The 72,089-nt window shown below is 38.2% G+C and overlaps 1 protein-coding gene across 1 annotated transcript; it reads left to right on the forward strand.

Annotated features, from left to right (window-relative positions):
- Window positions 1-20,883: 20,883 nt before the first annotated feature.
- Window positions 20,884-57,313, forward strand: sh3bp4a (SH3-domain binding protein 4a). Its single transcript, XM_065244626.2, has 5 exons — window positions 20,884-21,022; window positions 39,687-39,890; window positions 40,320-42,700; window positions 53,776-53,964; window positions 56,012-57,313. The coding sequence occupies exons 2-5, from the start codon at window positions 39,755-39,757 to the stop codon at window positions 56,234-56,236; spliced, it is 2,931 nt and encodes a 976-aa protein (XP_065100698.1). The 5' UTR covers window positions 20,884-21,022; window positions 39,687-39,754; the 3' UTR covers window positions 56,237-57,313.
- The last annotated feature ends 14,776 nt before the right edge of the window (window positions 57,314-72,089 follow it).

The following is a 72,089-nucleotide window of genomic DNA, read 5'->3' on the forward strand; positions in this document are numbered from 1 at the left end:
GTATTTTTCACGTGTGAATATATATATAATATTTAAAATTCCATCCATACTGGTATAAACACCACAGTCTGGTCATTCGTGCCCGCCAAATATTGCAATATTTCCAAACACACTTGAAGGCTACATTTGACAGTGCCAGTATTTCAAAAGGCAGACGTCGCGGACTGCTGCAATAAAGTATGAAATGAGAAAAAGAAAATCATCTCCGTGCTTTATAGTCCTGTACTAAAGACTTCAATATTCCATGCAGGGCTGCGGGGTCGATTGGCAGCACAAAAGCCTGATCAATATTTGGCACTTCGAGCCACCTACAGTAGGAAGAAGTGAGGTTTAATCTGGATCACAGAATTGGTTTGGCTGGAAATCAAGGGTTGCTTGTTATAAACAGACATTTGTCGGGTTAGTCTAGTGCTGTATACAGCAGAAAAGCCCTCAAGCGTTCATCCAATTGTTAATTACAACCGGAAACAAGACTTAACCTTACACCTCACAGAGATCAACTGGTTAAGTTCAACATACCACAGCACAAAAATACACGTGCACAGGCTTACAGTCACATTTTTTTGTTTGTTTTCAGACTTACTAAACATACTTAGCAGATAACAATTGTATTTATAATTTAGTAGGAGGGGCTTCTCAGTCTAGAAAGCTTTTAATTGTTCAACATGAGTGAGTGCCGGACTGTAAACTTTACAATTACATATGGATTTGGAAAACATGCACTATTCGCCTCAAATGCGTTTTTGCACAAGTGTAAAATATTCAACTCAAGGGAAAAATTAGCATGACAGGAAGTTAAATCCCCCAAGTAATCTAGAGTGAGGAACGCGATGCTGTGTTTGGTGTGTACGTAGCAGTACACACCAATAGCGAATTTAATGATTTGCGCGAGTAGGTTACATACAAAGTCAACGCAAATACGCGAATAGACGCAAACTCACGTGGGGCGATGTGAATGATGCGAATTGGGCAGCGCGATTGCTGCAAAAACACATGCTATTTGCCTCAAACACGTCTTTGCGCAAGTGCACAATATTCAACTCAAGCGAAACATTTGCCTGACAGGAAGTCAAATCCCGCGAGTAATCTAGAGCGAGGAACGCAATACTACGTGTTCGCTGTGTACGTGGCATTACACACCAAACACAAATTCAACGATTTGCGAGAGTAGGTTACATACAAAGTCAATGTAAACTCAAGCGAAAATTTTGCATGACAGGAAGTTAAAACCCAGGAGTAATCTAGAGCGAGGAACGCGATGCTACGTGTTTGGTATGTATGTAGCATTACACACCAAACACGAATTCAACAATTTGCATGAGTAGATTACATACGAAGTCAACGCAAACACGCAAATAGACGTAAACTCCTGCGGGGCAATGTGAATGACACGAATTGGGCAGCTTGATTGCCGCAAAAACAAACGCTATTCGCATCAAAAATGTCTTCGCGCAAGTTGAAAATATTCAACTCAAGCAAAAAATTTGCATGAAAGGAAGTTAAATCCTGTGAGTAATCCAGAGCGAGGAACGCGATGCTACATGTTTGGTGTGTAAGTAGCATTACACACCAAACATGTGTAATGCTATAACACAGTCTCACCCCATTTCGTCAATATTTGACGACACTTGACCATTCGTCATATGTTGACGTGAAGGGTATACCTTTCGCGTCATTTTTTGACGAACTGGGGACTTCAATACTATTACGTCCGTTGCATTCTCTTTCCTATTTTATTACCATTTGCGCGTCGGTTTAGGGTTAGATTACGCAAAATTAAACAGTGTACGCGAAATTAAACAGTGTACGCGAAATTAAACAGTTGTCACCTGGCGTTGGGGTTAGAAACAGTTGTCACCTGGCGTTGGGGTTAGAGTTAGGTTTGGGTAGGGATGTCATTATGTAAATCTAACCCTAAACCGACGCGCAAATGGTAATAAAATAGGAAAGAGAATGCAACGGACGTAATAGTATTGAAGTCCCCAGTTCGTCAAAAAATGACGCGAAAGGTATACCCTTCACGTCAACATATGACGAATGGTCAAGTGTCGTCAAATATTGACGAAATGGGGTGAGACTGGGTTGAATGCTACGCAAATTTGGCAGTGTGTTTGCCATGAAAACACGCGCTATTTGCCTCGAATGCGTCTTTGCACAAGTGTCAAATATTTAACTCAAGCGAAAAATTTGCATGACAGGAAGTTAAACCCCACAAGTAATCTAGAGCAATGAACAAGATGCTACATGTTTGGTCTGTATGTAGCATTACAAACCAAACGCGAATTCAACGATTTGCACAACTAGGTTACATACAAAGTCAACGCAAAGATGCGAATAGATGCAAACCCGCGCGGGGTCGTGCGAATGACGCGAATTGGGCAGTACGATTGCAGCAAAAACACATGCTATTTGAATTTGCATGACAGGAAGTTAAATCCCAGGAGTAATCTAGAACGAGGAACGCGATGCTACTTGTTTGGTGTGTACGTAGCATTACACACCAAACCCAGATTCAACAATTTGCGCGAGTAGATTACATACAAAGTCAAGCTAAAGACACAAATAGACGCGAACTCGCACGTGGGGCGTTGCAAATTACGCAAATTTGGCAGTGTGTTTGCCATGAAAACACGCGCTATTCGCCTCAAATGCGTCTTTGCACAAGTGTAAAATATTCAACTCAAGCTAAAAATTTGCATGACAGAAAGTTAAATCCCACAAGTAATCTAGAGCAATGAACAAGATGCTACATGTTTGGTCTGTTTGTAGCATTACAAACCAAACGCGAATTCAACGATTTGCACAACTAGGTTACATACAAAGTCAACGCAAAGACGCGAATAGACGCAAACGCAGGGTGGTGCGAAAGACGCGAATTGGGCGGCACGATTGCAGCAAAAAACACATGCTATTTGCCTTTGCCTGACAGAAAGTTAAATCCCGCGATTAATCTAGAGCCAGGAACGCAATGCTACATGTTTGGTGTGTATGTAGCATTACACACCAAACGCGAATTCAATGATTTGCGAGAGTTGATTACATAAAAAAATAAAAGCAAAGCTGTGAATAGACACAAACTCACGCGGGGCGATGCAAATGACGCGAATTGGGCAGCGCGATTACCGCAAAAACACGTCCTATTCGCCTCAAATGTATCTTTGCGCAAGTTGAAAATATTCAGCTCAAGGAAAAATTTGCATGACAGAAAGTTAAATCACAGAAGTTATATAGAGCTAGAAACGTGTTGCTTCACTTTTGGTGTGTACATCCTATAACGCAAACAGTTGCATACAAACATATACTGTAACTGTATACTCACTCACAGTTTCATACTAACAGCTACAAAACTCAAAAATTTGATACAGTGGAATCTTTAATAAATGGGCTTAAAAAAATTGGCAATGCAAACTATTGAAATGGTCCCTAGCTGTCACTGTGGCTGTGTCCTTTTAAAAAAGTACACCTTTGCATCTAAAGTATTGTATTAGTACCTCAAAGGTACATACTGGTACCAAATGTATACTTATCTGTACCTAAATGGTACATGTTAGGACCTTTTTAAAGGGTATTGCCCCTGGAAATATGATTTTTTCCTACCACTATATAGATCACATATTTGCTGACACAAGCTTAAATTTAATCAGTGAAATATTTGGCCATTCACCCTTCTAGACATCGTCTCATTATCATCCCGTAGTAAACAAGCATTAGAAACAACACGGGCGCTATAATTAAGTTGGATTAAGTGGATTATGAGGCTCTTGTGATGAATTGGCTGCCTGTTACATTCTGGTGTCACCTTAACGCGTACATAAAATACACACTTTCAAGTATTATTACTACTGTACATTTTAAACAAATTACACAAATAGTAACACAACCCACAGTCAGGCTGTGAATAAATCGCAACAAACACTCACTAAATATGGCACAGCCTGAGCTTAAAAAATAAACAGGTGTATGCTTACCCTGTGTCTGGGTTACATGGCTAGGGCAGGTGTCAGCTATTGCTTTCGGTAATTGGTAGCGACAAGAAGGGTTAATCCAGGTTACCAGACTGCTTGTAGTTAGAGGTCAGAATTTTGGACTGTGATAAGCTCTTTATCCAGAGTCACCACCCTACTGTAGCTTGGCTGGTAGTGCATGGCACTTGTTACACCAAGGTTATAGGTTTAATACCCACTGTCAGAAACAATTGCCAAAAAATGGTGTTGTCACTACAAAGGTGTACTTTTTGAAAGTGTACCATCCCAGTGACAGCTAGGGGCCATTTTTGACCATTTTTACTGATAAGTGCAGGAACACACATCTAATAGTAGGCTATGGCTTTAATACAAGTGGAATCTTGTTATCACTAAAGAAATAAAAGTGTCTTATTATTAAATATTGAATGTTTTTTATTTATTAAATATTGAATTATATACTTAAAGGGACATTCCAATTTTTTTTTTAAATGCTCATTTTCCAGCTCCCCTATTCCCCATTTTATTCTTACCGTTTTGAATGCATTCAGCTGATCTCCGGGTCTGGCGGTACCACTTTTAGCATAGCTTAGCGCAATCCATTGAATCTGATTAGACCATTAGCATCGCGCTAAAAAATAAACAAAGAGTTTCAATATTTTTCCTATTTAAAACTTGACTCTTCTGTAGTTACATTGTGTATTAAGACTGACAGAAAATTAAAAGTTGTGATTTTCTAGAAAAAATATCGAAACTATTTGGTTAATTTTGAAGGCGATGCTAATAGTCTAATCAGATTCAAAGGATTATGCTAAGCTATGCTAAAAGTGGTACCGCCAGACCTGAAGATCGGCTGAATGGATTCCAAAACGGTAAAAATCTAATGTTTTACTGTAGGGTAGCTGGAAAATGAGCATATTTTCAAAAAGTGGAGTGTCCCTTTAAGGATTGTATGGCAATAAATAAAAGCATGCATTTGTTTGGATGGAAATGAAAGCTTAGAGGTCAACAGGACGCAAACATCACCTAAAAATTTATGGCACAACATGAATGGGAGATTTGTAAGCTTTGAACTGAAATATTACTGGAGAGCATTTGGCAACATGAAAGATTTAATACAGTAGATGGCCAAGGCGGTGTGAATACGTTAAGATTTGTGTAATATAACTATTTGTTTATACAATGCATGATGCATTTGCATTCTTACTCTAATTGCAAATATGGATACGGTTCAAGATTGTTTTAATGTGCATTCTGGGATACTTTTAGTATTGAAGGAGCTCTAAAGGCACATGGATAAAACTGCTTATATAATCAAATTCACCTCATGCGTTTAATACAAATACAACTAATTACAATTTGCTATTAGATGTTGCACAAGGGTTGTTGTGAGTAGCTTTAATTTGTTTTTCATTTGTTTTCAAGATAAAGAAATTTGAGGTGTATAGTGTGCATGTTTGCTTCTTTATTTCTTTTGGGCATTGACAGTGTTTTCCTCCTGCGGTATAAAAAAAACTCCACACATGCTCGGTTTAAAAGAAATCTCCGCCTACATGAATACGCAAAAACACGTGATCGTAAAGCCACCTTGCCCAATCAGAAGCCTAACAAAAATGACGTCGCAATGTCTACACGACAACACCGAAACCGGCGTTTCTTAAAATACTCACCTTGGCAGGGGTTTTCCAAAATGTTCGGTTTCAGTGACGTCACACTGCGTTTCCATGTGGACGAACAGCCGAGCGGCGTAAAAAAAGTCACGGTTATAGAAATACCAGTGTTCGTGTGGACAAGGCCTAGGTCAATCTCAAGTTGATAAATTGTAAGAGAAAAAAGGAGGGTAGTATGTTTTATTTTTATGTTTTATTCGTAAAAAATGGACAAACCCAGCCGTTGGATTAAATGAACCCAGAAAATGTTTATATTTCGCCCAGCAATGGGTTAAAACAGCCCAGCATTGGTTAAAGGGACATTACACTTTTTTTGTGAAAATAGGCTCATTTTTCAGCTCCCCTACAGTTAAACATTTGATTCGTACCGTTTTGGAATCCATTCAGCTGATCTCCGGGTCTGGCGCTAGCACTTTTAGCATAGCTTAGCATAACCCATTGAATCTGAATAGACCATTAGCATCGGGCAAAAAAATAACCAATGAGATTAAATATTTTTCCTATTTAAAACTTGACTCTTCTGCAGTAACATTGTGTACCTAGATGTACAGTCAAGTTTAAAAAAAAAAAAAATTGAAACTCTTTGGTTATTTTTAGCGCGATGCTAATGGTCCTAACAGATTCAATGGATTATGCTAAGCCACGCTAAAAGTGCTGGCACCAGACCCGGAGATCAGCTGAATGGATTTCAAAACGGTAAAAATCAAATGTTTAACTCTGGGGAACGGGAAAATGAGCATATTTTCAAAAATATTGGTATGTCCCTTTTAATTACAACCCAACTGGTTGAGTTCATCCCGTTTTGATCCAACATTAGGTTGAAAAGAACCCAGGATTGTTTTCTCTTAATGCAATGGTTTCAACTCGTCATGATCAGGCAGGATTTCAATTAAAAACCCAATTTTTAAAACAATTTAATATCATATCTCTGCATGGGACGTATATCTACAACAACAATGTGCAAATGATACGACTTCCCACAGGCTTAACATTTTAAATGGGATATCTGTGCATGGGTTTCTTTTTGGACTGCAGTCAATTGAGGTTCATTTGCCCAAATAAAATACCCTATTGCACGTCCTATCCCCCCAAACAACAACTGAAGGATTATAGACCCGGAAAAGAAAATGAGACAACGTATCCATTATTCTGTATAGCTGTGTTTGTTTCCTCTTGCTGTATCTTGCTCTTTATGTTATCTCTTATTCTCCAGCATTAATATTCATCCTCTGTTGACTGCATCATCAAAGGGTGAATAATTGAAGTGTGCAGATGTGTGCGTTTGTATCTATATCACTGTGTAGGCCTTTTATATGTCTGTATAATGCAATTTAGTATTGCAGCATGTTTATATTTTCCATTAGAGACTGAAAAACGTCAATTTGATCCAGGGAGGAGAGATGCTATCATCAGAAAAATAAGACGATGATTTTCCTCTTTCTGTTTTGAAAGACACCACCCGTTTATCTTTTAAATGGCATTCGGTGCATTCAGAATGACCTTAATAAGATTACCAGTCGTGTTTTGATGTGGAAACATCACTGCCATTTTCTGTTTTCTTAACCAATATTCGTTCATATAAAAGGGGAAACAGACTTTCATTTCTTGAGTAAATGTAGCGAATGTCAAGGATTTACCTAAAAACCTGCTGCTTCACTTAACTCTATAAGTGCTGTGACTGGCGACAGGATTTCAATCCGGTTGTTATGTTTATTTAATGGCCAGTGGTAAAAGGTAAAGTGCCCATCATGCACATTTCTTATAGTATAACGGAGGTCCTTGTGAATTTTGTCCAAATGCTAAATGGGTTTCCTGAGCCAAAATAAAGTTAACTTTGCTTTACGAGACAAAATAAGACCTAGAAGGAAAAACTTCATATGTGACAAAATACGCAATGGCAGATATGATTGGTGACATAAACAGAGGGGGAATTTGGGGGTTTTGACACGTGAGGGCACTGCCCCCCAGAGCATAGCCAATTATGATTTAGTTTGAGCTATTAATGAAGTAGTATGATGGCGTTTTAGTGCCACCTAGAAAATAAATAAATAAATAAATAATATTTTGAGAATAAAGTCGAAACATTTCTTGACTATTTTAATGGGCAGACTGAGTAACTTAAGGCTTAAATAATTTTAATTCATTCAAACCATATTTTAAAACCGTGAAGCTAATCTCAAAGTATCGCAGTACCCATGTTTGCCGGTAGGAGCCCCCCAAGCAAAAACGTGAAACTCTGCCTATGTACAGGAATATGTCATGTACACATAAACAAAGATAAGTCAAAAAACAAATGAGCTTATCTAACAACACTCTTAAAAATAAAGGTGCTTCAAGATGCCATAGAAGAACCATTTCTGTCTAAATCAGGGGTGGGGAACCCTGGTCCTGGAGGGCCACTGTCCTGCAGAGTTTTGTTCCAACCCTAATTAAACACATCTGATAAAGTCTTCAGGATCACTTGGAAATGAAATTCAGGTGTGTTTGATTATGGTTGGAACTAAACTATGCAAGACCAGTGGCCCTCCCGGACCCAGGGTTCCTCACTCCTGGTCTAAATGGTTCTTTATGCACCCTTTTCTTGTTTCGAAAAAGGTTCTTTAAGGTGAGATAAGGTTTGTCAGATTATAAAATGTATAAAGAAAATGTTTCTTTAAAGAACCTTCGACTAAATGGTCCTTTGAGGAACCAAAAAAAGGTTCTTGAAGAACCTTTTAAGCATCTTTATTATTAAGAGTGAAGTAAAACTATTAATTGAACTGATATAAGCAAGTTGCAACATGATCTCACAAAGTTCCGTGGGATAGTCACAGAATTTTTTGCAAATTTTTCCGTGGCATTCTTACGGATCTACGCATATTTCTGTGGCCCTGCCACAGACTTTCTTTTCCGTGGCATTCTCACGGATTGGTTCCTCAACTGCTTTTTCCTATTTTCAAACCATTGTCGCTTCGGTTTAGGGTAAGATTTGGTGTTTGCGTTAGTATGTCACTTTAAGTATTGGTTTATACTATTTTTTCTGATGTATTCTTTTATATTTTCTAAACTTTAATCAGTTGTCGCCTGGTGTTGGGGTTAGAGTTGGGTTTGGGTAGGGATGTCATTTTATGTAAATCTAACCCTAAACCGAAGCGACAATGGTAAGAAAATAGGACAAAACAGTTGAGTAACCAATCCATGAGAATGCCACGGAAAAGAAAGTCTGTGGCAGGGCCACGGAAATATGCGGAGATCCGTGAGAATGCCACGGAAAAATTAGCAAAAAATTCCGTGACTATGCCACGGAAATTCGTGAGATCAGGTTGGCTATAATTTTGTTAAAACTTGGGGTAAGTGTAACCCCTGTTAACAACCCTGGATTAACGTTTATGTTTCACACAGTTCAGTTACCCTTTAAAAAAGTCCTAATATGTTCCATTTAGGTATGTATATGTACCTATAGGGTACTAATATGTACCCTTTACACTGTGAAAAGTTGGATCGACTTAAAAAGTTACTTTAAGTGGGACACATCATGTAAATCTGACTTTTTCCATGTTTAAGTGCTATAATTGTGTCCTCAATAAGCTTGAATTTTAAGTTGTTACCAATTGAAGTCACTTTTTAAGTTTATTTTTATTTATTTACAATGTTGGTGCGTAGAAGTTATTTTTGAAAATGTACATTACCGCCTTAGTGACATCTTTTGTACCTATTTTTCTAAGAGAGTGGGTTTGCGAAGTAAAAGAGAAATGTAAAAGAAATTAATTTTAGGAGAAAATATATTAATGTGTGTGTTTTTAACAGGATGTTTTTATTTTATTAACAGGACATTGTGTCTGTACGGAAACACATCTGTGATAATTTCACACACAAAAGCAACAGATTACATAATTGATAAAGGGTGTTGGAACAAAAAACAACCCATGTATAACCCATTACGTTTAATAAGAAGATATACTTCTGTATCGTGATTCATGTCCGCGTGTCACATCTGTGTGACAAAGCGGCACGAATAAAATGATAAAATGGACCGTAACATCAAATGTTTAGCCTTTAATCTTTGATTCAGACACACACACACCCATCAACAGCTCACAATGAATGTGATGTAACACTACCAGATGGCTGTGTTGTCTTTGTATAGAAGGAAACTGCCCACTTCCAGCCGCAGACAGAGACTGAAATGACCAAAACATTCAGTTCTGCGCCATAGACCCAAAAAAAGTCAAAATGGTCCCAAGTTGTCACTGGGGCAGTACCCTTGGAAAAGATCCTAACATTTGGATATGTATATACATGTGGTACTTATATCTATCTTTTAGGTACTACTTTTTTAAAGGGAACCACCCCAGTGACATCTAGGAGCCATTTTTTTTACCATTTTTCTGACAGTATGTGGTTTTGTGGATAAAGGCATCTGCCAAATGCATGCATGTTAGCGTAGAGACAGAGACACCGGTGTCAGACAGAGCTGTCAGAAAGGTCTGTTTTATCTGATCACATTGTCATGGATTATGGATGTTACTGTGGCAACCGGAAAGAGCAGGACACTGAATGTCTCTCTCTCTCGCTCTCTCTCTCTATTCCAAAAAATAAGTGAGCAATGATTTCTGAAGGGCTCTTTTAAGCACTGAACCGTACCCTTTCACTCCATCAAACTACTATTAATATAGTCCTGCAAGAAAGAAAGGTTTAATTTCTTCATTTTTATAGCAGGGCTTGTAAAATAGACCAGTTAAACTGAGTTTATCTTGCTGCAAATTGATGCTATACTATTATATATCTAATGACTATATTAAACAAGCCACTGAATGCTTGCATGACTCTTTAATCACTGTGTGCGGATTTGCTGCAGAGTCTATTTATTTTCTTCTCAGGTCTAGCAATGCATACAGCAAACAAAATTTATTGAGTATACGCCTTACCGTCTGCTAATAGCAAAAACGTACCACTGGCAATTTACATTAAAGAGTAAAAGAGGGTTAAAGTATAGTATTGAGAATGTTTCACAGATCAGGGGTCTCATTTATAAAGTGTGCGTATGCACAAAACGGGGCTGGGAACGTGCAGACGCCAGCTCCCACGCAAAGGTTGTGATCTATTAAAAAACAAACTTGAGGGGATAATGGGCTTGCAGGGTGGGATCTAAGGATGATTCATGTACGCACACTTGCAGGTGATCTGTGATTTATAAAGGGAACATTGCTTTGTTTTATATGTTTTAATATATATATATATATATATATATATATATATATTTTATTTTATTTTTTTCCCGTATGCCATTTTTGGCTTTTGTGCGTACGAAGACTTTTGGTAAGGATCCTTTTTATAAATTAAACCCAGAACTTCACAGAGCATACATAAAATGTGTTTTTTGGGGGGGGATTTTTTTGGCAAATTGGTCCCGAATCTTTCACATAAAAATATAAACGTTGGTTCAACTTACAAAAGTAAGTTACCTGGTTGCCTTAAAATATTGAGGTAATTCAACTTAAAAATATTTTTACAGTGTAGGCTTTAGACAACCCTTTAGACTCTGTAAAATACTTGGGTTATTTTCAGCTGGGTAACGAAGAAAAAAACACCTAATGGGTTAAATAAACCCAAAAAATGTTTATAAATGACCTATCAATGGGTTAAAACCAGTTTTGGGGAAAGTTACTTTTAAAAGTAATGCATTACAATATTAAGTTACTCCCAAAAAAGTAACTAATTGCGTTACTTAGTTACTTTTCATTGAAAGTAATGCTTACGTTACTTTTAAGTTACTTTTGCATTACTTTTTCTTACTTTGCAGGTTTTTATGAATGAGAAGTTCTGCATTCATAAATTGCATATTTCAATCGCAAAAATGTCAAATTTTGGCCTGCCATCTCTATTTCTGACAAAAACTGTTCACGCGTGTGTAATTCTACGTTCAAGTGTGTAATTCTACGTTAATATGTTTAATGCAGTACATTGTTTTTTTTACATCTAATTAATTAAACTGAAAAGTAACTTGCATTACTTTAAAAAAGTAACTTAAATGTTAATGTGTACATTTATAAAGTAATGCATATTATTATGTAATGGACGTTACTTGTGATGCGTTACCCCAACACTGGTTAAAACAACCCAGAATTTTGAGTTTAATGTTAAATTACAACCCAGTGGGTTGGTTTTGTACCTTTTTGACCCAACACTGGGTTGAAATAGCCCGCAGATGTTTCCTTAAAAGCTGTAAAAACATTTGTAATAAAAAATAAGTAATACATTTAAATAATTTCATACAACCTATACTGTGCATATACATATACTGTGCAATTCAACCACTCTCAATGTAACCTTTTGAAAAAGAAGTTAACTGCAATAATTTGCTTAAAAAAATACACTTTACATATTATATTATTATATTTTTAAAGTTGGGTAAAAAAGGACAAACTCAACTTTTGCGTTAATTCACCTACAGTATAGAAAATGTTCATATTTGATCCATCCATGGATAGACCCAAGTATTGGTTAAAAATAACCCAGTATTTTTTACAGTGTATTATAATGTAAAACAATTACGTCTCTAACTTCTCACTGTATAGCTTCACACCCATATCCCAATATTACTGTAAAAATGCTTGGTTATTTTTAGTTTAGTTTATATATGACCCAACAACAAACAACTCAGCATAAGTTAAATTCCAAACACAAGGGTCTGGGCTCGTCCCTTTTAGGGCCAGTGCTAGGTTGAAAATAACCCAGTGGGTTTTTTTTTTTCATTGTTTGTGTGAAAAAAATTTCATTTTTTTGTGTGATCTATTCTCTTTCTTCTCTTAAGAAAATGTTGAGAAGCTTTTTTCAAAAGAAGGTCGACATTTTGGGCGTGTTTAGGGCTCAAACTCTCCGTCACTCTGAATCTAAAGCTGCATCTACAGTCTCCCTGCATCCAATTAAGATTGAGACAGTCGTATTGAAGCTTTACCAAATGAGACAAAGAGGTCATATCATGTCATATTCACGTTGCCATGGCAGTCAATGGTCTGCTGAATAAGAGACTTAAGGGCTAATTAACTAAAAGATTGAACAAGGAGCCCAGGCTGGATGAGAAGAACAGCTTTGTGGTTACTGTTTTGCATGTCAAAGAAGTGCGGGTGGTTGTGGTTTTAGTTGTGTTGCAATACTTAGAAATAGTAAAAAAAAAAGTTAAACCTGTTGATGTTAAAGAGGGTGGTTTAAGGTGATGCCCATCAAAAAATGTTATCACACTTTAAGAGCTCGAGAGGCATAGTGGAACCCTAAATTATATTTCATTTAAGTTTTCATAAGTATTATCAACTTTGCTTTAAGTTTTTTTTATAAAAAATAAGTGTTCCTGTAACTCAGTTGGTAAAGCATTGCGTTAGGGTCATGGGTTTAATGGGGAACACACATATGTGTATAAAAAAAAATGTGTACAGGTACAAAGTTGTACTTCGTAGCCAAGTTATAGCTTTTGTAGCTTTTTCTGAGAGTATAGAGAAAGCACATATAATTTTTAGGGCTTTAAATCGAGAAAAGTGAGAAATAAGCAAAAGTCTTCATTTGCTCTACAATTCATCTTTGCTGTATAAGAAAAAACTATTACATTTAAGCCAGGGATCTCATTTGCAAGATTTACACCAAACTGTCACTGTCCTTACACAAAAGTGCCGAACTGTGGATTATGTAAAATGATATAAAGACTTCTAACAGTGTGGGTTTTAAAGTGTGACAGTAATTGTCTTGAAATGTAATTTGCAATTTGTCAGAAAAGTGGCACTGTCCCCGGTGCTTCAAAGATGAATAAACTTTCTCTCATTGCATCTACACTTCACCTATTCTGTTTATTTAGCCCAATCTCACAGGAATTTGTATGTAATTTACTGATTCGTGTGAATTCATATGAAACGAATAAAAAAAAATGAAACCCCACCTCTTCACCCCAACATCACAGACAGGGGCGAAAGCAAATCGTACAAAAACGTATGAATCTGGTCACTTGAGTTATGGCGATTTAGCTACCATGTAAAAAACGTACGAATTGCCATGAGATTAATGTTAGGGTTTATTGTTGGTCTAAATATGCCTGCATCAGTTGGACTTCGCCTGTTGTCTCATCTTGCTGTTTTTCTTATCGTTTTGTGCGTAATTAAGTGTTTGTATTTCTGATCCTTTATGAGTTATATAAACACTCCTATAGTTAAATTCTGTTGGATTTCAATGTTATTTAAAAGCTGGTAAAGTCCTAACAAAATTCCATCTCTATGTTTTTTAAATAAAAACTACTGTATGATTGACTGTGATTTTTGGGTGTGTGGTCTCACAATGAATGTGCATTTCAAAAAAGCAATTCATTTCGCTTCACTATAACCTTGCTTCCACCGAGGGCTCCCAGTCCCCGGACGCTTTCGAAATGTCAGCCCGTATCACAAAAGCAAAAGGATGACAGCACGCCATCAATATTTTCACACCGTTTCTCGGGAATTTGAAATTGATTGATTCTCCAGTCGCATTTCATAGAAATCAGATGCATTCTTGTGCAGCTCAAGGTCATCAGGAATGGTTCAAACGTATTATTTTTTTATTATTTATATGTTTAATATTAACATGCAAATTTAGAAATGACATCCGAAACGACATTTTCCAAAAGGTGGGTTTAGCTCTCAATCACCTACTGTATGGATATCCCAAGACGGCTGTAACCGCTGGGAGCTAAAGACTTTAGGCTTTGAATGGATTGGGCTATTTCCAGATGTCATTCCGAAAGTCACGGTCGCTGGAATGGGTCTCATATCTATCAGAAGTATGTGCCTCTTGCACAAAGGGAAATAAAATGGAAGTGAGAGCAATCAAATAAATCAGCCCGTTTCCTCCCCAGCTCCCACAATGCATTTCAACCCCACAGCTCTTTTCCTACTAAATGGGCAATTTTCACTTTGAAATCTGAATCTGTTACACAACCTACAGCCATACTTTCAATGGCGTATCCTACCTGAAATAACATTTGGCATTCTCAACCTATAGGTAACACAAAATTGTATCCATAATCTGGAATCAAAAACGTTAACCTCCTCCCCTCTTTGAAAAACCTCTCCACACGAGGAACGGCAAACTATCAAAGACTTGTTTTGCCTGGAAAAAGATCACTTGGATATACATCGCGATATGGAAAAGAAGACAATTGCTACTTTTGTTTCATGATGATTTTAAATTAAACACAACTAAGAAGTCAATCAAATCTCTTGAGCTATGAAAAAGCGATATCTGAGCAATAACATTTTACTTTCGTTCTACGGGTTTGAAGCCGTCTTTCCACTGTACACGACATTCAGACACGACTGTCAGAGTTCCCCCCCCAGGCCAGTCCGCATGAACTTAAGTTTAATCGTAAATCCGTGCCAATAAGGGAGAGAAGCTCATTCCAGCGCAATAACCTTCAATCTATGAATATTCACAATAGTGGAATAAGTATATTAATACAAATAAATGAAACAATAAACAACTAAGCATGTATGACAAAGACCGCCAATATTTTTGTAGAAAACACATTGAGACAAAATTTAAAATAATAAAGTTTAAATTAGGGCCGGGACTTGATTAAAAAAATTAATCTAATTAATTAGAGGCTTTGTAATTAATTAATCGAAATTAATCACATATAAATATTTGACCTGAGAACATTGAGAAGTAATTTTTTCACATGGATTTTTAGTATACCATGAATAATGACTGAATACATAAGCGTAAGCAACAAAATATTGTTTATTTTTGTTCAACCAAGTCGTTGTACCCGGAGTCGGGCTAACGTCCACGCTAGCTGCTATATGTTTTGCATTGAGATGATACTTGAGGCTCGATGTGCTGCGGTGATATGTGAATTCCTTGTTGCATAGCTTACACACAACCATGCTCTTATCGTCGCTTCCATCCGTTCGTTTTTTATAAAAAAAATTCCCATCCACGGGGCCAACCAAAGCGATCTCATCAGCTTCTTCGTTCATGTTCACTGTGGTTTGTTGTTGTCTGAAGTCATGAACGCTAGTTGGTGCTCCAGTATAATCGGTCCGCCGAAACTCATCCAATGAGAAATGTTCCGCGGTGCAAAAATAAGTCCGATTAAAATGCGTTAAAAATTTTTTTAATTTGAATTAATGCGTTAAAGTCCCGGCCCTAGTTTAAATATTAAATTAATAATTTATTACTTACCAGTAATAAATCGTTTTTAAAGAATTAAGTGTTACTTATAAAGTTAAACAAAAAAGGATTAATAATTTTAACCTCACACATCCAGACTGATCTCACGGAAAGTCGTGTTATAGTCACGAAAAATTTTATTAATTTATAATGTATTAAATTATTAGGGTTTTTTTGTCGTGCCTTGAGCATGAATGTCTTTTTCGTGTCAGTCAGCACGAATTTTTATAAATAGTTTTTGGTGTCATTTTATGTATTGTTTTCTCATTGTTTTTTCTTATTTTCTTACCATTCTCGTTTTCTGTTCCATTTTTAGACATCCTAATCCAATCCCCAACTCGAACCCCAACTCCAGGCGAGAATAGTTTTAAAAGCGGAAGAAAAACATGTAGACTCCAATACATAAGTACAGCCCAACCCAAACCCCAAAACTAATCCCAAGCGACAATGATTTAAAAAAAAGAAATTAGAAAATGCATAAAATGACACGAAAAAGAAAGTCGTGCCACAGACACAAAAAAATTTATGGAAATTTGTGACACGAAAAAGACATTCATACTCAAGGCACAAAAAAAGCAGAATTTCGTGCCATGGACACGAATAAATTTATCTAATTTTTTGTGACTATAACACGACTTTCCGTGAGTTCATGTAGCACACATCATACATCACTTCCGGTCGACGTATCGCATGTGGTGTAGTCGCACAAGTTCAATTTCTTTAACAGACCAGAAAATTACGCATCCGCAGATAGTCGGCACATCACGCAGCTCCTTTGCGACTCTCCATAGCGAATAAAAGACTTTCGGTTTATCTAGGGTGGCCATACGTGCCATTTTTCGCCGGACGCGTCCTGGCCAGGATTTCGGGTGCGTCTACCGGAAGTCGCATTGGTTGACCGCATACGTCATCAAGGTTTAATATTTCAGGTTCTACTTCAAATAAAAGCAACCGTTACATTTCAAGGTAAGAATGAAACTACAATGATTGTATGTCTTAAGAGAAATAAATCGTAATTTTATCATGTACTTAACTGAAATGTGAGAACCTCAATGACGTATGTGGTCGACCAATGCAACTTCCGGAGGATGCACCCGAAATCCTGGCCAGGATGCGTCCGGTGAAAATGGCATGTATGGCCAACCTAGGTGTACAGTGTAAAGGCGGCTTGATTCTCAGCTTTACTTATTTGCCTTTCATTGCTTTATTGGAGAGGTCAGTGTCCATTACAGGAGTCTATGACCCAGGACACAAACTAAGCTCACCCGAAGCGCCACTGCGTGACATCGATGTACAGCCCACATCCTTCCGTCAATTGCAATAAAACCCTCTTTTCTTGATAGTACAAACCAGACAAAATCATTCAAAACATGTGTGCAGTCACCCACACACACTTATTAAGCAACATTGGTTCTGTTTACATCTTAATTGCAATGTCTTGCATCAGTGTGACTCTATTTTCCTCTTTTAACAGAACTTTGGAAACTACCCAAACCCCATACAAATGAATTCCCCACTGTGACATGTTTTACAGATTAGGCCGGCTGCAGTAAGACGTCTATACGAAAATCATTGTACGCTAAATTTCCATCAGCCTCGAGTTGCCTATGCCATACATACAGCAAATATCATTATTCAATCTCCTGAGATTTTTTATCAAATCAAATTATTAAACTCGAACAAATTTCCCAGGTGCCAGAATGGCACCGAATGACCTCAAAGCTCAAACACAACTCCAGATAAGGCCAGGGCTGCTTGAATGCCCCTGTTTGTTTCCCATAGTTCAGACAGCGAAACCACTGAGTCAAAGCCTGGGAATGCAGCCCGGGCATTCAAATCTACTGCGGTCTGCGCAAATACATGCTATTTGACGGTGCATCCAGATAAAGAGACAGAAACAGCTTGTAAATGTTCTTGTTGATACTGTACATACTGTTCCTGATTAAATTTAAACTGTGACTAGCTTTTAGTTACTATACAACACAATTACAACTTGCTTGTACAGTAAGTTACCGTAAAAACAGAAAACCGAGTTTTAACGCTCCCGTAGCTTAAAAGGTTATGGGTTCGATCCTTGATAAAAGTGAATAACTTGAATGCACTGTGAACTCCCCACATTTGAATAAATGTATGTGAACTTACCACACTTGTCATGCAATAATATTTTACAGTAAGTTATTGTTTTTACCTTTATTTCGGTATATGGTATTCTATTTAGTGTTTGTAGTGCTATGTAAATATCATGGTGCATGAATATGTTATGACTCAATGCTATATTTTAAAGTACTTCAAAATATTGCTTCCACAGCTCGTCTAAAAGTGCTTTGAATGCTGTAAATTTATTTTGCACCTGCACATAAAATCACCACAAGCCTGGCACTGAATTTATTTCACTGTACAAACACATTGACAACAAATGCATGTAAACACTGTAAACAAGGTCTCTGCTGAGGATGCACCCAAAGATGACTTCTGCTTGCATGGCTGTATGCTAATTCATCACAACCTCTGGTGTGTATATTTCGGTGTGCCTTTGGTTTTATATCACCTCTGATCAGTAATACCTCTCTGCTAACTCCGGCACTTTCTCACAGGAACTTTAATGAACTGTGCAGTCGCCGCTGATGCAGAACGATGGCTGTCTTTCAAGTCGACTTGTAACAAAATTGTGTGATTCACCCGTTTCCCTCCCATGAACAAAGCAAATGACTGCAGAAAAAGCTTGTCGGATTCTCTTGCAGTATGTTAATGATTTTATTTTGTTTATTTGGGTTGATCCTTCTGTGAGTTAAAGTTGATGGGTTTTTTTTTTGGTTTGTAAAAAAAATCACACCATGAGGCATTTCATAGTCTCTCTCTCTCCCTGCTCTCTCAATTTGCCTTTCAGTACATTTTCTCCTTCTGTTGTACAAAAGCAGACAATCCACACCACCCCCGGTGAACCGAGGGCATGGTTATCCTGGAGAAGAGCAGTGTTTTTGTTGCAGTCTCAAAGATAGCAGCGGTTCTCGTTTTACTCCCCAAGACTCCTATCAAATTCTTCCTCTGGCCTCTTGAGGGTCTCCCCACAAACTCCTACATATTTGTGCATAAATATGAAGGTTTTGTAGTTTTGTGGAGCTTCAGACTCTATGCTGAGGGCTGTTTGTTTGGTATTTTACTGTATGCAGGTATACAAAAACACACACGCTCATGTATTTAAAGTTTATATTTTAAGGATGATGCAGTCACATAAATACACACTTTTTTATATTATTGTTTATGACACATATAGAAAAATGAACAGATAGATACAGACAGACAGACAGGCATTTATATTATTGTCAATATATTAACTGTTTATAAGATAGATAGACAGGCAAGCGCATCATCACAAGAAATAACTGATCAGGTAAAATAGATAGATAGACAGACAGACATTTATAGTATTGCTATCATATTACTGTTTATAAAATAAATAGAAAAATGAACAGATAAGACAGACACATTTTTATATTATTTTCATAATATTACTGTTTATGAGACAGACAGACAGACAGACAGACAGACATATTATTGTCCATATATTAACTGTTTATAAAATAGATAGACAGACATACAGACATTCATATTATTGTTATCATATTACTGTTTATAAATAAATAGAAAAATGAACAGATAAGACAGACACATTTTTATATTATTTTCATCTTATTACTGTTTATGAGATAGACAGACAGACAGACAGACAGACAGACATATTATTGTCCATAGATAGATAGATAGATGGATAGATCAAACAGACAGACATAATATTGTCCATATATTAACTGTTTATAAAATAGATAGATATACAGACAGACAGACAGACATATTATTGTCCATAGATAGATAGATAGATGGATAGATCAAACAGACAGACATAATATTGTCCATATATTAACTGTTTATAAAATAGATAGATTTACAGACAGACAGACAGACATATTATTGTTATCATATTACTGTTTATAAATAAATAAATAGAAAAATGAACAGATAAGACAGACAGATTTTTATATTATTTTCATCATATTACTGTTTATGAGACAGAGACAGACATTTATATTATTGTCCATAAATTGATAGATAGATAGATGGACAGACAGATAGACAGAGAAAGAGAGAGAGAAAGAGAGAAAGAGATTTATATTATTGTTATCATATTACTGTTTATAAAATAAATAGAAAAATGAACAGATAGACAGACAGATTTTTATATTATTTCCATTATATTACTGTTTATGAGATATACAGACAGACATTTATATTATTGTACATAGATAATTAGATAGATAGATGGATAGATGGACAGATAGATAGACAGACGGACAGACAGACAGAAAGAGAGAGACAGACAGACATTTATATTATTGTTATCATATTACTGTTTATAAAATAAATAGAAAATGAACAGATAGACAGACAGACTTTATATTATTTCCATTATATTACTGTTTATGAGATAGACAGACATTTATATTATTGTCCATAGATAGACAGACAGACAGACAGACAGACAGACAGACAGATAGATAGATAGACAGACAGACAGACAGAGAGAGACAGACAGACATTTATATTATTGTTATCATATTACTGTTTATAAAATAAATAAATAAATTAACATATAGACAGACAGACTTTATATTATTTCCATTATATTACTGTTTATGAGATAGACAGACAGACAGACATTTATTTTATTGTCCATAGATAGATAGACAGATAGACAGACAGATATTTATATGATTGTTATCATATAACTGTTTATAAAATAAATAGAAAAATGAATAGATATACAGACAGATGTTTATATTTTTCCATATTACTATTTATGAAATAGACAGACAGGCATTTATATTATTGTCCATAAATAGACAGATAAATAGATAGATGGATGGATGGATAGATAGATACACAGACATACAGACAGATAGGCAACCGCATCATCACGAGAAATAACTGATCAGGTAAACCAGAGACTCCAGTGGAAAAGTGACTTTCCTCAAACTCCCACCAGACCCACTATCCCCGCCCATTCGTGACATCATGCTGTTTCCAGCTCCGCCCCGACGCGATGTGAGACGGGTCTGCCAAAGAACCACAAAGGAGCACAAAGTGAAGTCAGCAACTCGGCACTGTAACCGCTCACAGATCTGGATAAACACACAACCGCCGCGCATCGCTTTAAAACACGCAGAGGTGAGATGATTTACTTTTTTATATATTCTCTCGGACGCATTTGAAACGAGTAGGGTTTATTTTACATCTTAAAAATGTTAATTACTGTATCAATGTGTGTACACGCGTTGCTTTTCTTCTATCAATTGCACGAGCTTTATAAGCCTTCAAGTTTCGTCCAAGAAGCGAAGCGCTGTCTGTTTGTTTAACGCAGCTCGTCGGTAGCATTAAAATAACATGAATAAACTTACGTTACAAAGGCATCGTGTCACTGGGTCACAAATAATGACAGGGTTGATGTCTTAAAACCGCTATTTCCTAAATCCCGTTTTCTTCAGTGTCCTTCATTACATTTATTTATTTATTTTTGTTAAACTCTGTAGGTTTTCAGTAACTTACATATGTATAGCTGTATTTTCTTTTCTTTTTTTAGAAAACAATAAATGGTAATGACACTACACTACTACAATAACAAGTATGGTCATCTTTTAATACAGTAAATTGTCCGCGTGCCAAGTACCACTAGTTATTGATTCTACTGTAAAATAATAAATCATATTACATCGACATGGGATTTCATTCAAAGCAGTGCCAGAAGATCTTAAGAGTCTTGCTGTCATCTTGATATATCTATATGAGGACCATAGTGACTAATATAAACTCACCACACTTGATCCCAGGTAAAATTTATAACTGAGCTGTAAGTTGCTTTGAATAAAGTGTCTGCCGTAAGTAATGTAAATAATGTAGTGCTATCACTATGTTAATTCGGCTGGTACTATAGTTACCGTGGTAAATTTCCATAAAGAGAGCCTGTTCTCACTTAGTGTTTGGTTATTTGTTGCCAGGGTTATCAATGTTTGATGGTCTAAACCACCCTGGTGGTCTTTCCCATTGGTAGGGAAGCTCTATACACCCCCAGCTATTCCCTCATGTCCTCCTCCCTCCCCTTCCCACATTCCTCCGAGTCTCTGAATGGAACCGGACTGACCTGTGGCACATCTCAGCCTCGACAGCACCTCAGCTTTCACCGCTTATATTAACAATTTATTTTCAACTTGCGTGGGGTATTAATTATGCATGGCTTTCAGAACAAATGGCTCCTGCTACTTTAGATAGATAACAGTGTCTGTTTGTGTGTGCTTTGTATTTTGTATAAGAAAACTATATATAATATATGATCCCAATTAAAAGTACGTTTTTAAAGCTTAATACACTGAGCACAAAAAAATGCTGGGTTAAAAAAAGGAACAAACCAGCCGTTGGGTTGCATTAACCCAGAAAATGTTTATATTGGTCCCAACAATGGGTTAAAACAACCCAGCATAGGTTAAATTACAAACCGGTGGGTTGGGTTTGTCCCTTTTTGACCCAACGTTGGGTTGAAAATAATTTAGTTGTTGGGTTAAAATAGCAATAAAAACTTATTCATTACATTCTACTTAATTTCTTAAGTTGAAGGAAGTTCATTTTTAAAAACTTTTTTATAAAAGCATAAAAACGTATTTTGACAGTAGTACACATACAGATAGAGTCAATATGCCACTAAAATTTCAAAGTATAGCTATACTGTAAGACTTTTTATGTTAGCATAAGACCATTGTGAATAAATGTGTGTGTAAAGTGCCTTCAGCTCAATGGTATGGCATTGGATTAGCAGCCCAAAAGATTGTGGGTTTGATAATAACAGGGGTCACCTTGAATGCAGCCTAAGTCGTTTTGGATTAAAGGATCCGCCAAATGCATAATGTAATGTACATGACTAATGTAAACTTTCATCACTTGCATGCAAGGATACCAGCAAGATATGTGATGTAATTTTTTGCAAAGCTCCGTTTATATAGACCGAACTTAACCCACAGGAATAAGTTCGCCTAGAAAAACAACTCAAATATGTGTGATAATATTATGTAAGTCTCTTAAAAAGCATAAAAGTGGGGGTGGGCCATTTGGCAAAAAAAAATATCTAGATTTTTTTCAGAACATTTGACTGATTCTGTTTTTTAATAGTCAACTTAAAACATAAGTAAAACAATAGTGCAGTAACATTCTCTTTCTATTAACGTTACTTTTAAAAGATGCAAGAACATCTGGTTAAAGAAACTAAAGTTGTAATCCAAGTGCACTGAAAGATTGTTATCAACATGGTATAAATAGAAAATGAATAAACTTTTTTTTTAAATATCTATGCAGAAATGAGGCATTGTTTAGAAATATAATGGTAGGCTAAACCTAAAACTTATGTTGTTGTATTTTATGGCGCTTTTCCATGGCATAGTACCCCACGGTTTGGTTTGATTTGGTCAGGTCGGGTCAGCTCACCTCACTTTTGCTTGATTAGCTTTTCCATCGAGCTTAGTAACACTTCGGAGTGGGAGGGATTATAGGCGTGTCATTGTTTTTGCACCGCCTACTGCTGTGACATCATGTGAGAGTGTCGTTGTGCATTCCCATACATTCATTTATTTCTTAGGGGCTAATCATACCAACCGCCCTTTAAACGCTTGGAAACGCAAGGCGCGATGCACTGCCTTTTTTATATTGCTAAGCAACCACAGAGTCAGCTGTCTTGTCAATCAAATATTGAAGCATGAGCGCTCTTTTGCTGTTAACTGTCATATTAGCAGAAATATGGGCACTTGCTTTGACCTTGTTTGAGGGTGAGAGGTGCACAAACACGCAGGAGAGAGTGAGCGAGTGGAGTCCGGTTCTTCAAAGCAACTGTAAACTTCCCTCACCAACGTAAGGCCCACCTCTCCCCTCATTCGATTGGACAATGGAAAGACGCGAATGACGCTCCCTCAAAAGCGCGTGCTGCGGCCGGCGGCAAAAACCGCAAGGCGCTCGGTGTGCATAAACAGTGTGCAAACGCTCCCTGCCCATAGAATATCATTCAAAAAAGGCACCTGCAACTGCCATAAACGCTTTTGGGGTGATCGACCCCTCAGTCTGCCACAAAATAAAAATTTAACACCACAAATAGATGTTTGCACATCGCGTTTATCACTACCACTGTCTCACATGACAGTTTCTGTACAAACATCTGTGGCGTCAGTCGCATCGTGAATGTGCCGCCATAAACTGCAAGTCTGGAAAAAAAACTGTTATGGTGTTCCTGATTCTCAACCTGTGGATGTTTTTCATCGCTAAAAGGGAGTATATTAGGAACTAACAGCAAAGCACGGATGACAACATGTTTGCTCGAGAACGTGCAAGCTAGCATGAAGGCAAAGCTAATCTTTTACATGATAACGATGACGCTGGTAGTAATGATTCTCTCAGACCAATCAATGATCTACAGTGTTTTCGCGTCACGTTTTGGTATCAGCTCGGGTCGCTTGGAACCCCGACCGAGGGGGTACTAAAAAAAGTTTCAGGTTCTATGTACTGCACCGAGTGTAGATGCAGTCAGCAATACAGTAGGTCTGCCACAATGATTAAATAATCGTCTCATTGCGATTGTTTGAGTTCTTTGTTATGATTTCAGCTCACCGCAATGATTGCACATCTCTTTAAAAACACAAGGGGGAGCTGCAGCACTTGTATAAATGAGACAGTATCTGATTACTTTTAAAAATGTGTTATGTGTATTAATATTTACTGCCAGGTAATTTAATTTATATAATTAATATATTTTACTTAAAGGTGACTGATTGAACGGGGTATTTATCCTTGTTCTGTGATGTGACATGTAGACAAAATTATTTTTGTTTGAGTCTGTAATGCCTTAGAAGCTTCCTAAAAACCTCTCTCAGATAGCTCTATTAGGGTGGGGGATTTTAAACAAGTGGTTTTGCACCTATTTGGCTCCCCCTACTGGCTTAACTTGCAATCTCATTACTGATTGGCTGACTTTGCTGCCACTCAAAAAATTTAGCCAATTATTTTAAAGTGGAGGGGCAGGGAGATGCCTGTGATGTCATAAGCATCAGTTTTTCAGATTGGGACGTTTTCTGGCTGACATTTCTAAAAGAGGAATTTCTATGAGACTGAGATGTTTAGCATGTTTAGCACTTTTTGTATGTTCGTGAATGCGGGTAGACTACTATTATTCAACAAAGACAAGGTAAAAATGTTTTTTCATTCTCTGTCCCCTTTAAATTATCACAACAATGTGTACATTTTTTTTTCATAAAGAAGAAAATGTATCAGAATAAAATGTCAAAGCAATAAAACAGACAATTAATCGTCACAATCATCACAAATTATTAGACGATTAACCGTCAGCCAAATTTTTATAATCGTGACAGCTCAGACATGTTTCATATGCAGTGAGGTTTATGGCCACATAAGGTTTAGGTCATGGCTTCAGGAGAGTGAGATCGTCCGGAACGCGCACGAAGAAGGATAACAGCGCTCTTTATTACTTCTCTCACAGCACACATGGAACAAAAGTGCATTAAATAATATCGCCTAATTGGTTTTGGAGTTCCGAAATTTTGCCTGGGTGTCTGCCATTTCATTTTCAATGAAGGAAAACCCTACAGTCACTCTGACTGTAACTAACTTCCATTTCAAATCTTGATTCCCCGATGTAAATAAAATGTTAATTGCGTCAAAATGTAAATTTAAATGAATTGAAATAAAAATCGCCCATCCATTCAAGGGTCACATTTGTGCTTTCAAACTCTTTAAAGTGCCTTATCCCAGTAGTTCTCAAACTTTTTCGGCATGCAGCCCCCCTTGTGTAAGGTGCATCCCTTCGTGCCCACCCCCAAAATTGATGACATAAAATGTAAAATTTGAATTGAACAAAACATATTAAATTATACAATGTAGTGATGTTGGTTAGTAGCCTTATTTTTCTGAGGTTTAATTACACAGATTTTATGATGAATTGTATAAAATCTCATAAAACTGAGGCACCCTGGCACATCTACTGGAAGTGATTTACTGTAAACGCTAATATAAATCGCATTGTTGTTTTGATAAAAGTATCTGTTAAATGCCTAAATGTAAATCCGTTTTTTACAAGCTTAGGAACAAGTTAAAATTATCCTCTGCCATAATCCACAGGATTTCACAGTTGCTGCCGATAGTTCTTATCAAACAAGATGCTTTCGTTGTTTGGATCACCCATCTGCAAAGATTTACTTTTTCAATTACGCGTATATTGCTTACTGTACATAAAGCCGCGTTAATTCAGCTTAGAACAGCAGCGTTAAAATTCTGCACCGAGTCAGATGGCAGAAGAACGTAAAAAAAGACAGGGCATAAAATGCCAGATCGTTTTACGAGGATTTAACGTTTCAGAGCTCTGGCCATCAGGACAGATTACTCTGTAAGTAAATTGAGGCTTTTTGCTGAGTTTATCCTAAGGCGAGCATCAGGCCTCGTCCAGGAACACTCTGCACTTTTTAACTCCCAGCACCAAATTCATCCAGCCTTTTCATTGGCCGTTCTTCTGAAGAACATAAACTTGCGCGGTCATGCCATTGACAGGCAGTATGAATGCACCAATGCGGCAGTTAGGATGATGCTATGTTTATAAACCCAGTAGTTTCAGTGTAAGCATTACTCAGAATAACCTAGAATTATATATTCCCCGTTGCTTTTCCTGTGTGTCACATGGAGGGAGTGTATTGTTGATGGTATCAGTGGGTGTCTTTAACCGGGATTGGGACCAAGACCTGGGCGGTTTGTTTTCAGGACTCAAACATGAGATAATGAACAGTCTGGGGCTCACATTGCTAAGCTTCTGGGTCATGATTCATCAGTCGCAGATGTGCTTATTTAAACAATCTATATTTGTTCATTTGTCGATTAGGAGCATGTTTTTGAATCTCAGGAAATGGATTGCAAACATGTTGGGGTCCTGTTTTACACAAATAAGAATAATAAGCATATATCTGAAATATTATTAAAGGGCACTCCATTTTCTTTAAACTATGCTCATTTTCCAGCTCTCCTAGGGGCTGTTTACACTTGGTATTAAGATGTGTTTTCATCGATCGGATAACAAGTGGACGAGAAAGACACATTACGTTTACACTTGGTATTTAAATCCGTCTCTTTTGTCCACTTTCGACCACTTCTGTCCTGAATACTGTGAGGGGGTGGTCTGTCGAGTCTCTCTGCTGTCATTTAAACCCGAGCGGGAGTAATTATGAGTTTGTATGGACGCAAACTAATATTTTGTCGGAGTCCACTGCTTGTTTAGCAAGTATACATGCTGCACAGTGTTTTGTACGTGTATATGTTAGAGCTTTCTCTGAATTTTCAGCGCAATTGATGAAATAGGATCGCGCAACTTTCACGCTTTCAAAACGAAACTACGGAGATCAGCCGCTTTAGTTTTATCAATAAAAGGCTAAAAATAGCGCTGTACCGTATGTTCACACCAGAAGTCAAAAAAAGACGTAAAACTTGTGTTTAATACCTCAGATTAGATAAATGGGCGGAGAGAAGGCGGTCGCGTGTGGCTGTTCGAACACATTCAACCACATTTGCGTTCCGCAACTCCAAAGCGATCCGATCGAAAGTGGTTTCGACTACCTCTGGATGTGGTTGAAAGTGGTCGAAAGTGGAAGCGTTCAAAACATTTTAAACACCGTTTACACCTGGCATTAACGTCGTCCACTTGTGATCCGATCGACGAAAACGCATGTTAATGCCAAGTGTAAACAGCTTCCTAGAGTTAAACATTTGATTTTAAACTTTTTGGAATCCATTCAGCTGATCTCTGGGTCTGATGCTACCACTTTTAGCATAGCTTAGCACAATCCATTGAATCTGATCAGACCATTAGCATCGCGCTAAAAAGTAACAAAAGAGTTTCGATATTTTTCCTATTTAAAACTTGACTGTTCTGTAGTCAAATTGTGTACTAAGACCGACAGAAAATTAAGATTTGGGATTTTCTAGGCAGATATGACTAGGACTATCCTCTCATTTTGGCGTAATTATCAAGGACTTTGCTTCTGTAACATGGCTGCTTTGCTTACATTCTTTACCGTTTCTGCTTCCTGGTTTGCCCTAAAGGAAGCTGTGGGTTATGAGAGGGATTCTTGTGCTGTTTATGTACTATCGGCTGAGGAATGATAAATAATATTAAATTCCAGTCCGTGGCAGTCGATTTAAAACGGCAAAGAGCTTCAGATGCACAGCAGCAAGCGGGAGGTTGAAGGGGAGGGATGGTAGCTACTCATCAGCCAAGCATTTCCTGCCTTTCTTTCATTTTGGTCTCTTTTTTCTCTCTTTTTTCGTTGTCATTTTATTTCTTGTTTTTCTCTTTCTTGCACTTCCCGTCATAGTGCAGCCACTTCCTGTTTCTGTAAACAATGAGTGGTTGTCCAGGAGAGGGCTTGACCCTGAATCTTTTCTTCTTCGTGAGTGAGTGAGTGGTTACTTCCCATTTCCTCAAGGAATACCCACAGCAGATTTTCAAACGGAAATAACGTTAATGAAGCCTAAATGTAATGAATGTTGTAGTCAGACCAAGAGTGGAGACTTGTTTAAGCACCATTTAATACGGTAAAGTGTTTCTAAAAATAGACTTGTAGCAACTATTTCTAAGAGCAAGACGTGAAGGAATTTTAAGGTTTCATATTTGTCAACTAGCCAAAAGCTCTTGTTTTTATTTCTGTTAATCGGCCAAGCAGACACTGTGTAGTTGAGTATTTTGGTTTTGGGTTCAATGGATAGGCTATTTATAGACTACTTGTAGTTGCGTTGTAATGGGCCTGCATTGACTAATTATGGTATTGTACTTTTTATCCTCCAATGTTTAGTAGTTCATAAACATTAACCCTTTATAGTGCCAAACTTCATTTTTGAATTCTAAGGAACATCTCACAAACACTTTATTGGAAAATAATTATCATAGAAATTAGATTTTTTTTCTCCTGCTTATCTAAATGCATGCTCATCTAAAACAGATGCATTTGACCCCAGCACATGTCTAAAATTCTTGTTGTACGGTTAAAGGAAAACACCACCGTTTTTCAATATTTTACTATGTTCTTACCTCAACTTAGACAAATTAATACATTCCTATTTTTTTTCAATGCATGCACTTAATCTTTGTACAGCGTGTCGTGAATGTGTTAGCATTTAGCCTAGCCCCATTCATTCCTTAGGATCCAAACAGAGATGAATTTAGAAGCCACCAAACGCTTCCATGTTTTCCCTATTTAAAGACTGTTACATGTGTAGTTACACGAGTAAGTATGGTGACACAAAATAAAACTTTAGTTTGGAACCATAGGAATGAATAGGGCTAGGCTAAATGCTAACACATTCACGACGCGCTGTACAAAGATTAAAAAAGTGCATGCACTGGATAAAGATAGGTATGTATTAATTAATCTAAGTTGAGGTAAGAACATAGTAAAATATTGAAAAACTGTGGAGTTTTCCTTTGAGTGGAATAAAAAATTTACTTAATTAACGACACATGACTTCCCGAGACAACACCGTCCTGGTAGCCAAACAAACACAAGCAGATACACACAGACATCACTCCCTTCTGGCTTTTATTCAATTTCAGGCCACATTTAGTGTGTAATGTAAAATATGATTCTGTTGCGGTAAATGGGATGAGATCCTTGCTTCCTGTGTGTGTGCTGGAATAATGAGGTCTGACTTCATGGTTTCACTCTGGTTAGTCTCTGCAGGGTTTATTTTTCCACCCAGACAAAACTCAGACGACCACAGATACATGCTGGTAGAAACTTAGATAATAAATGAAAGATACTGGAATCCTTTAGCTGAACATTTAAGAAAATGAATGGCAGTGTATTTGTTGTGATGGTCGCTTTCAATGCACTGCTTCATGAGGCTTCGAAACTTTTACGAATCTTTTGTTTCAAATCAGTTGGTTCGGAGCGTGTTTCAATCTGGCCAAGTCACGTGAGTTTAGCAATCAAGGCTTCATTACGTCATAACTGTTTTGAAACGTTTCGAAAATCCGATGGTTTACCACTAGGGGGAGTTGATCGCAAATGACCATGGTTAGGTGAACTTGGGGCAGTTTATTATGTATTAAGTTAATAAATTATGCATCCTTCTGACGAATAACACTACCATTTTGTCAACTTTTTGTTCATAGACCGATTTAAATGTTCAGAATAAAAAAAAATACATTTTTATTATGTTTTAATTAAGTAAAAAAATGAAACATATTTTAATAAAAATCTTGCTATTATTTTGTAAAAAAAGTGTAAAATGTCGCCAGCGTGTGTGGTGTTTTGAATGCTTCGAAAAACTGAATCAATTATCAAAGCAATTGGTTCAATTGATTCGAAGCTTCGAAAAGCTACATTTCTCTTATCACTAGTATTTGAGAGAAAGTGCCGAAACAGTTGAGCGCAAAAGTGATGCAATGGCGTCATAAATATGCTAATTAGTACATTGAGAGTCGACTTTGAATCGGAACTTTAGAATCGATTCTGATTTGAATCATAAGCGTCCAAATGATTCTCTCTATGCATGTTCCCTAAAATCAAACCCATGGCATTAGCGCTTTTAACGTATTGCTCTACCAACTGAGCTAAAGTATGTAAATATATTTTAAAGGCGGGTGTTTTGAAAAACACTTTGGAAAAGGGAGTTGGGCCGACCACCAAAACCTCTTGTAGCCAATCAGCAGTAAGTCTACTAACCGACATCGTTGCCAGGGTTGCGTATGTGTCGGGCGGGTCTATCAAAAGAAGGGTAGTGGCGTGTTTGTTTAGGTGATTTCAAATGTCAACATTGCCTTTCAGAGATCATGCACCCCACCTTTAAGGCTGTGTTTCCCAATCAGGGGGATGGGCCCACAGGGGGGCCTCAGCAGATTTCCAAGGAGGCCTCAAGATGACTTAGGGCGTTTTCACATTAGTACTTTTGGTGCGCACCCGGGTTCGAACTCGGGTGCGCACCCGCAAAACGTACTCGAGTCCACTTAAAAAGGGTGGTCTGGGGTCCGGTTCAGGTGAACTCCAGATCGGTTCGCTGCTAATGTGAGCGCAATCGTACCAAATCGCGGAAGTGAACCACTGTTAATTACGTGTTATATGGAATGTCCCACCAAAACAGACGTGTGTGTTTGTGTGCGTGCACTTACCTTGACAACAAAATGCATAGAATGCTTGCTTGACTTTTGTTCTTATTTTTTTAAACCTTTGGTTTTGTTTTCAAAGAAATAATACAGAAACGCACTTGCGTCTGTCTGCCCCAAACATACTAAAGTCGTTTCGATGACAACGGTCTGTCCGCCGACGTCAATTTTGCGGAGGCATTCAGAAATCATCTCTCTGCTTGGAGTTCGTCAATCACGCTTGTCGTCTTCTCGTTTACAGTGGTTGCCAAGCAACATGAGAACGCGCCGGCTGCAGCTTGATGATGCGAGCGTACCGCGGTTCGGATGCAAAAATATGTGAACACAGTCCATGGGGGGCATTGGGAGGGGGGAGCAATCGAACTCGGGTTCGGACCAGGCAATCGCACCAAATGTGAAACCGTCCTTAAAATTATTAAAACAAGCAAAAATCAAGATGTTTCTTATTTTTTTGGTCATTTTATCTGTCTAGTCATTCAAAGTTCTATTTAATTTATGTGGAAATAATTGAGTGAGTGGGGGGGCTTCAAATATTGTAGTGGGTCTTGAAGTGAAAATGGTTGGGAACCACTTTATAAATATGCTGTTAAACCAGATAATATTACACATACAGTTTGCGGTAACTAGTTTTACACCGTGACTGTAGTTTTACGCTAATATTCTTTGGCGCCACCTGTGGCAGAGCCGAGAATGGCAGTCGGATGGTGCTGTAGGGCATTAATGTAAAACTTTTAAAACAAGCATGCAGAAAGGATGCACACGCTCATATTTAAATGTAACATAGATTTATAACACTTGGCAGAATCTCTGAATCTGAAGGGTGGGCTAAAGTATGAATTCAGCAGCGTAGGCCTTGTGGCTTTGGTTGAAGCAGATTTTAATGGATTTTTCTCCCCGGGAAACGAAGACACCCAAGAAAAAACGAAAAGAAAGCCACAATCGTCATCAGTTTCCAAAAGCACAACATAGTTCTGTTTTATAATTAATGGGGACTCAGCAGAAAATTCAGTGCTTGTAATCCCTCTTAAACTCCCCTGAAACCCTTGTTGTTTTGTAGACGTGCCCGCTGAGGTAAATCTTCAAGGGCTCTGGAAGACTTTGTGGTTAAAACGTCTCTCAAAGCTTTTTTGTTGAAGGACAGGGGTTGAGCAGAGCAATGCTACAGAGTATCCCAGTGACAAGCCCTTGTTGTTATGTACAGCGTTTCCCGAGAGACCCGACCCGTCGCAAAACGACACAGTTCATTTATTCAAGACTCAGTTTAAGCCCCGGTTAATTCACACCACACCTCCTAGAAGAAATTTAATTTGGCGGCACTTTCTTTTCTCTTCAGAGAGGAACATCAAGATTTAAAGAACGCAATTCACTAGGTCAATGTTCCTTGCTTTTGTGCATTCATTTATGCAAACTACACTTCATGGATAATTGAAACAACAATATAATAATGTCTTCGTTCTACTTGTATTCCAAATAGATATAAATATTTTGGAACAGACTCTGGGTTTGAACTAGCAAAGCCATGGCCTTGTGGTAAGCGGCCAGTACCTCCAAAACAAAATATGTGTGTGGCTCATCATGTCAAAATATTTGTTCGGTGTGTCATGGGAACCTATGTGCATCACGTGTCATGTCAAAATACGTGCCTGCTGCATACGCATCGAAAGGGTTCATTGTAAAAGAGATGCTCACGTTTCGCAAGACACTTACTTAAAAGGCGGGGTGCACGATCTCTGAAAGCCAATGTTGATATTTGAAATTACCTAAACAACAAGCCCCTACCCCAATATAGAATCTGGACCTTCTTTTGATAGACCCGCCCCACACATACGCAAGCCAGGCAACGATGTCGGTTAGTAGACACGTCCCTTACTGCTGATTGGCTATAAGTGTGTTTTGGTACTCGGCCTGACTTCCAAAGCGGTTTTCAAAAATCGTGCACCCCACCTTTAACACTAAACTCTGATTACACATGAGATTAAGTGAGTATCTAGCATACGCGAGCGCCTTAAACCCTTACCATGGGTTCACACCAGTCGCGTTTGAGGTGTCAAATTCGCGTCTACCGCGTTTAGTTTGCCGCTTGAACATTTTGAGTTTCTCGCTTCATTCGTGCATGAATTCGAAGCAAGTAGATTACATACAAAGTCAATGCAAAGACGCGATCAGACACGTCCTTGCGTTGGGCAATGCGAATGACGCAATATGGGTGGCGCGTTTGCCGCGAAAACACGCGCTATTCGCCTCAAACACGTCTTCGCCCAAGTTGAAAATATTCAACTCCAGCGAAAATTTTGCATGACACGAAGTTAAATCCCGCAAGAAATCTAGAGCGAATAATGCGATGCCCCTCGTTTGGTGCGTACGTAGCATGACATCATCACTCCTGACTACTCCCCCTCTCGCTCAAACGTCCGGCAATATTACTGCGCCCGAGGCTAAATGCTAACATATTCACGACGCGCTGTACAAAGATTAAGTGCACACATTGAAAAATATAGGTATGTATTAATTCATCAAAGTTAAGGTAAGATCATAGTAAAATATTGAAAACGGTGGTGTTTTTGTTTAAGGGGCTGCTAAACAGGTCAAATTAGCATGAGAGCGCAATTCCAATGGAAATGGAAATTTCTGCGGGTGATTTACCGACAAGGCACAGGTGCAAAAATCTCACACATAAGCTCATCGGTTTGATCCCAGGGAACACACAAACAAACTTTCAAAATATATACCTGTAGTCTATATGCCTTTAAATCACTTTGGATGAAAGCATCTGCCAAATGTCTCAGCTGAACCTTATTGGGTACAATGATCAAAACGTAATATATAAGTCCATAAATGAAGGCTGACTCTTGACATTACCCACTTAAGGTCGCTTTGAAATATTACCTTCACCACACGGCCCATCCACCCTCGGTAAACCTTTGTTTAAGAGCCAGGAACCGTTGAAGGAAGAAATTACTTTGGCCTTTGCCAGAGGGGAATATATATGAGGGTCTCGTATGTACCAAAAACCTTTGCAAATCCCGCTCGACTCGTTCCCACAATTAACCCGTGAAAGCAATATAAAACTCGGCATGAAACTTATAATAAGATTTTATTACCGCATTAACATTTCGAAAGTGTAATTATACTAACGACAGGTATTTAATCGCAGAGAGAAGGGAACGCTTTGAAATAGATGTGCGTGAAGTGTAGCAACACGGCTCTGGTTGAATGAATGATTCAGTCAAACAGCGTTTTTATCTGTTTGAGAGAGAAACGGTGCTTGCGTCGAAGAGCTTATCTGGAGAATCTTAATTCCCAGGCCTGCAGCGTCAAGCGCTTTCCACTCATCTTCCACGAGCCGTGTGCCGCATTCGATAAAACTCCTTTTGTCTTGTGGGACAACCGAGAGTCCTATATTACCGGTGTTTCATGTTGTAGCGTTTTGAAACGTGTCTCTGTGGAAGTTCTTATGCAAGATTTAATAGATTCAGTCTTTATATTCAGGTTTACGTCTGATTCAGTGGTTTTCCCAGTGGCAGATAATTTGTCATGTGTGGCCATATGCTGATTTTGTGCTCATCACCTTATGAAGGTCTTTGTTCAGTAAAAAAGGGGAAAAATAGCTTGCGGCATGATTTTAATAGAGAGGAATTGCAGGTGTAGGTGTAGGATTGAAAACGTACATGTGATTTTTTTACATATTTGACATAACCTCATGTCAGTATTAAAGATTTCAAGGTTTTATTTTCATCCCTTTACATTACATAGGATGATTTTATGTAAATCGCAAAAATATGACTGGGTCACATGACTTTTTCTTCCGTGGAATGCAAAATGTTAGATTATCGTATAATAAAAGTGAATGAGAAGTCATTTTGCATAAACACATACATTTACATTTTGTGGTGTCACAACCCTCATCTCACAGCATGACTCCTCATTACGTTTCAAAAATAGCAACGCCTACATTGCATCCCCCTGCAATTGCCACATTAATCTCCAAATTGCTGTATCGCCACGGCCGCGCAATCAGGTTATAAAGAGAGAGGGTATAGAGGGATTGAGCAGAGAGACGGATAAGGAAAGAGAGAAAAAACAGGTAACATTGATCCCTCTATCCAGTTAGCAGGGAGCCCCAGGTGCTTTTATCAGAAAGGATGATTACACCCTTGTCAGTCCTCTGGGTTTCTAATCCATCAATCGCTTCTCCTAATACCTCCATTGACACGACTTTGGAGTCACACATCTTGCTGGGAAGCCGTGGACTCTTGAAGCATAAAATGAGATCTTTATTTTGGGTGCTCTGACTGTACGTACTAAAATGAAACTCCCCGAAGACCTTGTTTTGTCTTGATCGGATGGCGCCGGGAAAAGGCCATTGCCATAATTTTTACAATTTCGTCATTTCATTCCTATCTGGCAGGGTGCTTTTTACAGTTTCTGACAGCTTGAATTATGAATAACATAAAAGCATGAGGATTTTTCTTTTTGGTGTGGTATTGCTGACCTACTTCATGCCATCTATTAAAAGTAGATTAAAAGGTTTTAATGGATGTTGAAAAGGGTTGAGATGGGGACAAGGCCATCTGCAAGGCTTTTGTGTGGGTACGGATTTAAAAAAATACATGTCAGAGATGCTTACCTCCTTTGATGGGGTTCATTAAACCTTCAGATAACAGAGATGAAAGCTTGTCACTCCATAACCTTCATCCTTTGACAGTTTCAACTTTCACAGAGAGAAAATGTATTTAATATTTAACTACTAAAGTGACTCTCGACTTATGATACTACAACCAGGAGTGCAGGCAGCACTGATGAATTTAAGAAATTATTAAACTGTTATGAGTGGGTACTGTGTCGAACTTAGTTAAGAGTATTAAGGCATTATACCTACAGGACAATAAAAAATTATGTGTTTTTTAATTTTTAATTAAGTCTTTTTAATTGTACTTAAAGGTATAGTTCACCCAAAAATGAAAATTCTGTCATCATTTACTCGCTCTCATGTTGTTACAAACCTGTATCAATTTCTTTGTTTTGATGAACACGAAAGAAGATATTTTGAGGAATGTTCATGAGCCCCATTCACAGAATACAAGGAAGTGAATAGGGCTCACGAATGGTTTGTTTATGATCATTCCTCAAAATATTTATTATATAATTTATACAGGGTTGTAACAACATGATAATTTTTATTTATGGGTGAACTATGCCTTTAAGTAAACTTTTAATTGTAAACTACCCCATGATTTATTCACCCCTAAACCATCCAAGATACATATGTCCATAATTTTTTTAGATGAACACATTTCGAGTTATTTTAGTAAATGTCCTTGCTCTTCCAAGCTTTAAAACAGTAAACAGGGCCCATGACTTTCAAGGCCAAAAAGTGTATCCATCATTCAAAGAATTAAATCAATACAGCTCCAGGGGGTTAATAAAGTTGGTTGGATAGTAATCAATGTGATTTTGTAAGAAACATATCCATATTTAAAACTAAAATAACTAACTTCCGTTAGCAGCCAATGCGTTCACCAGAGAGTTTCGGTTTAGGACGTAGCGTACGATGCATAGTGATGTATTGATGAACGGCGAGTCCTCTTAAGGGGTGATTCACATTTCGCGTCTTTTGCGCGCTCAAGTTCGTTATTTCAAATGTAGGCGCGCGGTATGCCTGCTTATAATGGAAGTGACGCGGCCACGTGCACGCGGTGTGACGCGCACATTTTTTCCGCCCGCATTGAGTTAAATACATTTAAACTTTTCAGAATGCTGCAAGCGCACCGCAGGTCATGTGACAAGAACCAACCGACGGTCGCGTTTTCTGTACGGTTTTAGACGCGAAATGTGAACCGCCCCTAATTGTATGAAGTAAACCTCTTAAAGGGCCACTAACCTAGATGTTTTCAGCAATATAAAAATATTCTCTGGTCTCCCCAGTCTCTGGTATCCCCAGAATGTGTCTGTAAAGTTAAGTAAAAATATATTTACACTTCCAATAAATTTTCCAAAAGATGGTTTTGGTCCTTCAAGGCAGCTGTTACCACGCTGATATATGTTCAATTATTAATTTTTGTGATAAGTTTCATTTTAGCTAGTAATTTGATGTTATAGAAACGGGGCGTGTTGTTATGATTGGCGTCGTTAAATTGGGCGCGCGAGCATGTGGGCGGAAGTTTGATACCGCGGCTCCACCTCTGGCTCCACGGATGATTTCTTCTGCCCATGCCCTGGGTCCAAACTGACGTTTTTATGTAACATGTCAGCACCCATGGTCGGACATTTTTGGCTTCAATTCGTTACAATGGAAGAAAGCAACGTTGCGTCGTCCATCAGTTTATGGCTTACACATGTGCTTTGGGCTACATCAAAACATGTGTCTCTGGTCTCTGCTCATAAGGCGGAGTCTGTGAGCGGTCATGGGTGGGGCATAATCAATGTGACATCACATTGATAAGGGGATCCAACAGCCTGTTTTGTGTGACTGTTGCGGATTACAGGAGATTACACAAAGAAGAATAGATGGATTTGCATAATTACAGGATGTTTCTGCACACACACTTGTGACTCATTTTCTGCTAGAAACACATTTAAAAGTGCATTATCTAGAATAGGGGGTGCTTAAAGTAAACCTCTGACTTCAAAACTTTACAAATATTTACATTTTATAATCAATAAATATTTATTTATTTATTTTTCAAACTTAAATTATTTTAAATGTATAAAAAATATTTAAAAATTCAATTTAAAACATAAATATTTATTTAATGTTTGGTTTATTTTAATATTCGGTAATTACATGCAATTATTCAATCGCATTACAACCCTACAACGCACTTACATTAAAGGAGTAGTCACCCAAAAAATAATTTAAGCAACTTTTTGATGCAAAAAGTTGCTCAGAATAACTCTTTTTGACCTCACTTGATATTCTTTGCATGCTCCCTTGATTATTTAGTCCGACTAATTATAGATTGTAGTACATCTCTGTGTTGTTTTGAATGCCTATCACGTCAAGCGCAGATTAATAGAGCTCATCTTCTCGGAGAGAAGTTTAGGCAATCATGCATGGAAATTGAGTCTCTTTCCCCGAGTCACTACTTCAGTTTTACTCACCACAAATCATAACAGGAAAATTAAGCACTTTTAATCCACAACAAATGCAAAAATTGATTGCATTATGTAGTACTGCAAGAATTCTGAAAGTTGGAGCTTTAAACCAGACCCATGCTGTCACAAATAAATAAAACATTCAGTGTTGGGGTGATATTTATTCATTTTAACTCAGCAGGTGCTGTAGTTTATTTTTAATGAATGGAACCCCTGCTGTACCATATGCGTGTAATTTTAGTTCAAGGTGTCCTTTGATAAGAGGAGGTGGAAAATCAAAAGACGTTTTTTAGCTGTAAATTTACAATAGGAGTGTACATTTGAGACTACATTTATGTTATTCATGCTGTGAATGACTTTCTCATAAGAATCTTTATTACCTTGATTAAGGTAATGTGGTTTTAAGTAAATGTGCATGGTAAGCAATTTTATTCCATACTGTTTTAATGAGTTTTAAAGTGAGTTTTATGCTTAGTAATTTATGTATTTTTTTAAAGTTTATTGATGCATTTGGCAGATGCTTTTAACCAAAGTGGCTTTCAATGCCTTTATTTACCTTTAAGTTAAAAGTTATGTTTTATTAGCACAAATGCGTTCTTTGGGAGTCAAACCCACAACCTTGATGTTGCAAGCCCTATTCTCTACCCGCACCGTTTTTCAATATTTCACTATGTTCTTACCTCAACTTAGACAAATTAATACATCCCTATCTTTTTTAAATGCGTGCACTTAATCCTTTGTACAGTGCGTTAGGAATGTGTTAGCATTTAGCCTAGCCCCATTCATTCCTTAGGATCCAAACAGGGATAAATTTAGAAGCCACCAAACACTTCCATGTTTTCCCTATTTAAAGACTGCTACATAAGTAGTTACACGGGTAAGTATGTTGGCACAAAATAAAACGTGGCGATTTTTAAGCGGATAAAAATGTACTATATTGTATGGCGGAAGAGCATTTATTTTGCAGCACTTCGACCTCGGGTTGAGGTAAGAAGATAGTAAAATATTGAAATACGATGGTGTTTTCCTTTAAACTGTAGAAAAAAGCCATGCCACTGAGGTTAAAGTAAGAGATGTCTGTGCAATGGCTTTGTGTTGGCTGTATTGATTTCTTATCTGCGCCGTCATTGTCACCTGTTGGCTACAGATTTTTGCTAAAACCTTGCTGGTATACATCTTTTGAAATTTACAATGAGCGATATTGATTCTGCAAAGGATATTTCAAACAGACTCTAGCACCATCTGGTAATAGCTTTTGTTTGACTACTAAATCAGCTTATTCTTGTAAACTTTTTTATACGCTTGTCCTTAAAGTGAAGGAGAACAATGCGTGAACCTCTGCCAGTTTTAATGTCACGCAATACATTTTCAATTAAATCTTCTGCCAATCTGTTTCTTTAGTTATACACAACTAATCTCTAGCTGCGGTCTCTTTGCACAAGTTTGTTCCAATGTTCCAATAATCTGATTGCAGTTTGGCATTTATACTCCAGCTTTTGTCCATCCTCACAATGCTAATCATGACTGTGCCTTTTCTGTTTGTTTCCTCAGCAAGAGAAAATGGGAAACTGCCAGTGTCTGATTGTCGGGTTTGGAGCAATGGTGAAATAGCATAACCAATGCATGAGGACAAGATGGCCGCCCATAGGATCAGAGTGACAAATAACAACAACGTGCTTCCTAGATGTAAATCTGAGGGCACACTGATTGACCTCGACGAGGGAGTGACAGAATCGAGTCTTATAGATGTCAAAGGTCAGTTTAAGAATTTTTTTTGACTACGGAAGGGGTAGTTCACCCAAAAATACTTTTAACATCTTTTCATTGTTTACTCGCCATTCTCACTGTCATGTTGTTCCAAACCTGTATTATTTTTCAGTAAAATAGTTTATCAGACTTTTAAGCAGAATGTATAGGCTGTCTTGTGTAAATTTAAAATGGATGTGAACTAGGAGCTTGGCGAGCTCTAAAAACTGCAGTAAAAGATAAAGTCAGTAAAAGCATTATTAAAAATAAATAACTCTTAGCTGGAAAGTCTTAAGAGTTTCCCGCTACATGAAGATGAGTAATTGACAGGAATGTCATTTTCGGTTGAACTGTTCTCTTAATAGAATATTTGATTTGGTTCTGCTGTCTGCATTTTATAAATCAGTAAATCTCAAATATCTTATTTCTTCTTTACAGTGCCTTCACCCAGTGCCTTGCGTCTGGCCCCCTCAACTTCTTTTGGGACTGCAAGGGAAGTAGTTGCTATAAAGGATTACTGTCCATCCAGTTTTACCACTCTGAAATTCTCCAAAGGTGATCATCTTTACGTGCTGGACACGTCTGGAGGAGAATGGTGGTATGCGCACAACAACAGAGAAATGGGGTACATTCCTTCGACTTACGTTCAGCCAATCGGCTACAGGGACTCTTCGCTCAGTGACAGTGGTATGATTGACAATCTTGGGGACTGTTCTGAGGAGGGAGCAAAAGAGTTGGAGCTGCTGGGGGAATGGACAAGCATGCCCCTGAAGCCGCCCCTGCCTTATGACAACAACAACCCCTTCTCCATGCTGTCCTCAACAAACCCATTCCTAAATGGATCCATGGATGATGTCCTTGATCAGAACAGCAACACGAGAGGAAATCAATGCAACAGCATGGATTTGCTTTTCTTTGACTCGTTCACGCCTTCAGCCCCTATCTCCACCACCACCAGCAGCTACGGCACCACAAAAGGGTACAGCAATAGTGTCTTTGACGACCCTAGATCCAACCCTGATCTAGAAGCTTTGCAGATGCTCCGCAAGGACAATCCATTTCTTCGGAGCAAGAGGTCTTATAGTTTATCAGAGTTATCAATTTTGCAAGCTCAATCGAATCCTCCATTGCCTTCATCAGGGTTTTTCACAGGGCTTAAGGCTCCTTCACCAGAGCAGTTTCAGAACAGGGAGGACTTCAGGACTGCATGGCTAAACCATCGAAAATTGGCACGGTCTTGCCATGACCTTGACACCTTGGGGCAAAACCCAGGCTGGGGTCAGACACAACCAGTAGAGACTAACATTGTTTGCAAGTTGGACAGCTGTGGAGGAGCAGTCCAACTTCCAGATACAAATATCAGTATTCATGTTCCTGAAGGCCATGTTGCAGTGGGTGACACTCAGCAAATCTCTTTAAAGGCTCTGCTAGATCCTCCTTTGGAGCTTAATAACGACAGATGTTCCACTGTCAGTCCAGTGGTTGAAATCAAACTAAGCAACATGGAGACTAAGTCATTCATAACTTTGGAGATGAAAGTGTCAGTGGCAGTTCGGACAGAAAGTCAAACGGCGGAGGTTTTGTGTGTCAGAAGCGATTGTAAAGAAGGTCCGTATTCTCCTGTCCCACAGGCTTATATTTATGGGGACACAATTCAGGTTCAACTGGACAACATTGAGCCATGCATGTATGTTGCTGTGGTAGTCCAAGCTCAACGTCTTTCTTTTAATTCATCTGTTTGGGATCATGTGGTGAAGAAAGTTACACTGGGGCTCTATGGGCCCAAACACATTCATCCATCTTTCAAGACTGTTGTGGCCCTTTTTGGACATGACTGTGCCCCAAAGACTTTACTGGTCAGTGAGGTTGGGAAACAAGCAAAGTCCGCCCCACCTGTTGCTCTACAGCTGTGGGGAAAGCACCAGTTTGCCCTTGGCAGACCTCAGGACTTGCAGATAGGCATGTACTCCAACATGTCAAACTATGAGGTCAAAGCAAACGATCAGGCAAGGAATGTCCGTGGGTTTCAAATAAAACTAGGCAAGGTGAGTCGACTCATCTATATGATTACATCACGGAAAGCAAATGAGATCACAGACTTCACTTTACGTGTCCAGGTAAAAGATGATCAGGATTGCATCCTTGCGCAATTTTGCGTACAGACGCCACAACCGCCCCCTAAAACTGGGATGCGTAACAACGGCCAGAGGAGGTTCCTGAAGAAGAAGGAAGTTGATAAAATCATTTTGTCTCCTCTTGCCATCACCAATAAATACCCACAGTTTCAGGAGCGCTGCATCACCAACGTGAAATTTGGCAAACTGATCAAAACTGTTATCAGACAAACCAAGAATCAGTATTTGTTGGAATATAAGAAAGGGGATATCATTGCCCTACTCAGTGAGGACAAAATCAAACTCAAAGGACAGCTGTGGACCAAAGAGTGGTACATCGCATACTATCAGGGAAAGATTGGGCTTGTGCATGTAAAAAATGTTCTAGTCCTGGGAAAAGTTAAGCCCATTTACTTCTGTGGGCCGGACCTTACAACTACAATGCTAATGGAACAAATACTAAAACCCTGCAAGTTCCTCACCTACATTTACGCCTCTGTGAGGATGACACTTATGGAGAACTTGGGAAACTGGCGTGCATTTGCTGATGCCTTGGGCTATGTAAATCTTCCCTTGACGTACTTCTGCAGAGCAGAACTGGACAGTGAACCAGAGAAGGTGGCGTCTGTGCTGGAGAAACTGAAGGAAGATTGTCTCAACGTGGAAACTAAGGAGAAGAAATCTTTTCAGAAGGAACTAATGATGGTAAGTTCTCTGCCTTCCTGTCTGTGGATTTCTCTGAAATGCTTAGTTTGCAGACTTTTGGCTGGCTTCATTGGATAGTCATTAAAAGTGTGGGCACATAGCATTTGATTTAAATCTTTTTATGTGACACTGCACATCTCTTATTAATGGTTATAGCTAATGCTTATGAGATTGCATTAAGCTTTTCTTAACCGACTTTTCCAATCTGTTTAGCTCTGGAAACCTGCAAGTGCAGCTAAAATCCCAATTAGCTCGTTCACATTCTGACTGAAAGTAAATTTATGCTTCATTTCATTTTCTTATCATTGGAAAGGATGTGAAGTTCCTAGCATTCCACCGCTTCTAGCTAGCATTGACCCATATCCCATTCATAAGTAAACAGGTTGGTGCACCAGATATGTCAGCTTAGGGTTTGCCTTATTTGAGGAGACAGTGCTTGGGGAAAGATACGTTATCACTCTGTGAGGCTAAGAAAGGAAATATACTGATTCCAGTCTTATCTTTTGGCAAAGCACGAACTTTAGCTTCTTATCATGGATAAACAATACAGATGTGAGATTGTCTACATGTACTTCTGGGTACTTCCACATAGAGAGATTCAGAGTTAAAGTGACATATCAAGCAATCGTGGTTTAATCTCACCCTTTACGACAGGCAGTGCTTTGGTAAAAAGTTAAATAATTCAAGACTTAAGTGTGTGGTAAGCGTCTGTTACAAGGCACAGCACCTCAGCTATAACTCGCATCTCTTTGAGAATGTATCTCTGCAATCTTGTTGGGTAAAAGCAAGCTTCTGCACTGTTTTCCTGTCACGATATAAGAGCTTACACATTTATAAAATACAGATGCGACTATTATTCTCAAGCTGTGACGTCAGAAGATAGCTAGAGTTGTCTCTGTGGGAGTTAATCGATTTTGAAATTACAGTCTGTGATCTCTGATGGACAACCGCCATTTTCTTGCCTCGCTTATGCCGTTATTTAGCTATTTGTCTCGGTGCGTTTGGTAATTACGCCCAATGCTTCTCAGCCTGGTGACATTTTGAGCTGTTCAGACGATGAGGTCCAATTTTTACATGGTATTCCAGCAGGCCTGACTAACTGTTAAACTAAGAGTAGCAATTTATAGGTCTGTTATGCGAATCCCCCACTGTATTGTGACTTAACCATTTCCCCAGCACCCGTTTTTACAATTAGCTGCACAAACACAAATCTGCTAAGCCTAAATCCATAAACGTATGCTTTGTCCTATTTAAAGGAGTTTTATTATGACACAGATGGCAGCTCACCACCATTATTCAGCCAGTTGTACGTTTTAAAAGCTTGTATGCTAAATGGTTTACTAGTACTTTCCAAAGGCTGTTAAAGCTTGGCAGCTGCCTCAGTCACATCTTAGCAATCTTAAAATAAAGGCGTATGAGCAGGCGACCAGGTTAGGAAAGCAAACAAGCTAAACTGAGCCTTTTTTTAATTTATTTGCGTTTGGTTTAAATATTTGAAGTGGGCAGAACTGCGGTTATCTCCAGTTAACAGTGGGCCACCTGCTTTGCTGTCGAGGTGTGATGGGAGTGCGTAAATGTCAAAACAACTTATATCAGTGACCGTCGTTATACAACAGCGTGCTTCCGTTTATGCTGACGGTTCTCTTCTGTTAGTGAAATAAGTAATTGTTATCTCCAGATGTTTTTTTTAAATGGATGACGTAAATTTAATCTTAGTTGGCCAAAGTAAGAAGAAAATTGATTTTAATCTCAATTAGAAAATGTTGACCTTGTTTTAAAAAACATGTAGATCTTGACCGTGCTTTTCTGCATTACTTTAGCAAGACTTAAACTACTACAGTTAGTTTACTCCAAAATTGTTTTTGCTTCCTGTTGTAGCTAAGTATTCCTCTTACCTTTGGTAAAATCGCTGTATTACACGACTGCATAAATGTGTAATTTTTCTTCCCAAGAGGCTATAATGCATCTTTAAGACATTTCCAACAATTTATTGCCAAAGTTTTGCTGAGCTATAACATTTCTCTGAAATAGCCAAGGCACGGTGGGAAACATTTTACATTCTTTAGAAATCAATATGAAACCCAACCTCCACCTCTCCTTGGCCTCCGGTGGCATTTGTAAAATTAGACAGGTCTTCTGTGCCAGTTATTTGTAGCTTGTACAGTCGTTATATTGAATGGTTGTAGTATATGAGTGCTTTATCTGGATCCTACCAGTTTTCAGCATTATCAGGGGGACTTTTTCAGCTCAGAACAGATCCTACTACTAAGATCTTGACAGAGGGAAGAGAGATTTCCTACGGTTTATTTTATTCCCTCTGCACAGCGAGTTATGACAGTAGACATGAGTTATTTTCTCTAAACCTCAAGTATAGGAAGCCCTTATATTTCAAGGTTCTCGATCAAGGCTGGTGATTTGTGTGTTTTGTGGTACAAACTGTGAATCCTGGCAGGTGTAATCTATCTGATGATGGAGTAAACCAGGTAACGGGAGGATGCCAAGGTATGGCTGGATAAATCCAGAAGTGATGACTTGCTTCCATCATGATGGATTGCCGAGTAAATTAGGGGCTGAGGCATTATCCCATCACTCCCTGACAGTTAATAGGATGGGGTCAGATGGACCTGGATGATAATATGGAAAGATAGACATATTTAACTTCACCTGAAATTAATAATAAAGCTTGTGTTTAGTATGATGAAGTATAAAAAGTTATGCAAACATTGTACACTCCCAGAAAAAGGTTACAAAAATGGTCACTGGGATGGTACCCTTTATAAAGGTCCTAATATGCATAGGTACTAATGGCGCTTTCCCATTGCATTGGGTCAGGAGGGCTTATGTTTGGGGGCTTTTCCACTGGGTGCAGTGCGTAGTACCTGATACTTTTTTTAGTAACACCTCGGTTGGGGTTTCAGGCGAGCCGAGCTGATACCAGAACGTGATGCAAAAACACTGTAGATCACTGATTGGTCTGAGAGAATCGTCACTACCAGTGTCATAGCTATAATGTAAAAGATAAGCTTTACCTTCATGCTAGCTTGCGCTGTCTCAAGTAAACCAGTTGTCATCTGTGCTTTGCTGTAAGTTCCCAAACTCCCTTTTAACGAGAAAAACATCCACAGGTTGTGAATCAGGAACACCATACCAGTTTTTTACAGATTTGCAGTTTGTGGCGGCACATTCGCGATGCGCACGTCCATATATATATGCTTAAATGCAATTTAAACGACGCTCAGTGGAGCACGTCGACTGACCCCATGGTTGTTTGTACAGAAACTGTCATGTGAGACAGAGGTACTGATAAACGCGATGTGTAAACATCTATTTGTGGTGGCCAATTTTAATTTTGTGGCGGACTGGGAAATAAATAAATGTATGGGAATGTACAACAACGCTGTCACTTGTATGATCTCACAGCAGTAGTCAGCGCAAATATAACGACACGCCTAAAATCCCTCCCACTCCGAAGTCTTACTAAACTCGATTGAAAAGCTAACCAAGCCAAGTGAGGTGAGCTGACCTGACCCAAACCAAACCGTGGGGTACTATGCAATGGAAAAGCGCCATAATATGCACCGTTTAGGCACCATAGTGTACTTTTTGAAAGGGTACCACCCCAGTGATAATGTATAGTAAAGAAATTGTTCACCCATAAATGAAAACTTTGACATTATTTGCTCACCCTCATGCATTTCAAAGTTTAGCAAAATGGTAGTGGATGCAACCAGTGGCCATCAAACTACAAAAATAAAATTTACACCATTGTCTTCTGCAGCCATTTGAAAAGGTTTGTGCGAGGAACAAAATAATGTTTAAATAAATCAAAAATAATGCTTTAAATAAAAATCTTCCTTGACGTTCGTGGTTGCTGCAATTTCATTGTATAGTAAAGAGAAGCCTGTGTATTCAGCTATAAATAACTCCCTTTGTGTTCTGCAGAATAAAGAAAGTCACACGGGGTTTAAAACACATGAGGTTGAGTACAATAAGTGATAACAGGATTTTCATATTTTGGTTTTGTTTTTACTTTCAGCCCAAATGCAAAAAAGGCTGATATGTATTCTTTTGCAGAGTAAAAAGCCTTATCTAGAAAATAAAAGTCTGCTTATTATGCTCGTCTCAGGAGAAATAGAAAATCCTTGACACGTTTATTTTATACAGTTTTACAACTAAGAAAGAAAGTCTTTCATCTCTCTCCTACTTTATTACTTTCTGTCTATCTGTACTAAACAAATGTGAACTAGGAAGGCACATCACTAAACTGTTTTAAATGATACATCTGCTGCCACAGTTCTAAACTCAGGTCAATTCCACCTGTCCGTCATTCCTGTCAGCTTGTCTCCAGAGAAAGTGGCCGATAATATCGTAAAGAGGGTGAATGGACATCTCAATGCTTTTGTCACATTCATGATTCAATGGGTTTCGTTGGTGATTGTAATGTTTCTTTTGAAACCTGTAATCGGTTTCCATTTTACTTCCAGGTCTGAAGCAAGAGATCAAGAGGTTTAGGTTTGATGGAAAGCTAGCTAAGGGCTACTCTGCGTTATTGACATTTTGATGGAAAATGGTGGTGTTCTCATTCTTAAAACTAGACTTTATGAAAAGTAATTTATAAAAAGTATGTGACAGGAAACTGGGGCTAACCTGAGGGGTTAGACAGAGATCATCCAGTCATATTTATTCTTTAATCAAGTACATTTTTTAAGTATCTGTACTTTATCAGAGTATAATATAGACAGTTCACTCAAAATTAAAAATTCTGTCATTAACTTACCCTCAAGTTGTTCGAAATCTGTATAAATTACTTTGTTTTGCAAATGAATCAGGAAACAGGAGCACCATGACTTCCATTTTCAAACAACTTGAGGGTGAGCAAGGCCCTGTTAGGCTTGCCGCGATAGTCGGTGAAACAGTGATAACCGGTGCTTCAGCCTCTCACCGGTTAGATCACTTGCCCACCGCGACACCGTCTTTCACCGTCGTTTTGATATTTTCGTGTAATTAAATCATTTAGTTTCGTTAGAGAGAGCAAACACTAAGAACTGAATGTGTCTGCTGCCTGAATTCATCGGAGCTGAATGCGCGTCACATCACAGAGCAGCATGTGTCAGGTTTCATTTATTTCTGCCAGAGTGTGCGAGGCAAGCTGACTGACCAGACGATGGCAGAAGCCGCGTGCTTACTCGTTTTTGTTATAATATTAAGGGTGTCACGATTTCAATTTTAAATCGAAATCGATCGAAATTAAGTCACAACCTTGAATTTCGAATAAAAAAAATGGGAACGTCGATGCTGCCACGCCCCTGTCACGTCCGGTCGGCTTGTCAAGCGGGGGAAAATAAACCTCTCAGAGGTGCCTTTAAAAACATGGGTCCAGCGGAACGCGATTTGTATTTTAAACATGAGGGATGTATTGCTACAACTCCTTGTAATAATCATAAATATCATAAACAGGATTACTACCTAGTGATCTGCCTTCGGACAAAGCCCAACTCTCTGCACGTGCGCGAGAGACCCGCCAAGATGCACCGGGTTATATTTTAAACAAAAGGGATAGTTTGCCTCAGCTCGCATGAAACGCATAAAACTGAACAAATACGTAAGGATTACTACTTTAGTTTATGTTTAGACTTTGGACAGATGCGAGAGCGCGTGCACGTGAGACAGAGAGAAGCGCAGCTGCTTATGACGCACCGGTTTTATTTCAGATGCTAGAAGGAGTCCAAGACGCGCGCATTAAGTCCATGTGCATGCAAGAAGGAATCCTCTCTCTACAAGCTCTCTCGCGTAAAGTAAAGCCCACAAACCCCCATGTGAGGAAAAGAACGCAATGTGCGTGTTAATGTGAAACTATAATAATAATAATAAAGGCATATCATGTTTTATCTTTCAAAAAAAAAAAAAGTAAAAATCTAGAATCGAATCGAATCGTGACCTTAGAATCGAAAATGTAATCGATCAAATGATGTTTAATATAAGTGAGATCTTTTTGTCGTTGTGTTTTTCATCAAGAAAAATAATAAACCCATTATTCATACAGCGATTTATGGAGAAGTAGCCGGTTGCTCTGCTTGGGACTGGTGGGTTCTGTGAGAATCACCTGCGCACATTGACTCAAGCACTTAAACCAGCTGTTGCACTCACATTGCAAGCAAATTCATACGCGATTTAATGCAGCATACGCAAGCACTGCATTTAAACAGTTGCGTAATTCAAAATGTGCACATCTGAATGCGCATTTATAAGCCCCTCCCACCCGGTGATACCGGGATCACCGGGTTTGTGACGTGCTGATTAACCGGTGGGAAAATTCTGTCACCCTGGCAACTGTAGGCCCTGTCTGCACGTAAACGGGTATTTTCAAAATGTAGCTTTTTCTATGTGGTTTGACTGTTCGTCCACACACAAATGCAGTATAAAGGTTTGTTTACACTCGCGCTTTGGTCCACAACATGAGCCTCCGTTGATCGCACAAACGGACAAGGCGTTTATAGTTTGAACAGACAGTGGGCAACGCGAGCAATCGAGTCCAAAAACAAGTTGCCGTTCGCTGGAACCACCCCGGTGCTGCTTGTAACATCTGACCTTGATATATAAATATGAGAACATGAATAAAACAACAATCATTTGATCAAAGAGATACGTCAAGGGTTTGCCTGCCTGGACAGTATCGCCTTGAGGTCGGTCATTTTCGGATGCAGAGAAGGTTTGCGCGGTTACAAAAATTGCCGTCCATACCTCCACGCGAAATAGGGTCTCACGCACCCAACGCGCATGACCGCCCACTCCGCATTAACGTCATTTTTGACGTGTGTTGAGTATAAAAAAAATGTAAGGTGACTGAAAATGCTAGGGTGAAGATTTTCAGAGACACCAGTCGCAGATTTTTGGCGTGTGACGTTGTTCGTGCCGAGACTCTGCAATGGCTTCTGATTGGCCAACATGGCTTTATGGTTGGGTATAAATCGCAATCTGTTGGTTTGGCATGCTCTTTTTTTGACGAAGGAGGATATTGCTGTTCTTCAAATTGTTTCAGGTATTTTTATGATAAAACGCACGTTATAAACAACTCAGACTCATAGTGATTTTAGATTGCTTTGGACTTAGAACAGTAGTACACACACAAGTTGTGGATGAAACACAGAATCAGAGCCTTGCGGTTCAGAATCGATTTCGGACAAATATTTTAATGGGAAACGCGGCGCATCATCATCAACTGTAAACTAAAGAGTACATTATTATGCATCAAAATGTAGTGAAGTAAAAGTTTGCAAAGCAAAAACATTATGATAAAGTACAGACACTACTTTATACCCTTGTCTTCATGTCATTTTGGTACTGTAAAAATGTCATGAAAATTTTACTTGACAGTGTTTTTACAATACTGTAACGCACCAAAGTAAAGCAAGTTCAGTAAGTTAAAGTAACTCTACAATATCCAAGATTTAAAATAGTAACTCGAAATGTACAGCCAATATTTGAGCTGATTTTAACAGTCTGGATGTTTGAGCTTGGTATCTGCATTGTACTCTTTTGAAAGCTCTTCGAGATAAATTAGTTTGCCCTGTTGTCCTTTCTATGATACCTGATTCAGCAGTGTAGTCCCATTATACGGTCATATTCTGAACAGGTGGCCCCCTGGCCTCTGGAATGTTCCGTGTTCTAATTCCGGAACATTCCTTTTGTGGGGCCTTTCCTGATTGATAAGCACAAGAATTCCAATCATGCCTGAGATCCTGTTCCTATATTAAAAAATCCAAGAATCCTTTTTGTTTAGTTCTTGAAGTTATTTAGAAATTCCAATCAGCATTCCAGACACGGGACTTTTCAGTACAATGGCTTTGTTTGGAATCTGGGTAAATATTATGAAGAATGTAAATGGGGCGAAGATGTTATTCAAAGTCAGGTTTTAATCAAACAGACATATTGTAGTCTGTTTATTTTTATTTTAAGCAGACGTTTACTTGTGTGTCTATTTCCGTTACGCATTTAAACATTTATATTTTGGTTTTGGGACTGACCACTCTTGCCAATAAGACACAGTGTAGACTGTAAAATCTCTAACTCTTTATTGTTTATAGTGTTTCATGACCTCATGTCAGGTCTGAGGTCACAAAGATGCAGTTTCAGGAAGTACACACATAAATACAACTCACTTCAGACCTCGCCAGTTCTCTGGACCAACTCTGGAAATAGACATCCGACCCTGACTCGACACGTACAAACAATAAATTACCCATCCATTTTTAATCCAGTTGTGTTTTTTGTACTTTAAGTATAAGCTTGTTAGAGTCTGATTTATGGAGGGAATTACTATCAGACTGTCTTGCCAAGGGTAAAGTAATGAATATTGTACACAGTCCTTTGTTATATTGTTCAGATTCAAAAATCTTCCTGCCTGGTTGGATTCTGTAAAAACAAACTTTGGATTTTCGCATGCAAGTTTCTTTGTAAAAACTACTTAAATGTCCTAATATAACCAAGGCCTAGTCCTGGATTAATCTAAACCCTGACCAATAAAACGCCTGCTTCAGCAGCCGTGTTTAAATGTTAGTTGGTGGGTTATTTTGCAAGTCTGTTCAATTCCTCAGACAGTGCTGATATGAGTCTTCCAAGGAAAATAAATAATAAAGCCGTTTGGCAGGGAAGAAACTCGCCCATGTTCAGCTGTACTCTTTTGATCTCCTAATGATGGTGACATTTTGCCATCCCAAATGTCAAGAATCGGCAGACCCTTGCGGGAGCGCAGTGAAGGCGTTTGACCGGATGATCAGCCAAGAATCAACTGGCAATCAAATTAAAACATGCAGAAATAAATGTGAGACATGCTGGGGAAAACCGAATAGATGGAAATTGCATCAGCGCGCCCATGCGAAGCCCATTTGCACCCTGTAGGTAAAGAAATCATCATAACAAATATGCGAATGCCGTTGTCCTAATAGTAAATATTGTATTTACATGGAAATCTATGCAGACCGAACATAAAAATGCAATGCAATGTGAATACAGCCAGATGTTTTTACTATACTGCAATAGGGAAAGAAGTTTTGGAGATAACAGATGTCTTATGGTGCATTCACACCAGCTGCGGTAGAGGCGGCAAAAACGCGATATTGGACGCTTGAACATTTTGGGTTTACTCGCTTCATTCGCGTCACGTGTGTGAAATTCTAGTCATTTGAGACATTCACGCGAAAATATTTGCATCATGGGAGGGGCTTCTGCGACTCCGCTAAGACTCCACTCGCTTCCTGTAAACACGTCACAACTACAGCAAGGTCCTGATTGGTTAACGCGGTGCGGAAATCCCCAAAAGTTCATATTTTTCAACTTGCGCATTTCCCGCGGCAACACTCAAATCGTGCGGAACGTACAGCGCCACAGGATGCCTATTCGCGTCTTTGCATTGACTTAACATGTTAATCACTCGCATTTGCCGCCTCTACCGCGTCTATTGTGAACCCTGTTGTGAACTGTCATTTTAATTCAACAGAGAAATTCCAGCCTGATCTCACGATAATTCGTAATTTTTTTTAATTAATTCAAAGTTAATTGTGCAAAAACATACAATTCTCATGAAAAAACAATAATGAAACCCAACCCCTAACCCCAACGTCACAGGGGTCAAGGCAAATCGTACAAAAACTTACGAATGTGGTCGTATGAATAAATACGACTTAGCCAACTCGTAAAATATGTACGAATTCCCGTGAGATAGCGTTGGAAATTCTTCTTTAAGCATTTCTTTTGATAAGCTGCCATTTATGAATGAATGCCCATTTTAGATCTACAGTGAAGCTGTTAAGTCGTTTTACTGCCAGACGCTAAACAATATTTATGCATCCTTTAAACAAAAGCATTCCCATTGCTCCTGAATAATAAATCTCAAGTCCTCTCAGAGTTTCCGGAGTCGCTCTGTCCACGACTTGAAGTTATGCTCTCGTTTTGGAAGTTTCCACCTCCCTGAACGTATCCATGAGGCAATGAAAGGAAGTCATTGAGTTTATTTACCCAACAGGGAGATGTAATGTGTGCGGCAGTTCACATAAGTATATATCTTATCACCGCGCGGAGATTCGGGGTTTTATTTTCTTCCCTCTATTTCCTTCGTTCTACAACAACAAGCATGAAAAAGAAGGGGATTACCACTTCATTCTTTGGGACCCCTGGGGTCCCTTTCCAAACATGTCTGTATGCGTGTGTGGGGCGGGAAATAAAGTCGGATGGGTTCTTTGAAGGATTTCATCATTCGGTGGCCGTAGACTTATGAGGAGAAAGAACAACATTTCAATATTTAGTCTCAATTACCTGTACAACTTTAACGTCTGGATATCTAGGATAACATACATATCCAATTTGGTTTTATCTCATACAAATGGGAAGGTTACTTTATATACTGTAGTGTGCTTTGTCTGCTCTTCCTGCAGTTTGTATGCACATGGTCATTTTTATCGGCCTCTCTGTTTTTAATGAGCCCAGCATGTTTTGTGTGCAAGTATAACCCACATCAATTCTCACTGTACTGAAATCCATTTACAATGCATCCTTATGTCATCTTAAGTGTTACATGGTACAATGAAAGCCCAACATTCTGGTTATTTGCATGCATTGAAGACCCCCAGACATCACTGCATAAATCTACAATGTCTTATTAAGCTAATGAAGTTCTTTATGGGTTACATTACATTGTCATTATGAGATAAAATGAACGTTTTATCCCAGGCCAGAGGGCAGAATCACAGCTGTTGTTGCTGGCCATAAAACATGCATAATATTTAAAATGACTGATATAAATTAAAAACACACATACATTAAAGTAGATGTGTTTTTTTTTCATCTTTGTGTCTTTATTTTTTGTCTTTATAGATATATTAAATGAATTAAGGATGCGCTTTTTACATTTTAAGTATTTTATGTTACATTTATGCATTTGGTGGATGCTTTTATCTTACAGTGCATTTAATGAGCGCGTTTTATCAGTATGCATGTTCGTACTTTTATCGTTTTCCATACTTGTTTTACGGTTTACATGTGAAATAAACATCTTGTTTCTCTCTCTCTCTCTCTCTTAGGCTCTGTTGAAAATGGACTGTCAGGGTTTGGTGGCCCGTCTCATTATGGACTTTGTGTTGCTGACGACAGCAGTAGAGGTTGCTCCTCGCTGGAGAGAGCTAGCCGAAAAACTCGCCCACGTATCCAAGCAACAAATGGAGGCTTACGAAGCTCCACATAGAGACAAAACCGGTGTGGTAGACAGCGAGGTGAGACAAAACACATTTACAGAACATCCCTTCCAAGGCCATTATGAAACTGCATGGATGCGTACTAGGGATATTAATGACCGGTATTTTATTTTATTGTGATGATACTGTAATTAAAACTGCATTTAACAAAATGATTCCAGTCTTTTTATTGCTGTGTGATGGATGTGCTATGAAGTGAGGCTTAAAGTCCCAATGAAATCAAAACTGATGAACTTATTTTTAATGCAATATTGCAGTGTTTAATACAAACAATTTATACATGCAAGTCTTTTTTTTATTCGTGTTCCCCTTATAAACTTCTGCTCTCCTCTGGTGATCATTCTCTGATGATGTCAGCAAGACAGCTTGGGCGGAGCATCCTGTTAACTCCGCCCCTCCAACTGTCAGTCGGATGCCAGTTCCATTAACAAAATGAAATGCTTACTAGGGCTGAACGATACATCGAATTTTCATCGTCATCGCGATATGAACTCACGCGATGAACGCATCGCAACAGACAGCCTTGACGCGATGAATGAAGGGAAAACGGTAATTATTTTGGATTTAGGAGAGATGACGCCGCAAACACAGGTACTGTGGAAGCGGTGATTCACATATTGCGTCTATTGCACGCTCAAGTTCATTATTTCAAATGTAGGCGCGCAGTATGTGCGCTCTGGAAGCGCCGCGGTCGTGACTCGCACGCTTTTCAACGCTTTCCAGGCTTTTCAAAAACATTTTAACTTTTCAGAATGACACAAGCGCAGCGTGCAGATCATGTGACAATAACCTACGTGTCTAGCGTTTTCGACGCGTTTTTAGGCGCAACATGTGCATGGCCCCTAAAACATGAAAAAATATCAAATATTTATCGCAACTCACATCGTCATCGCAACATTAAACAATGTCACCGCACATCGCAACTTTTCTTCACATCGTGCAGCCCTAATGCTTACACTGCAAAAAATGACATTCTTAGTATTTTTGTCTTGTTTTAAGTAAAAATATCAAAAAATTCCTGCATTAAGATGCTTTTTCTTGATGAGCAAAATGACCCAAGAAAATAAGTCTAGTTTCTAGATCAAAAATATAAAATTTAAGTGAATTTGTGCATAAAACAAGCAAAAAGTATGCCAAAGGGGTAAGCAAAAAAATCGTGAAAAGATTTTTCTTGAAAATAATTTTTTGCAGTACTTGATGAGCAAAATAACCTTAGAAAATAAGTCTTGTTTTTAGACAAAAAAAAATCAAATTTAAGTGAAATTGTGGATTAAACAAGCAAAAAATCTGCCAAAGGTGTAAGCAAAAAATCGTGATTTTTTTTTTCTTAAATACTTAAATACTAAAAGCAGATTTTTTTGCATGTGTTATCCACATATTCACTTAAATTTGATACATTTTGTCTAAAAACTAGAATAATTTTCTTAGGTAATTTTGCTCATCAAGAACAAACATCTTGATTTAAGAATTTGTAGACATTTTTACTGAAAACAAGACAAAAATTACTAAGAAAGTAATTTTTGCAGTGTACATTACTATATTCAATCAAAGCACAGTAAAAATCACAAGCCATGCCCACTATTTTCCTAGTGATATTCTCTTTTACTTATCACAACATGAAAGTAAAGTCAATTGCGATTTCTGGTTTAAGGGGACTTGAAGCGTGTTTAAAAAAATACTAAGGCTACACTTTAATTTGTTAACATTTACTTTTATTTTTTAGTAGATGCTTCATCCTGAGTGACTTACAAATGAGAGCACATTTAATATTTTGTCTAAAAAGTTCATGCTTCTACTTAAAACTTAAAATTTTATAAGTCTATCCCTAGGATAAAACCCAGGACCTTTGGATATGACAACACAATCTTGCGGGAATTCGAATGTATTTTACAAGGTGGTGAATTTGTACGATCTCATTCTTACTTTTTAGTGCGGTTTACCTTCACCCCATGGCATTAGGGATATGAGTGGGCCTTTATCTTTTTTGTACAATTCACGAATTGGTTTGGATATGATCATCTGATAACTGCTCATATTCTGACTGCTGTTTATCTTGTCACCTCAGGCCATGTGGAAACCAGCCTATGATTTCCTGCTAACGTGGGCTGCTCAAATCGGCGACAGTTACCGTGATGTCATCCACGAACTACACATGGGATTGGATCGAATGAAGAACCCGATAACCAAACGATGGAAACACCTTACTGGCACTCTTATACTTGTTAATTGCCTCGACATGCTTAGAAGCTCCGCCTTTAGCCCCGCCCCTCAGGACGACTTTGCCATCTAGCCCCACCTCTCTCCACCCACATTTCCACAATCGATATTGGAAATTTGACAGGTTTCTGTAATAAACGTCACTTCGGCGGACTTTGATTTCTTTAAGTTACAGTAAGCTGTAAGTTTACCTCAGTGTGAAGCCCATCGGGTCTTCCCGTATCCACTCATGTCCATATAATGACTTGTGGTAAGCCAATCAAGCCAAAACACACAGACAGTGTTTTAAGTGTAGCTATTTTTGGAAATTTGGAAATGTTTTTATCAGTCTGGTTATTTGCGATATCTATATTTTTTATACCGGATGGCACAAATGAATTTTTTACTTTATCACTTTAACGTTTTTCAAGAATGAATTTTGCAGAAAAGAAACGTATTGGAGGTCTGTTACGTGTCACATTCACCTGTGTTTGCATTTTATTGCCAAACTATAAACATTATCCTTCCACATATCTGATTTATATATCATCCAACTTAAATTTTGCCTTCTGTGAATGCCAGATTTTGTGTTTGTCTTTGTAAAAAGAAAGAGATTGGGTATGATTTGTTTAGACAGTTGGCCACCACTTTAGAAAGTTTGCATTTGTATATTGCACCGTGTACTTTAGGTGTTGAATTGAAGTGTTGGTTTAGTTATCAATCCGTTTTTCAATTGTAAGTGTTTATGTTTGATTTAAAGAGAAGCAGTTGTGTTCATCTGCAAGATCTTTTATTTATGATTATAAAGAATACCAGTGTCCTACGTTTATATTTTTTGTACCTCTCCTGATTTTTTGACTTTATATGTTTTGAATAATAATCGTTTTTTTACAGATTCAGTCCTGGATATCCGTGCTGTTTTTTAACAGCATCAACATGTAGGGAAAAAGTGAATGTGTGTATTTATGTGTCTACATATTCTGTATCTTTTAGATGGAAAATCTGTATTTGTGTTAGATCTTCGATATGTTTGACAGTGACTGTTTGAAAAGTAAGACATAATCCATGCATTGTTTTCATAATTCATTGTTTAGAAAGAAATTGAATTATACATGCTGTCCAATGTTGTTCCCATGGATTCAATAAAGCAGCTGTGTCTTCTTGCTAAGTTGATCTTTGTTCACGTGTTTTTGGTGCATTCAGATATATTACACAGAATTATGACTGTGTAAAATTTTTATTTTTGTGTGAACTGTGCCTTAAAGTTTTAATGCATTGAGAGAGAAATTTGCATAAACTGTGTGTGTTTGTTTGTGTGTGTTGCAGTGTTTATATTAATTCAACATGACCTCTGCTTGCTTGGTTTGCACGCAGCTTTCTGCACCCCTAAGCGTTTCAGTTGAGCTGACTGTGAAAAATCAATTTACGCTATATTTAAATTGCTAAATTAATTATAAGCTAGCGGAAAGTCAAATGTGCTCTATAAAGTCAATCAATTTTATTACGTCCATAAAGACGACAATTACTAAAATCAATTAAGACAGAAAGACAGGTCAAATCCCTGCTGTATGCTTTGTTTTTCCATAGACATTTTGATCAAAATGCAGATATTTACAAAAACCTGTTTCTTTAAAAGTTAAACAACCTTTTTTCAAGTTCATGAAATTCCCAGTGAACAAACATGCTGATAAAATGTACCTTAAATGCATATAATTAGATATATTTTGGGCAGATTGGTTAGTTTTTAAAATCGTTTACTAAAAAACATTGCGGTGATGAGTTTTCATATATAATGTCACAATCCTTTCATTGTTTTCGATGGAAGTGTCTGCTAAATGCTTAGTAAAAATTTTAATTGTTCCCAAAATAGGCTCAATTTTATGTAATTTTTTATTTGGCATTTTATGTAAAATGAAAAAGTTTTTCGTAGTCTTTATATTTTAGGATTTCGATATAACTTGTCAGAAGCAAGGGAAGGCAATCTAAAGCAAGGTTCTAATAGAAAGTATGATATAGCGCAGTGCTTTAATGAATAAATGAACTGAAGAGTGAATAGGTGTCATCTATTGAAGTTTAAAGCTCAGTCTAAAGTTTTTTAAGTTTTGCTTGATCTGCTTTCATCATCAGACTGAAGTCTTTTTATGTTAACGGCTTCAAAGAATCAGACAGCATGTGGATTCAGTGTGGAGAAAAATCTTCTGCGGCCGTGGATGAACTTCCAAAGCATTTCTACACTTATGTTATATTAAACTCTGCTTCATCTCTGATAGACCTGCGCCCATGACTGAACTTAAACTTCAAACACGAACACAGTGTTCCTTATGGTTTCTTAGTTTGAGGTTCGCTCATACCAAGACTGATAAATGTATATTTAAAAAAGTAACGATATTAGCATACACACCAAATGACGATATTGTGATGTTTAATCAAAGCCCTGCATAAACACTTTAGCTTAAAATAGATTTTGATTTGAATTGATTGTCAGTGTTTTATCATTCATCATCTCTAAAATCGCAAAAAGGGATCCCAACAAAGTCAAGTCACTACAGTTTTTCTGTGTTATTATGTTTTTGTAGTGTGTGGACACTCACTTTTAGTCCCATTTTTTAAAAACTTTTATCGTTATGTAATAGTTTTGGCATGAATGTGACTTTTGTGAACTACATTTGTTAGCATGAACTTAACCATAAACAGTTTTTTTATCTTCGTTAAAGGATTAGGATACGCGAGGTCGTGCTGACAAGTCACAGGACCGGATGAATATTTTATATTTTTCTTGCCAAAAATGACAATTGTTTCGCTAGAAAAGACACTTGTGTCTTGTTTGGGATCGTTTAGAGTCCTTTGAAACTGCAATTTTAAACTGCATTAACACTGTTATGTGTTGGGGTCCATTAAAGTCCATTAAAATTAGAAAAATCCGGGAATGTTTTCCTCAAAAAACACAATTTCTTCTCGACTTAAAGAAAGACATCAACATTTTGGATGACATGGTGGTGAGTAAATTATCTGGATTTTTTTAAGAAAATGGACTCATCCTTTAATGTTAACAAATTTAAAGTCGCAATGAAACGGAAGTAGCGATTGTCTTATTTTTCCCGACATGACGTATCCGAGGGAATGGCTTCTGAAGTGAGATAAAAGGTAGGATGGGACTTGAATCCGTCCATCAAAAATGTATTGAATCATTGGAAGTTGGTTCATGTTGCTATTCGCTTATCAATGTGATCTATTCCCAGGCACCGCCCTTGTGCCATGACGGCAATATTGTTTCGTAGAGATAAGTGTTTTTGATTAAAGCTTATGAGGGCACATGAATAAAAAAATATGAAGCTAACAGATAAGTTGTAAAAAATTGTAATTTAACATTTTAAAGTTTTCATTGTGACTTTGAAAGTTAAACCTGTTAACATTTGCAAATGTTAATAAAAGCTGTAATGTCTTTGTTTTTTCATGTTAGGTAATGCATTAACGAATGTTAAAGGGACACTCCACTTTTTTTGAAAATATGCTCATTTTCCAGCTCCCCTTTTAGCATAGCTTAGCATAATCCATTGAATCTGGTTAAACCATTAGCATTGTGCTCAAAAATAACCAAAGAGTTTCAATATTTTTCCTATTTAAAACTTGACTCTTCTGTAGTTACATCGTGCTAAGACAACGAAAAATTAAAAGTTTTAAAAGTGATTTTCTAGGCCGATATGGCTAGGAACTATACTCTCATTCTGGCGTAATAATCAAGGACTTTGCTGCCGTACCATGGCTGCAGCAGGCACAATGATATATTACGCAGCGCCCGAAAATAGTCCCATTGGTTACTTTCAATAGCAGGGGACTATTTTCAAAAATCATTGCAACAGTAAAAATCAAATGTTTGACTCTAGGGAAGCTGGAAAATGAGCCTATTTTCAAAAAAAGTGGAGTGTCCCTTTAACAAAAAGAACCTTACTGCAAGCTGTCACTAAAACAGCTAAGAAAGCTCAAACAACCAATAGCCAACAGAAAGCCCCATTATGACCATTTCATTCATAACACAAGGCCTTTTATGTAGGAAATTCCTGTCATGCGCACACTTCTTTCGTTCCCTTTAATAAAGTTGCGTCCCTGCTTGCGATCGAATGAATAAATCAATCCGATGACATAATTGTCTGTCATTTGCATTCATTCAATAATTAGGTTAATGAAACGCCCCAGCAATGCATTAAGCATCACAATGGGCAGCTGACACTGGGTGTCCGTGTATCCACGGTGATGAGACAAGACCACACAGCAGGGGATGCAGGAGAACATTTCGGGTGGTTGCCAGGTTACAGATAAATGCTTGAGGCTGGAGGGTAAGAGGAAACTTCGGAACTAATGCTGCGTTCCAGGCAACCGGTAACCCGTGAATCACGACTTCAAAACCACGACTCACGACTCTGAACTGGGAGTACATCGATCTACGAGTTCACGGGTGGGAAGTCACGAGTTTAACTGCCGTTCCAGTGCACTTTCACAGGTAGAAGGTTGTAAAAACACGGGTTACAGGCTGCCTGGAACGCATAGAGTCGTGAGTCGTGGTTTTGAAGTCGTAATTCACGGGTTTAAAAACCTGCCTGGAACGCAGCATAAGGTCAGGCATAATTTCATTAAAGTGGGTTTAAATATTATGTAATGTCAAATTTAAGGGTCACATGAGTTCGTGTACATATAGTGTGCATTCTTGCTTTACTGTGGCGGGGATTTAATTACCTTAGAATTCCCATTTCATTAAACTAAATGTGTTATTCGTTTAGCTACCCATAAACACGTTAGCAGTTTAACCTTGCTCAGCAGGTTTCTCTTTTGACTGTCACAGTAGTTGCCCTGAAGGATTATGGACACTTAAAATAGCCTCTGGGCTATATATTGTGTTAGATATTATAGATATAAATGTGATCTAGATGTAAAACTACGTAGTGTTGTAAATATCAAATATTGTTGTAAATTTAGTGTAACTTTTCAAAGATGGCACCAATAAGCAATCCGGTATACGCCCAGTGGGAACTTGTACGTATTTTTCAAGTTGGCAAATTTATAAGAATTTGTGCAAAGTGAATTGTACAAAACCGTACTATTATCATAAAAACAATAATGAAACCCCACCCCTAACTCCGCCCCTTTATCAAAATTGTCAAATAAAAGTGACACAGGTCTGGAAATATCTGTAACATGGGGATAATTGTGTTATCAGAAAACAGATACTAAACAAAATCACCTTATTTTATATTAGGTATTGTCAAAATTGGACAGTATTAACCCTTTACCTGGCCAGCCCTTTTTAAGTGGGGGGGGTAAAAAGGTGATATACCTCTTCAAATTAATATAACTTTGCCATTTTTTGGTCTAGAAACCTAATTTTGGTCTTGTTTAAAGAAGATACTTTTTTACTCGTTTTTACGGAAGTGCCAGGAGGTGAAAATACTAAATAAAAAAATTGTTATAGCAGTTTAAATTTATTGTAATAAATAAAAACAATGCAATATAGTATTATTTTAAACATAAAATTATTATTTTTTAATAGTTTGCTGTGAGGTTTGCTGCATACTCTTGTCACAAATTAATAAATTATTGTCAGTGCATTATTACTACTGCTAAAAGGTTTTGAAATATGAAAACTACATTCTTAGGCCTTTCAAACAATATATAGTTTGTCATGATAGATTAACATTTACATGCAAAATATTGAAGTAAACTCAGGTGTCCCACTGACGGGACAGTGCCAGTTAAAGGCGGGGTGCATGATCTCTGAAAGCCAATGTTGATATTTGAAATCACCTAAACATACATGCCCCTACCCCAATCGAATCTTGACCTACTTTTGATAGACCCCCCCCACACATACGCAACCAAGGCAACGATGTCGGTTAGAGTTTTCAAAAATCATGCACCCCGCTTTTAACGGGTTTAAAGCAACACTATGTAGTTTCCATGTAAAAATGACATACAGCTCCCCCATGTGGTTGAAAAGCACAACAGTGCCTGGTATCAGACACTCTTCTGCAGGCAGGAGGAGGGGCCGGGCTGTGTTTCCTACCCTCCACCGCCACTTTCAGAGTGTGCTTGTAGCAGCTAGGAGGCTGCTCAGGTTGCAGCAACAGTACAATTTGTCCAGTTAAAAGTTGTTCTATCACTGAAATAATTTTAGAGACATTATTTAAAGGTAAAAAAACTACATAGTGTTGCTTTAAGATATCAACGTTTAGGCACACTCAGCCCTCATCTTTTTGTATTAGCGAAAATCACATTACTAAAGTTTTATGATGTTAATATTATCAATTACTTCCTATATAGACGGTTTCAGCAGTAACAACATAAACAAGGGGCTGCCGTGGTCCGCACGTAACTTCCGGTAAACTCTGCTAAAAATAAATAACAACAAAGTTCTTTAAATGTAGTTATTTATATTACAAGCAAAAAAAACACATAGATTACCTAGGAAACCAAAATGTTTGTTATTTAAGACGAGGCATTTGTTCAAGAGATCAGTTTAGCAACTAGTCAGACCATTAAAAAAACGAAATCAGAAGTTAAGTTCAAATCCAGACGTGTATCGCGTCAGCGCACGTACGCCCGATGAAACTGTCTATAAGATTATCTATAATAAGATTACAACGTAATGTCAACGTATGTAAATTATAATAACCCATTTTTGAAACGTTATGTCAACGTTATGTTAACTTTTATCAGAATCCAGTGTTATGTTAATTTGCTAAAGTTTCAACTTTGTGTGTACCATCCACATGATGTGTGTAGGTTACTTGATGATGTTGTCATCACCATGACAACCTTGCCAAACACACACACCTGGCACTTGTTAGCACTATGTGAGGAACAATGTTTCCTCTTGCCAAGTTGACGACAGACCCACACACACACACACCCTGTTGAAAAGGCACTGATGTAATGAGGGACGAATTTGAATTTCCTTTCTCTGAGTCGAATACCCAACATCCTGTGAGTCATTATCACCCAGCTATCTCAGAGCAACAATAAAAACCAAATAAACACTCGCTTAGTACCCAATCCTGCAGTAAAACGCTTGAAACGCCCCCCTGAGAAACTCCTAATGTGACCTGCGTCTATCTTCATATTCACATTGCTGTTTAGAGGTTACGCTCTAAAGGGGGAATACTGAAGAGCAATACAGTGTGAAGAAAGGAAAGCTCAAATAAAAAAGGCTCAGTGTAGCTCAGCCCTCTATTGCACTTCACATAAAGCTCTTTAATTAACATCACTATCCTGCAAAGTGCTGAGGATGGATAAGAGTCAAAAGAATAAATTAATCTCTCTCTCTCTCTCTCTCTCTCTCTCTCTCTCTCTCGTTCTCTCTCTTTCTCTCTGTCTCTCTCATCCCTCCCTTCCTCCCCCCTGAGCCCAGACTCAGCAAAAGTTGTAATACTAAAGAAGCAGATGTAGACATAGTGCTTTTTAAGATGTGGTGCTAAAGCATAGGTATGTTTTTTTATGATTAAGGATACTAGCATTGTTTGTTTCATGGGAGCAAGCCATAGACTTAAAAAAAAAAAAAATGGACGTAGTGTCCGTGAAGTCACCCATAGGTTTGTGAAGAGCATTTTTGAAGCTTAAAGTAGGCGGTGCCTGCCATTGCCATCTTGGCCGCGCGTCAATGCGCATCACCCGCGAATAACCGAAAATGGGTAAAGAGGCGGGAAAGAAGCTGAAGTGGTTGGTTGCTGAAGCCACGCCCGCCTAGCTCGATTCTAGTGACAGCAGTGGCAGTTCACCTGTCACTCAAATGTCCACGCCCTTAATTATGCAGAACTTTAAGGCTTAAATTAATTTAAACGGATGAGTTACAAAAAAATCACCCCCCTCACAGTTGTCATGAAGGGCAAAATTAGCTATACAGACCAAAAACACTTTTTGTACTAGGCCGTACACATAATTTTCTACTATGAAGTTGGGCATTTTAACATGGGGGTCTATGGGAATTGACTCCCTATTGGAGCCTGCCTCTAGTGGCCAGTCAGTGAATTGCAGTTACAGTCACTTCCGTATTGGCTTCATCAAAGAGATCGGAAGGTTGCCCCTCGGAGCAAACCTACAACCTTTTGCTAATGCATTGCTAGCGACAGGAACATGTATTATGTAATACCAAGTTTTTTTAGTTGCTAGGTTATTTTATTTTGATGACAAACTAGCATAGTGTCCACTTATGCACACTAAGTACATTTTACCTATTATGCAAAATCAGCCTGATCTTACGAGAATTCATACATATTTTACGAGTTGGCTAATTCGTACGAATTCATACAAAGTTGGAAAACATACGATTCTCATGAATAAAACCCTATGCACCTAACCCCAATGTCACCGGGGTCAAGGCAAATCGTACTTACAAAACTTACAAATGTGGTCATATGAATTAATACGAATTAGCCAACTCGTACAATATGTACCAATTCTAGTGAGATAGCATTGGCAAAATCCACTTTTGGACATAAATGTGTGTTGGCAGTAGACCTGTTTGAGTCGCGACTCACTCGGATCTTTAACCCGGATCTTTAAATACACTCATGAGTCGCGAGTCTCTAGTGTCATTTACCCGGATCAGTTGAGTCCTACTACAATTCAATGTAAAACCATAAACAGCGCCACCACACACACACAAACCTCTTTCAACATTATTGATGAGACTTCGCTCCCACTACAAATCCACTCGCAACCGGCTGATCTGCGCGAGAACTGACCCGAAACTCGAGAGACCCGCGGATCCGCGAATTGACCCGAGATTCTCAATCAGAGCCGGAAACATTGCAAACTCGAGAGACCTGCGGATCCGCGCGACCCGCGAACTAACCCGAGATTCTCACTCAGAGCCGGAAACATTGCAAACTCGAGAGATCTGCTCTGACTAGAGAATCTTTCAACTTGTAACCGGCTGATCAGCGCGAACTGTCTCTCCGCCTCTGGGGGCTGCATAAGCAGGACACAGTTTTTTCTATATTATTATGCTATTATTATTAGGCCTATTTTTTTAATGGTCGACCATACCAAACCTAAAACCTATAAGCATGTTATCTCAGAAGTGAAAGGCTTTTGGATTTGCTTTTGAGGAGACTTCAGTCGCTCTATAGATCCACTAACCGGCTCCCGCTGATCCACGCGAATCAGCCGGTTAGTGGATCTGTAGAGCGAGTCCTATAGTCTGCGAGTCTGCAATGTTTCCGGCTCTGAGAATCATGAGTCGCGTGGATCAGCCGGTTACAAGTGGGTCTGTACTGAGTTTCCTTGGCGATTTAGCAATACTGACTCAAGTGATTCAAGTGACTCACACAACCCGGATCACTTAAGTGAGTGACTCACAATAACCCGGATCCTTAAAAGGAGTCGAGTTTGCCAGGCCTAGTTGGCAGTGTGTGATCACAACAACCCTACAATAAAAATTAAAATCCACCCACATCCCTATTAAACCAAAGCAGTCTTAGTATACATGCTGCTTTCATTCTCTTGTTAATGTGACATCACATTGATAAAGCCCCGCCCACAACTACTGACTGACAGTTCTGCATTACCGTAGTTCCACCCTTAGCGCTGTCCACCATATCTAAATAGTGAAATGGTATTGTATCAGACTATATTCATAACTATTTGACTGAAAGCACTCACTGTCTCTTTTGGTAAGGAAGTGAGGGGCTGTAGCTCATTTGCATTTAAAGGTACAGACACAAAAACAGCGTGTTTTTGCTCCCACCCAAATGGGGCATTATGGACATGCTATAATAAATAATCTGTGGGGTATTTTGAGCTGAAACTTCACAGACACATTTTAGCCACATCTGAGACTTATATTACATCTTGTAAAAACAGACATTAATACAGTAGGTGACCTTTAAGAAAGTAATTTTAAAGGATTAAAGTTACATTTCTCGTCTTTAAGGGCCTCCACTACTTGGTCTAACAGCTTTGACCTTTTTAAAATCGCATGCATCTTTTAATAAAAATCAGCCCAACAAGTATCTCTCCTCGCTTTTGACTTTTTTCTGTATCAGAAGCCATATATACATCTGCAGCAGACGAGCAACTTCACGTCATTTCCAATTTCAAGAGGTGTCCGGGTCTCGCCGGCCGAGTTGGCCCAGACAGAGCTAATTTCCATAATTAAACAACGCACGCAGGCGCTCGGTGACAATGGCTTGGAAAGCGTTGCACCTGGAAATCGTGCCATTCCAAGCATGGGAGAAAAACCTTTTGTGGGTGAGAAAAAGACAAACTGTTTCAAGCCCTGTTGGGTAAAAGGTGCTCTTATGCATGAAGCCATCCAGACTACAAACTACACTATTTTGGTATTTTTTAAGGTCAAAAAGGAACAAAACAGGGGCGGATAGGATTTCATTCTTGGGGGGGGGGGTTAGCCCTCAATGACGATGTGACAAGAGCATTGTGATGCCTTTTTTGTGAATTAAGACCAGTATTATTATATTAATTAGTATTAATGTATTAAATTCAACTACATATACTACACTTCAATACAGTTCCAAGCCATTGTTTTTATTTATCTTAAGTCAAAAAATAAAACAATTACATTGGTGTTGTAGTAATGATGACCAAAACTCTTAAACAGCTATAAAGGTATAAAAGTTATTCATTACTATTATTTAATATCGCATCAAAATCTGTGTGTATACTATATGTTTAGTCAACGTTTACTGTAGGAATACTGACAGTTTATGAAAACAGACTGTCTTCTCATACATTATATAAAAATCATATTTCAGTATGTTAAGTTAATAATGTAATTATGTTTATTTTAGGATCTCATAACCTGTCCTGTATCATGACTATGAAACTGCTAAATTTATTTTATTCATCATCTCTTAGCTGTCTCTCACCCCTTCAGTCTCTCTCTTTCTCAACCTGTCGTCTACCTGTACTTTTCAGCATTTAATAACGTTATATATCCATTTATAAAAAGCAAACATCACTGAATGTTGCTTATAGTCTATCTGATTTGAGTGTTTCATACACAAAATATCTGAGTGCACTGGGTTACAGGTGTGTATGTGCGCGTGCGTGTGTCTTTTTTGGCGGTGTTTACAGAAATTTCGTGGGGTTAAACTCGAGAAAACTTTATTGTTAGCATCATATTATTAACAGGCGGTATTATTGTTGAAAAAGGCAAAAATATAGACCTTGTAATGTATGTGTCATTTATGGCGGTAAAATGAAACGCATTTGCTTCAGTTTGCAAAGCATCTAATATCACTAATATTAGCTCATTTAAGACGGCACGTTATCTTATATTTTACAGAAATTAATGTATTCATTCAGGCAGGCAAACAAATGAAAACATCAGTGAAAATACCTTCTATGAGCTTCTACGCTGGATATTTTATGAAACAAAGATTTTGAGTTGCATCTGCCTCCGGCTGACGCGCACCACGCGCTCTACTCCCCTGTCCACTCTACGGTTCTTCACTGGCGGGCGGGTACCACGCATGCGCAGAACAGCCAACCAAATTAAACGGCTCATGAACTCGTTTTTTTTTTCATCGAAATGTCCTGCATTTTTCGTTATTTTCATTATTATTGTCGAATAAATTATTTTCGAAAAAAACTTCTGAAAATTATTTTTGACAGACAGGGTGGCTAAGCCCCCATAAAAAAGGCATCGCCCCTGGGACAAACCCAGCCGTTGAGTTAAATTTACTCAGAAAATGTTTATATTTGACTAAACAATGGGTAAAAAACAACCCAGTATTTTGGGGTTTAAACAACCCATGTTGGGTTTGTCCCTTTTTGACCCAGCACTGGGTTGAATTTTTTGCGTGTAGTACAGTATGTCTGAAATGTATTTAGCAATGCATTTAAAATGTTGTTGTCAATATAAATTGGTGTATGTCAATTGTTTTTAATTATTTAAAAAAATTTTTTATTATTTATACAATTTAAGTGTATAGTTGACTTTCCAAATAACGTTTTGTTTTAAATTATTTTGAAACCACAAGAGTAACTTTGTACTGTGATAATACTGCTTCCCTAAGATGAATTGCTCTGTCGTTTTGCTTGCTTTGGATAAAGGCGTCTGCCAAATGTCTAAATGTAAATGTCATGTAATTTATCCTGGAGTTTGTTAGTTTTAATTCAGGGCTCTTTTCAATGTTTTGAAAAGCTTATTATGAGCCGATAAAACCCAGAAGTAAGCAGCAGTCACTTCTGCAGGTATTTCTATGAGGTTTCAATAACATTTCATTTACGTTTAATTTAAGAAACACACAACAAGGTCGGGTCACGGGGCTGGTGTATTAGTATTTCATTCAGTTCCCTGGATTTATTCAAGATATATATGAGCTCTCTTGCGTCTGCAGTTTGTCACTTAAATATTAGATTAAATATGTATTACATGCAGATGGGTGCAGGCTAATGTGACATGCCTTGATTTGTTACCAATGATGGCGGGGAAGTGCAGTGATGCTCTGTGGCTGTCTATTAGAGGTGTGTGTGTTGTGTGTGTTGTGTCTTGTGTGTACTCCAGATGATTATAATTAGAATGCCAAAATACAGGTCTTTAATAACATGAAAAAAATATTCTGACCATTTTTAATAGGCACCTATGTCTATATTTTTCAGTGACTATTTTTTAGTAGTTCAAAGTCACTGGATTTTTATTCATGAAAACTCATAAAAATATTGGGTTTATTCCATCGTTGACTCTCTCACACAAGTTAAAAGGCACCTATTTTATTGCTAAAACAACATGATTTTGTGTATTTGGTATAATACAATGTGTTCACATGGTTTATGGTTCAAAAACACATTGTTTTCCACTTACCGTACATTTTTTCAGCTCCAGATATCCTACATTCCTCAAACGCATTGATTTTGTACAAACCTATCGATCTGAAAAGCTCTGTGTCCCTGATTGGCCAGCTAATCTGTACATTGTAATTGGCCTGAATACCTCTGACATCAGCCGGAAATGTGATGCTCCTTACCATGTTTGAAAGATTCGCTCACAATGCAATGCTAACAGGAGTTAACTTACAGGCTGTGAGTTATACTGCGTTTACACCAGCTGCCGTAGAGGTGTCAATCGCGAGTGATTTCAATGTTAAGTCAATGTGAAGACGCGTTGACGCACGTCTAAAGGTCTCGAAACACAAATGAGGCGTTTAGCGCGGTGCGGTAGATGGGATTCCGCCTCATTCGCGCGTCTAGTTCGCATAAATGATGCGAATTGGGCATCTGGCGCGGTATGCGGAAATGGTCCTTTTTGTGCATTTTGCGTTTGACGCGAATTTGCGGCTGACGGCCGAGTTGAAAAATTGGACTTTTGGCGGATTTTCGCGCCGCATTAACCAATCAGGAGCCTGCTTGCTGCTGTGGTGGCAGCCTCGCTGGGAGTCACTCATTCAACATTAAGGAACCCTTGATATTGTCCGTAAGCAGTCAACCGGAGCTATACGACACAAGTTCTTATTTCTATAGAGACAGGAATAAAAAGGACCTCGCTTGGAAGAGTGTCAGTGAGGACATTGTGCAACCTGGTAAGTTGTAATTACACATTTCACTTTTGAGTCACGTGAAGTTTATCGACCGTTTTTAAACCATTTTCCCCCTATAGTAAGGTGACCAAATACAAGCCGGTAACTCTCTCGATAAATGCACAATCAACATCAGCCATCTTGCAAACAGACAACCGCATAGCACTTGCCCCTCCCACAAAAAGCGGATTTTGCCTCTGACGCGCGACAAATGCTTGCTTTTTCCACGTGTCTACTTCGCTCTAGACACGCGAATGCATTCAAACTGTTCAAACTAGGCGCGATTTTGCCGCCTCAAACCTGGTTGGTGTAAACGCAGCATCAAAGCGGGAGGAATTATTATAATGTCGGTCTTTACTACATCACCAATCCCAGAAAGTAAACTGTTGCCTACTATCCGTGTGTTTGTTGTAGTCCAAGAAAATAAATTTATGTGGAAATGATAACTTGCGTCATCGTTTACTTTGGGGTTTGTACCTTTTTTTCCATATCGTTAACTATAATACACATACACACCAAAGGAAATGTAAAAACGTGAATCGGACAATAGTTGCTCTTTAATGTTCCCGCCACTGCGGTTAGGTCAGTAGTTTCGAGTCAGTTGTTTTGACCCTCCCACCAAGGTACACCAAGTTGTTTATCTACTAGGGAAATCTGCAGGCTATCAAAAGTTGTTTGTCTTGATAAGTAGCTGGATTCTGCACATCTGACTTGTAAACAATAATTTTCTTACAAATACCATAATTTTGAGTAGGGCTGGGCAAAAAAATCGATTTTTCGATTAATCGTTTTTTAAAATGTGGTCGATTCAGAATCGATTCTCAAAGAGCAGAATCGATTTTTTTCTGCAAACATTGAACGTAAGATTAACATTTATCAAATTACTAGTCCTCTTCACTAGATGTCACCCTCTTTTTTGCCTTGCGTGATGTTACCAAGGAGTGAGAGGTGAGCCTGTCATTCTTTCATTTAGTCCTTAAATTGGCTGTTTTGGGTGCTTCATCAACGTTGATGCCACCTTCACATAAAAAGTAAAAGGTATGGAGGCATTTTAGATTTCGCTAGCAAGACGACGACGGTAGTGTTGTGGCTTTTAATTTCTTTTTATTAAGTACCCACTCTTTTTTATTAATATAGTATTTGTATTAATTCTATATTCATTGAGTTGAATTGAGAATTGAGTATAAAAACCAACCCGAGATCTGGAATCGAAAATTGAATCGAGAATCGAAATCGAATCGATTTGATAGCTTGTGAATCGAAATTGAATCGATCTGGAACATCTGAATCGATACCCAGCCCTAATTTTGAGCTTTTGGTACGATCCTTTCCAATCTGGCAACACTGACCAGGATCATGATCACTAACTGGCTTACCTTCCTGAAGAAAACTGTAAAATATACATTACTGCACACTGTATTTCAGTATCTTAATAAAGAGAGTGAAAAATATTTTGGTATTGTTTGGGTCACCAATTAATGTCAAATTAAAGGCCTGCGTGTTAAAGCAAATCCAGTTGAGAATAGTAAAACACTGTTATAAAAAATACGCCTGCCAAAGATTAATGTTGCACTTTAAAAAGAAACCAAATTAATGCTGACATCTCCTTTCAGCTTTGACAGCTTTTTGGCTGGTGTATAACAATTTGGCATCCGCAATTATAATATCAGTTGAAGCAAACTCTTGTTCGGTATCGAATTAGAGATGGGTGCCAAAGCACGAAACAAATTAATTATGAGGTTTATTAAGAAGCAGAGGGAAAATTAACAAGATGATTTGTAAGGCACGCGGCTGAATTCAACATAGTGTGAAACATTGACAATCAATACAACATTCAGTGCCGCAATCCAAACTATCGAAATGCATGAAATACACAATGTCCAATCACCCACAACTTACTGTGGAGCACACATAAACAGCTATTACACTAAGTTGACATGTCAACGATTGCCTTTAAAGGGATAGTTCACCCAAAAATGTAAATACTGTCATATATTCACCCTCATGTATGAATTTCTTTGTTCTGCTGAAAACAAAAGAAGGTATTTTGTAACCAAGCAGTTTTAAAGCACCATTGACTTCCATAGTATTATTTTCTGCTACTATTGTATGAAAGTCAATGGTGCTCCTGTTTCTATCTGAACTGTCATTTTAATACATTTGCATTAAAATCAGTTGTACTGTCATCCAATAAAATATTTGAGTGTTAGGAACGCAGATGTCTTTACAAAATAGCATTGCACCGAGCCATTATCGATTTAATACGGTCCTGTGTTGTTGTGTCACGTACTAAGCGCCTTTTAAGTTTCGACATTCAATCTATTTTAAAGGCAGAATAATGAGGCTGAGTGCTGCGAGGTGAAGCCGGCATCTCTGGTGTGCGCTTGGATCTGTTGTGAAAAACATGAGTTTACTGCTTGG

Source organism: Paramisgurnus dabryanus, chromosome 24, assembly GCF_030506205.2.
Source record: "Paramisgurnus dabryanus chromosome 24, PD_genome_1.1, whole genome shotgun sequence".
Classification (NCBI taxonomy): Eukaryota; Metazoa; Chordata; class Actinopteri; order Cypriniformes; family Cobitidae; genus Paramisgurnus; species Paramisgurnus dabryanus.

Coding starts and splice junctions, on each gene's coding strand:
- sh3bp4a (XM_065244626.2), top strand. CDS start 39,755: ATGCATGAGGACAAGATGGCCGCCCATAGGATCAGAGTGACAAATAAC. Junction 39,891..40,319: donor GAGTCTTATAGATGTCAAAG/GTCAGTTTAAGA, acceptor TCTTCTTTACAG/TGCCTTCACCCAGTGCCTTG. Junction 53,965..56,011: donor CCGGTGTGGTAGACAGCGAG/GTGAGACAAAAC, acceptor TTGTCACCTCAG/GCCATGTGGAAACCAGCCTA.